Source organism: Oryza glaberrima, chromosome 10, assembly GCF_000147395.1.
Source record: "Oryza glaberrima chromosome 10, OglaRS2, whole genome shotgun sequence".
NCBI lineage: Eukaryota > Viridiplantae > Streptophyta > Magnoliopsida > Poales > Poaceae > Oryza > Oryza glaberrima.
The window spans coordinates 166,505-238,593 of NC_068335.1; the positions used below are offsets into that span (position 1 = coordinate 166,505).

At 42.6% G+C, this 72,089-nt stretch overlaps 2 protein-coding genes, 2 long non-coding RNA genes and 1 pseudogene across 11 annotated transcripts in view; 2 read left to right on the plus strand and 3 right to left on the minus strand.

Moving 5' to 3' along the window:
* The first annotated feature begins 10,665 nt into the window (after positions 1-10,665).
* Positions 10,666-24,867, plus strand: LOC127753121 (uncharacterized). 8 transcript variants are annotated; one of them, XR_008012485.1, is made up of 10 exons: positions 10,669-10,908; positions 10,992-11,112; positions 12,279-12,392; positions 12,543-12,627; positions 18,833-18,994; positions 20,663-21,601; positions 21,675-22,127; positions 22,201-22,362; positions 23,481-24,190; positions 24,853-24,867. XR_008012485.1 is itself a non-coding variant. In XM_052278592.1 (8 exons), the coding sequence occupies exons 5-7, from the start codon at positions 21,322-21,324 to the stop codon at positions 22,341-22,343; spliced, it is 876 nt and encodes a 291-aa protein (XP_052134552.1). In that variant the 5' UTR covers positions 10,676-11,112; positions 12,279-12,392; positions 12,543-12,627; positions 18,833-18,994; positions 20,663-21,321; the 3' UTR covers positions 22,344-22,362; positions 23,481-23,788. The 8 variants fall into 8 exon arrangements, 3 of the variants coding, with proteins under 3 accessions (XP_052134552.1, XP_052134553.1, XP_052134550.1); XR_008012481.1 differs by having other exon boundaries at positions 10,666-10,908; positions 10,992-12,392; XR_008012483.1 differs by adding an exon at positions 14,932-15,149 and having other exon boundaries at positions 10,668-12,392.
* Positions 23,712-25,354, minus strand: LOC127753122 (uncharacterized). The gene is made up of 2 exons (XR_008012486.1): positions 25,233-25,354; positions 23,712-23,843 (listed from the first exon to the last, which is right to left on the minus strand). It is a non-coding gene; the product is annotated as an uncharacterized LOC127753122 (long non-coding RNA).
* Positions 25,355-40,117: 14,763 nt separating this feature from the next.
* Positions 40,118-43,919, minus strand: LOC127786259 (uncharacterized). The gene is made up of 7 exons (XR_008019937.1): positions 43,410-43,919; positions 43,240-43,318; positions 42,599-42,813; positions 41,611-41,877; positions 41,206-41,446; positions 40,485-40,644; positions 40,118-40,393 (listed from the first exon to the last, which is right to left on the minus strand). It is a non-coding gene; the product is annotated as an uncharacterized LOC127786259 (long non-coding RNA).
* Positions 43,920-55,747: 11,828 nt separating this feature from the next.
* LOC127752579 (uncharacterized) lies at positions 55,748-64,221 on the minus strand (annotated as a pseudogene).
* Positions 64,222-68,533: 4,312 nt separating this feature from the next.
* Positions 68,534-72,089, plus strand: part of LOC127752574 (uncharacterized) — a 7,137-nt gene continuing 3,581 nt past the window's right edge. Inside the window, exons 1-5 of the mRNA XM_052277985.1 lie at positions 68,534-68,832; positions 69,546-69,706; positions 69,819-69,893; positions 70,134-70,628; positions 70,926-71,264. Coding sequence (XP_052133945.1) covers positions 68,811-68,832; positions 69,546-69,706; positions 69,819-69,893; positions 70,134-70,628; positions 70,926-71,264 — 1,092 coding nt within the window. The 5' untranslated portion in view covers positions 68,534-68,810. The remainder of the gene's footprint in view (positions 68,833-69,545; positions 69,707-69,818; positions 69,894-70,133; positions 70,629-70,925; positions 71,265-72,089) is intronic.

The window sequence follows — 72,089 nt, forward strand, 5'->3', positions numbered from 1 at the left end:
AAGACCAATTTTTAGAATAAAACCACGAAAGATTTTAAATACCAAACAGGGGATTTTATGCATGTTAGTTTTAGGAGGTCCCTCTAATTATAATTTCTTAGGTTTAGGAAGTTATTAAAAACATAAGAATTGGCATGATGTATATTTAGAAAATAGCAGATTTTCAGTATGTTACACCTGTCATCGGCTATAATGCCCTCAGGACTTCAACTCTTCTCCAAGGGCTGATCAGAGAACCAGCCGGTGCCGGTAAAAAGAGAAGAACCAGGTCATCGGCTGTGGACACATCAGCTCCAGCCCCAAAAAAGAAGGCCAAATTAAAGAAACCCAAGCCAACCGATGATCTGCCTGCCCTGGACCCATCCATCGAAGAAGCTCTGGATGAAGAAGAGATCGGAGAGGATGTTGATCAAGCCGCAGATGAAGCAAGTGATACTAAAAGAACTCCATCGGCTTCACCCAAACAAACTCCTCCGACTCCCTCTGCTCCAGCTCACTTCTCCAGGGTAAATATCTCTCTCTGTTTCCTTTAATAACTATTTATCCTCAGCCGATCACTCATTAATTTTGTCTTTGCAGAAAAAGAGAATTGCTGTGAAAAAGAAATCGGCAGCACCAACTCTCAAACCGGCTCCACCAGTAAGATGTTTTTAATCCTTTCACCAGTTGTTAACAACCAAATTTGGTAACATCGGCGTTGGGAGAGAAGATTAGATCGAAGCAAAGTCAGAAGCGGAGATCGAGTTTGAAAACAGAGCAGGAATCGGCTGGAGTCTAGATCGGCTACGATGAGATTGGCTGAGTCTGAGTCGGGCTAGGAAAGCCGGTGTAGCTGATCCCGACAATACGACTTGTACATGACATCGGGTTCAAGTTAATGTACTTCAAGATGATTGCCACACAAGGATGGAGTCCTGGGAAGGCAATTATATCTATTAATTAGGATGTTTTATGTAAATTCCTTATAGATAAATGTGGGCAAAAGTCTGCCGCAAAGACTTATGGTATCTTAGAGTTTGTTAGAGATAATAGTCGTGTCCGGTATGGGCATATCTTGTAATTCTCGAGTATAAATAGACCCCGAGCCCTATGTAACTTTTAACACACACGTTCAATACAATTTCGGCGCATCGCCACCCTTTTGCTTTAGTTTTGTTTCGACGAGTTCTTGCTTTCGGGTTGAGCTGCATCGGTTTCGATCTTCAACAAGAGGTAAAACTTGTTATGACGGCTTGTATTCTCGGGATTAGTGCTTCCATCTTTATGATACTCTAATCTTGTTTATGTAATTCGTTAAGTTATCATATATCTTACATAATCTCTAACAATATCGCCATCTAACCTACAATCGGCTAACATCTGCTAATAGAGGGCAGCCGATTAGGTTAAATATCGATGTTGGTTTAGATTATATGAGATATCCACCACTCTATGAAACTTCCAGCGGCTTGATTGTCTAGATATTGTTCTTCTTTTCGTACTTAATGCCGCATCAGTTGAGTTTGATCTATTAAGTCGTGTTTAGAATATCAATTTCTAGCCTGCCTTCTAGTTGCCGATTAGGGTAGCATCGGAGTTTCAGCCGATCTTATCTGATTTAACTATATTTGCTTTATATGCTTCATTGACATGTTAAATCTACCCTTTATATCAAGATCTTGTTGCATCTAAGTATATTAGGCTTCTGCTTGAGTATTTTCCCTGCTTTAATATCTTAATATAAAGTAGTATCGGAGTATTAGCCGATACATGCTAGATCTATTTGATCGGCTATGCTATAAACATATATAATCCTGTTATTAATATATATTTCGATCTAAGTGATTTATATTGTCTCGGCATGGTGACCGATCTATCTCAATCACTTGATTTAAGTATATATCGATATAAAGATTATATATTGTTGATATCTACAACCGATCGAGTAGATTTAGTTTCCTGTCACTTAATTATGATCGCCGATCGATTCACATATGACATCGGCCCGGAGATAAATGATATGTCATCGGCAATTAGTCGATCGGCTATCATTTATAGATTTAACCACGGTTTCTTTGCTTGTATTTCTTGTTGATTGCAGGATCAAATCAACTGGCACGCTCATACATCCGAAGGCAAGCTTTGGACCTGCACTGGAGTTAAGAAGATCTCCTAGGCCTCGTGTTTTCTGTCAACACCAGTTGACCTCAGTCGATCATGTCTAATACTTGTCTCTTTTCAACCTCCTCCTCCTTCTTCTCCTGTCCAGCAATCATCAAGCGATAAAACTCCATCGGCTGCAGGGAGTCACCATGTTGAAGAAGAAGTACAACCAGCTGCTCCTGCTATCCTAGTAAGTTTCTTTTAAACACTAAGTCTTAGATCGGCTATATCTGTTTGTCATCTAATTGTCTTTAAATTTCTCTTTTGTAGGCCTTAGCCGATCTGTTTTCTTTTGATATCAAAGATTACTTTGATGAGACAGAAGAAGAAACTACAAGCAAGGCTCTAGCCCCTTTGGACGACACTGTCAAGAAAACACTTGAAGACATATCCCTTCGGCTAGAATCTTCGCTGGATAATCTAGTGGCTGATTGTGGTTCAATCCGGGCACGATTTGCTGAAATCCAAGCCTCAATTCCGGACGATCTGGCAAACACCATCACTCTAGCCGTGTACCTTGAACATCACCAATTTAAGCTAGAGAAGGCTGAGCAACGGATAGCCGATCGGCGAGAACGGAAAAACATTGAAGCTACTATCCAAGCCAATCGGCAGCTTGTGCATGAAGAGAAAGCCAAGTTAGATCAACTCTCTATTGGGCCAATTCAGTCGAATATAGATCGGCTTGAAGCTCGCAAGATTGATTTAATAGCTCAACTCGAATAATGCAACGCCGAGCTGGATCTAGAAAAGCAAAAGCTAGCCGATCTACCAAATGCCGATGAAGAACAAAAGTCCAGATTGAAATCAGCTATCAAGAATGCGGCTGACATGACCAAGTCTCTAAAAGTCATCCCTAGAACCGATGCTCAAGATGCCCAAGCCATTGAAGAAATAGAACAAATTAGGCAGAGAGCTATTTCGGCTATCCAGCAATATTTTTCTCAGTGATATCTTGTGTAATAGGTCCTAGGAATTTTGTAATCAGCTAAGAAACTCTGACTCTTTATGTAACTCATATTAATAACTTCTCTGCCGATTCAATGTAACTCCACATTTTGCTCGAAAATTTGCAATTTTTCATATATATGTGCCCCCCTAATTTTACAATGTCAAAAGCATTGATAAAATTATAAAATCAACTAATGGCAATATAATCCATATCGGCCATTGTACATCGGCAAACCACAATCGATTACAATAGGAAAACAACTAAGGACGATATAACCATATCGGCCATTGTACATCGGCAAACCACAACCGATTACAATAGGAAAACAACTAAGGGCAATATAACCATATCGGCCATTGTACATCGGCAAAACCCAACCGATTACAATATGAAAACAACTAAGGGCGATATAACAATATCGGTCATCTCAAGGCGATGCAAAGTCATCGGCTGTCATGTATCGGCAACATCAGCTGATCATGCATGAACCCAAACACTTGGGTAATATTTCTTCAAGTACTTGTCATTTAGCGCTCGTCTATAGACTTCTCTATCGAGTCCTTGCAACATGTAAGCTCCCTTAGACACAACCTTATAGATTTGGAACGGTCCTTCCCAATTCGGCGACCACTTACCGAATTTGTTGTCCCGAGTCCTAATCGGCAAAATCAACTTCCATACAAGTTCACCTTCCGAAAAAGTCTTGGGTACCACTTTCTTGTTGTAATGCCGAGCAACCCGTTTCTTATCCTTGGTAACCTTCGCAAGGGCTCTTAATCTAGATTGAACCAAGTCTTCCCTTTCATCGGCCATGAGATGATAATATTCATCGGCTGTCAAATCATTTTGCAACTCTGTTCTTCGTGAACCGATTCTAACCTCCCATGGTAAAACAGCCTCATGTCCATAAACAAGCTTATAAGGAGGGACTTGGATCGACCCATGACAAGCCATCCGATAAGACCACAATGCTTCGGCCAATCGAGTATGCCACTGCCGAGGATAATCAGAAATATTTCTCTTAATTAACTTGATCAGACTCTTGTTAGATGCCTCGGCCTGCCCATTAGCTTGTGCATAATATGGTGAAGAATTCAACAATTTGATACCCATGCTATCGGCAAACTGAACAAACTCATCGGACACGAAGATTGAACCTTGATCGGTTGTGATGGTTTGAGGAATACCAAATCGATAGATTATATGCTCTTGAACAAACTGTATAGCATCCCCAAAATCAACCTTCTTCAAAGGAATCACCTCTACCCACTTGGTAAAATAATCGGTTGCCACCAATATAAACTTATGCCCTTTACTTGATGGTGGATTAATCATACCGATCATATCAATTACCCAACCTCTAAATGGCCATGCTTTAATGATAGGATTCATAACCGATGCCGGTGCTCTTTGAATTGCTCCAAATTTTTGACAACCCTGACATCCCTTGTAATATTTGAAACAATCTTCCAGCATTGTCGGCCAAAAATACCCCGCACGTCGAAGCAACCACTTCATCTTATAAGCCGATTGATGAGTACCACAAATTCCTTCATGAACCTCACCGGTTGCAACCTTAGCTTGATCAGCACTCAAACACTTAAGCAACACTCCATCAATCGTCCGATAATAGAGCTCATCATCCAACAAAGTATACTTCAACGCTTTGTAACGCAATTTCCGAGAAGCCGATCGAGATGGATTTTGTAAATATTGATGTACATCATATCTCCAATCATCGGCTGTTAATGCAGCAACCTTAATCTTGACATCTTTGATCATCGGCTTATATCCCGACGCCCCTTGGGCCAAATAATTAGCTTTAATATTTTGCTCTCGAGATACATGCCTCAAAGTAACCATCCCAAATTCCTTCATTAGTTCTCAGCACTTCTCATTATAAACCATTAATGTATCATTTTTGCACTCATATTCTCCTTCCAATTGACTGATCACTAGCAAACAATCTCCCATAATTTCGATAGCATCGGCTTCAACTTCCTTGAGTAACTGCAACCCTTTGAGAACTGCCTCATATTCAGCCTAATTATTAGTTGAATAAGGTTTGATAGTATAAGCAAACTCAAAACTTGCCCCCCGAGGGGAAATTATAACCAAGCCGATACCACAACCATGAGTGCATACTGATCCATCAAAGAACAAAGTCCATGGCACAACCTCAACCGAGCCGATTGAATCATCACGATGTTCAACAATAAAATCGGTTATAGCTTGCCCCTTGACTGCCTTCAGTGACTCGTACCGAAGATCAAATTATGTTAAGGAACATATCCACTTTCCAACTCTTCCTTTCAAAATTGGAGCCGATAACATGTACTTGATGACATCGGCTTTTGTCACACCTTGAAGTTCTTTCCCCAAGCCTAAATTGAATTTATAAATCACCTTGAGAAAATACCGGAGTCAAAGCAAGAGAAACCCTAATAAATTAATGCAAATAATAATCGGAATTGGCATGTGGGATTTTTCTTGAGTTCTACATGTCGAAATACGCTAATAAGATTTTCAGTGGAATTTTCAGAGCTCTAGAAATAATTTTAACCAATTAAAATTAAGCACAAGCAATATTTAATCCTAGGAAAATCCATTTCCTTCCTTTTCCTTTTTCTTTTTCCCTTTTTCTTTCGAATGGGCTGCCGGCCCAATCTCTCTCCCTCCCCTTCCCGTTGGGCCGGCCGAAGGCCGAGGCCCAGCCGAGCTGAGCCGGCCGCCTCCTTCTCTCTCCCGGGGTCGCCGACAGGTGGGGCCCACCTGTCGGGTCCTCCCCCAACCTCCAGCCGCCGCCACCTCGCTCCGCCACTGTCGCCGCGCCCACGCTTCCGCCTTCTCGGGGCCACGTCGGCCACGGCCGCGCGTGCGCCCGCGTCTCCCGCGCCCACTCATGGAGCATGCGTGAATGGCGCGGGTATGAGCAGCCTGCTTGCATGTCGGCAGCATTTCAGTACGAGTCTGGGCTAGCTCATAGGCTTTGGCTTAATGGCTCGCCTCCTTTGTCGGTGCAGGTTGCTTTGCACATTAATCTAACTCCTCTAAGAAAATCCACTCTCCTCCACAGCCATCAAGGCATTCTTCCCCAACTCCGGTGAAAACTCCGGCGAGCCCGATCTCTTCATCCATACCTTTATTTCCAAATTCCTTTCACCCATGAGTTCTTACACTACTTAGTTACATTTCTATTTAAATGGAATTTTTACTTACTTTCACCGTCAACCAAATTTTTTCTTGGCCTCCGTTAGAAACTTGCGGTACTACCACCTTGCTTCTCCATTGGTGTCGAGAGGGACGAAGAGGTGCACGGCCAACTGCTCTCCTGCAACCTTTTCGGTCTCCTTGGCCACCGCAAGGTCGGAAGCAGTGAGAAATCAAATCCTCCAGGTGGAGGTGGCGACATGGACGAGGAGGCCGGACAGAATTGCGTGAGGAACCGAATCCTCATGGCCCTCTCCAGTGGACACAAAGCAGCCATGCTTGCCGTTGGTCTGTATGAGGAGAGGTCCATTGACCTGCAAGAGCCAGTGCCGCAGCACCCATCAATCTACACAGGCTAAGCTGCTAAGCACACATATTTAGTTTGAACAGAATGGTAAAACGGACAATTCATGGGGCTTCTCTCTCCTCAATCCAATGAAAATAATATAATAATGCTCACGGTGTCTAGTAGCAAAATACCACAAATTTACAGTGCCCAGCAGCAAAACCATAATCTTATGATGTCTTGTAGCTAATTTCATATTTTTCGAGTGTCATGTAGCAAATTTTGCCTAATTATATTGCGCTGCAACCACAACCTATTAGGCCACCAAACCCACCACCAAATCAACATAGGCCTGATAATATGGAGGAATTGATTAGTGGAATTATTAGGGATAAATTCGGGATTGAAGCTAGGAATCGTGCTAAGGTTTACCAAAAGCCGTATCCTAATTACTATGACAGCATCTCATATCCTCGTGGCTATAGAGTTCCTGAATTTACCAAATTTAGTAGTGAGAACAGTAGGACCACATGGGAGCATGTAGGTCAATTCTTACCGCAATGTGGATAGGCTAGTAGTTCTGATACTTTTAAATTACGTTTGTTTTCTTTATCTTTGTCCGGCACTGCTTTTACATGGTTTACTTCTTTACCGACAAATTCTATTCATACTTGGCCTCAATTAGAGCAAAGATTTCATGATTATTTCTATACTGGTGAAATTGAACTTAGGATAAGTGATTTAACATCGGTTAAGCAAAAGTACAATGAATCTGTCATAGATTACGTTAAGAGATTTAGGGATGTTAGAAACCGATGTTATAGTTTAAATATAACTTATAGGGATTTGGCTGATCTTGCTTTTAATGGTTTAATTGCTCCTATTAAAGAAAGATTAGATGGCCAACAATTTCTTGATGTTAGTCATCAATCCATGCAAAAGGCTCCGGCTTAGGAAAGCCGTGTTAAGGATAGTAAGAAGTTTGCTAGACCATATGAGAAAAAGCCTAATGTTAACCTGAGGCTAGTGATAGTGATGATGAGGGTGATCATCATATGTATGTTGCTGAGTGGTCATGGACTAACAAAAATAAGCCTTTTGTTTGTTCTAATTTAATGCCGATTCCTCGTAAAGATCGGCAAAGTGAGGTTAAGTATAATTTTGATGTGGCCAAATGTGATAAGATTTTTGATTATCTCTTGCAAGAAAAGCAAATTAAATTACCTAAAGGCCACGTCATACCGTCTCAAGAGGAATTGAAGCGTCGAGCTTATTGTAAATGGCATGATTCTCATTCTCATTATACTAATGATTGCAATGTGTTTCGACGACAGGTTCAATCGGCCATAGATGAAGGACGATTGAAGGCATGTTTCGGGTTTCCTTTGGATTCTATCCCGAGTTGGACGTGGAGGAGGGCCTGTAGAGGGCAAGACCAACCCCTATGTAAGGGGGTAAGGCTGGTTCATTGTAACAACCAATCTACAATCAATCAATCGAATCGTTTTTCATATTGCTTTTAGTTTTCTCTTAGTTTGTCCATCTTTGTCGATTTGCGTCGTAAATCGTCCGCCGCCGCTGCGAGAGTGCGACACCTCTTTGTAGGTTTGTTCTGAAAAACTTCCGTTTTGCCCACGAGACGGATAGTTATCTAGAATCGGCTTCGCTTGCCGGTTTAGTTATCAAAGCCCATCTTGGTTTAGCTTTTGCTAGATTGAGGTGGTTGGCGACTCTAGGATCACCGCAAGGCGTTTAGGTGCTGTGATCGTGCTTGTCAACTTGTTACAAAAAGTTGCCAATAGATACTAAATGGAGAACAAACCCAACTCTATTAGGGTTTGTGCCCACGGGTAAACGGGCTAACGGGTCAAATTGCCATCCCTAGTCTAGTCCAACCATGCTCTTGGGCCACTCACATAGTATTAAGATCATAGGACTATGAAAAGAACATGAAAATTCTAATTTATATCAATGAATCATACACCCGTTCAGAATTAATGAATCAGATTTTCATATGTCGGCTAAATTTCTAACTAACTTAAGTTGTTTTTCATTTACATTATTAGTTTTAGAGCTATTTGATCCACAAATTATTGTAACTTATAATTTTCTCTATATTAAATTATTTATCCTAAATTTGAAAATAGGATCTAGTTATATAATTTTCTTGATATTGAATTATTATTTCGGACAAAGTTATTTGTAGTTTCATGTTCGTACCTACCGGTGGCAGGTCTTTTGTTTGAATCTATCTCTGATTTCATTAGATAACTCACAAAACACTAATTTTGCAATACATGGATGTTTAGCTGAACATGCCCATGGATTACAGCAAGGAGATGAAAAATTTTCATTCTGTATATAAGAGTAGAAAAAAGAAATTGGATCTGACGCTGGTGTTATACATGTCTTGATCTGGCATTTTTTATTTCTTTAAAATTATCTCATTTTATATTTGACTGTCAAAATATGCATACTCTCTTGGTTGCTTAATATAAATATTTACCGTAGTGTTAGCACGGACATGCTAATATATGATTTAAGATTTTAATTTATGTTAATGAATATTATTTAGAATCCGTTGCAATGCACGGGTATTATGCTAGTATAATAAATATGGGAGTATATGTTTCTAAAGAAAGTATATTATATTTAAATACTTTAGGGAGCATTGGCACGAAAAATAAGCGAGCAGTTTGTTTGAGAGCAGGACCGACCTGTCTTTAGCAGGTACAATAGTAGACTATTAGCCAGCTGCAAACATATTTTAATGAGATAAAAAATGAAAGAGAAGAGCAGCGGGCTACAGATCTGTAGCCAGCTGCAGCACGGACTCTAAGACGCAATGTGTGTATGACAGGTATGACCATATATTAATACTATAGTAAGCAACTATTGTATGAATTGGCTATTAAATTGGCTATAGATGAATTGGAGCCAATAGTGGGCTATACTATTAAACTTGCTGTTATCACGCCGCATGCAGATTTTTCAAAAAGATTCTCGAAATTTACGTTAATTAAACTACTCCCTTTTTTCTAGTATAATGAATCAAGGTAAGAGTATGTCTAGATTCGTTATATAAAAAACATCATATTGAATACTAGGTTGAATTTTTTTTATGAAGGGAGTACGTACTGTACACCTACTACTAGTGCTCCACGCCTACGAACTCTACACCTACGTACTGTACACCTACTACTACTCCTCCTTCACGCCAAGGGCTAGCTTATATAGTGGTAGTAGTATACTAGTACTCCGTATTAGGGAGTACTCCAGTATAGTAGTACTACTATGGTACGTAGTCAGAAAATATCTGGTGAGCTAGCTATTCCAGCTGACAAACGGGGCGCGCCAAGAGGTGTGCGGGCTTGTCAGTGACTGCGGGGGGCACCTAATTGGCTTGTTAGTGTATATATAAATAAATAAGGAGGGTTTAAATCCAGGATGTAAAAAGTTGATGTCTGTCACATCAGATATTACATGATGAATTTATTAAGACTAATTAATCCGTCATTAGTACATGTTTACTATATCACCATATTGTCAAATCATAGAGCAATTAGGCTTAAAATATTCGTCCTGCAAATTAGTCGCAATCTGTACAATTAATTATTTTTAAGACTATATTTAATACTTTATGCAGATGTTCAAACGTTCGATGCGACAGGGTGTAAAGTTTTAGAGTGGGATCTAAACAGGGCCTAAGTGGACAATACTAGAAAGTCTTACATTGTGAAACGGACGAAGTAATATTTTTAAAAAAAATTAGAAAAATTTAAAAATATAAGTTATGCATAAAATATTATTCATGTTTTATCATCTTATAACCTCAAACGGAGAGAGTACGATATAACTGGATTACTCATATTTAAGTTTTTAAAAAATTTAAAAAATATAAGCCATACATAAAATACTATTTATGTTTTATCATCTCGTAATAATAAAAATACTAATTATAAAAATATTTAAATAAAACGAACTAGAAACTTTTATGGTTGTACTTGGACGGAGGGAGTACTAGACAGTCCACCGCCCCCACCCACTCACCCGATTCTTCAATACTCTATATTTATTTCCACTCGTCAGGTTTGGTCTACCCTAGCCTAAATTAAGCCAGCAACCCAACAGCAAATAGTTGGCCTTTGGGGGCGGGGGGCGGCCGCCTCTCGACTCCGGCCAGATTCCATGCATCCCCCATGGATCTCCACATCGACGACGGCCGTATGACGGACGGACCGGGACCGGAGGAGTACATGGCGGGGGCGCCGCCGTCCAGCCTCTCAGCGCTGGCTAATTTGGCGCTTTTAATTTGTTGGTTAGTTCGTTCGTTCGTTCGATCGATCTCTTCTCCGGCCGGCCGGTCATCCTGTGTGTGCCAAAGCCGCCCTCCGCCTGCAGGCGAATGAAGGCACGGACGACGACGAGCAGCCGCAGGACGGACCCCCGTCGCCGACGTTCAAATCATGCAAGGCCGGATCGATCGGATCTCATTTGGTCCAAACACATGCATATATATCTAGTAATTAATCTCCTGCTAGTTAGTTGTTTTGGTTTCTCGATCTGTCTTACCTTTTGATTATATTTGTTTTTTATTATATCTTCCTTGTTCCGTCTAGATCTATCGATCTATACATACGGTTGATTTAGGGTTCAAAGCAACGGCAAAGCTGCCTATACTGCGGGATTATTTTTTTTTACGCACACAGACAGAGAAGGTTGTGTGTGGGGATCTATCTTGATTATTTTTACGCATCTCTCACTTAATTTTAGTGAAAAAAAAGGACTGCTGATCGACCCCTACAACATAGAGAAAGGCTTATTATTTGTCTATTTCTATTTAAATAAAATTCTATATACGATTTATAATATTGGTTTTGCAACCTGTATTAGATATTTAGATTAGACTGCGTGCTAGTTGTTTATAACAAACAAATTAATGAACTTGCTGTTTAGGGTTGAGTGGCTATTTAGATTCATTCGAGCTACCATACAACTGTATGGTAGCATAAACTTATTATTATTATTATTATTATTATTATTATTATATTATGACGATTAGTTTGGTCTAATTATCCTCGATATATATCTTAATTTGTGGATAACCTGGGTGTCTTTGCATAGAGGTATGCATGGGTAGTCTCGACATTTCACATGCTCAGATCTGGGAGTAGGTAGTACACAACCCAACCCCAGCCGTCAGCTCCGTTTAATCTTCTCTCCAGTCCTGCTGCTTCTGCTACAGGCCGGGAGCAAGGCGTAATGGTTACGTGTATGTGCGGATAAGCAAAGGAGTCAAAATTTCTCAGACTGGAGGAGAATTAGGAGGAGTATCGTACGTACTACCTACGTGTTTGTGGATTAAACATGCAGGTCTCCCCGTGCAAAAGAGTACTCCTAGTACGTCTTAGTATCTATCTGCAAAAGACTGCTGGTTGCGGTTGGTTGCAGTATTACAACTACTAGTACCATCATTACTTTTATTTTTTGTTGGTTAAATATTTTTCTCTGCATTTTCATTTCTCTAGTGTTTGATTGATTGATTGATTTGTTGTTGATTTCTCATCTTGCCTTGAAGGTTTTGTTTATTACTATGTCCATCCCACAATATCTGTCCTTCTAGGTAGTTTAGTACTCATATTAGTTGTTCTTATTTCGTGCTGGCATGATGCAACCGTCCATCTCCAGATCCAGATGCGGTGCACCTACAGATGCAGCCTCTACTACATCATGATCCATCCGCCTACATGATACGGAGTATTGTTTTAAAGAAGTATAGATGTACACACATTACATACACAGGTAGAGTATAGTTTTACATGCTATACTATCCCGCCCTAAAATGTAAGGGATATTACCTATATATGGGCAAAATCCGTTATATTTTGAAACGGATCAGGCAATTATATATGTTTTCCACATTTTACAGTACATTCATGCTTTTTTTTTCAGACCGCATGATGATGTTCCCAGTTGATGCAGTCTACCTGAGTTTGTACAGGCAAGCTAGCTAGATACAAACCGACGCATATATAAGGTAAATGTGTTACTTGTGTTGTCTACATCTAGTAGAACAAGGGTTGAGCACGTTGATTTGACCAGTGCAAGTGACTTTTGTACCAATCAGTTTTGTGTATAGAATTTCATTTCTCCCTTCACAAACATAATTTCATTTCTCCCTTCATAACCATCATATTAATTATTAGTACCCTATTTCCTTATTTCTGCTTGCAATCTAAGGCTTTAATTAAATTCCGTTAGATGGAAATTCTTGTTTTTGCTTATTGAGGGCATTTGCATTGTGATAGCCAGGATAGCCTTTAGAACAAAGCAAAATACATTCGAGTATGATGGATTATGTATTAATTATACTAGTATGTCAAAGGGATGAAGTGCTTTTGTTATATATATATATACTTCTACTCCATATGTAACAGTGATAAGGGCTTAGTATCTTACTATTTGTTTGCTGTGATGCGATTGCAAAGCACAGTTTGTAGTTTCCGTGGGCTGACCTAGTAAGGTAAAAAACAGTTTTCTATTGCAACGCACTAGCTCGTTCATATATAGATTACTAGTATATGAATGTGCGACTCTAACCGTCCCGTAACTATATAAAAATATACAACTTATATTTGGTGAACGAAAAAATTGTTGTCAATATAGTCGCATCACAAGGGAAGAGTTTGGTGTCAATTAAGTAGTGAGTTGCGTGATTGTAACTGCCCTGTGATTTATATCATTCAGCTTAGGTTTATACTATTTAGAATGTTATAGATAATGAAATTAATAGGAAGTCAAGTTAAATACAAACACATTTATCTTGATATATTTACTCCTTTAAACGTTTCTTCTGGTGGTGGCGGTTACTCTGTCTCACCGCCACCACACTGACATTTCGGCCCCGCATAACTTGTACTAAACAACATTATCATGATAACAAATTAATACTGTAACTTAATGCAAATTTACACCTCATGTTAAACTAAATTTGCATAATTTTATTTATTTTTGTGACATTTTCACCGTTGCATGAGTTGGTGCTTTTCCACCATCTCTGCCTCTTGCATGACCCTTATCCTTGTTTTCTGTTGGCACGCCTGCTCTATAGCTTGTGTACATAGTTTATACAGATATTTTAAGGGATTGGTATATTTTCTTTACATTTGAAAGGATATGCTTTATAAGTTTTAAATTTTAAATTAATCATATAGCTATGCATATTATGGAATCACCTTCGAAATTTAGCTCTTTTTCCGTTAACATTTTTGGGGCAAGTGTTGTAACGTATAAAATCGCTGTATCCATTGTTAATTTACAATATTATGAACTGCCATGTGTAATTATCAGAAAGCATAGGGATGGCATTAGAAGGTTCCCCGGAAATATTTAAATTTTCAGTGAGTGCAGAATTATTATTTGCTACAAACTGTTCCGTTCTACAATAAGAGAACAAGTTAAATTAATTTCTAAACTGAAAATACAGCACTTTCTGCACACCATCAAGCTACTTTATCGGACTATAGTAGTACCTTCCAAACAGCAGTGAAACCACCTTGTCTCGCTTATTTTTTGCTTGTTTATCGGTGGCAAACCTCCTGGAAGGAAAGCATTATGTGATACTTTCAGTTTCAAACAAAAAAGATCTACGAATTGAATAGATACTTAGATAATATCTACATCTCTTATGTTTTCCCGCTTGTTATAACCAAAACTGTTGTGCTGATTAATTAATACTTCTTTGTCATGCACAAGTAATGCCCATACTGAACCATATTGTAGAAAAGAGCTTGTCAGTTTTCGTATCTCACTGAAGCATCACTACACAAAATGAACTAAGTTTTTTTGTCGAGTTGATTTTGTAAGAAAAAGATTGTGGAGCATTAGTGCTTTGAGATCCTTGATATTCTTTACCGCAGTATCTTGTGATTAACTCATTCCAGAACAAGATAATAAATTTTCTTTAAAACTGTGATATACAAAATTGGAAGTTTGATCTGATGAAACCGTGGTGAATAATCCATTTTGCATCAACATTAGTGTAGTACAGTATATGTTATCATAGCTATGTATGGACTCTGGTTCTTCTAGAAGATCTTAAACTGGCTCACAATCACAACGTCAACAATGCATGGTCTGGCTAAAACATGGATGCAATTATGCAGTTCAGCATATCAACTCTACAATTCTACAATTGAAATTTATTGGAATTATCCGCTTACCTTTCTCTATGAATAGAATCAAATAATAATTGTTACCAGACGCACTAATTCCTCATTATCTTACACAACAACCCTTTAGTTGAGAATGTGTCACTTGCAAGGCTAAGGATCTAATGCAGGCTTGTGGAGGAAGACGATTTGTTGCTGTACGAGCGCACAGAGGAAGGTGGAGCGGTGGCCGTAATGGAGGGGAGGTGGATGGCATCGTTTCCATAGGGTTCGATGTATCACTGAAGCTTTGGTGATTGGGAGTAGGTGGAGGTAGTGAGCTGCTGTTAGCCTTGGCCTGTCCGGCCCTCTTCCCCTCCACGTTCAGCATCTCCCAGGTTGGCCGCTGGTGAGTAGGGGGTTTGCTTCCACCTGCATCGTTGGTTTTGCTTCTTCATAGTTGGGTTATTCCCGTGTCTTCCTTTTGGAGCTTATCGTCTCCGTATGGAGTTCTTGAGCTTGACAGCGGGTCAACGTCAAGCTCTTTTTCTGGTGCTCTCCTTGGTTGTGTCTTCTCTGGCTTCACCTCCGCAGATGTTGAAGGTGGCAAGGGAGCTTAGGTTTGCCTAGGCCTCACTCCTATGTTGTTTGCTGGTGTCGTTGGAGGTGCCTGCTTGTTAGCAGGCATGGGAGACGGCACGGTGGATTTTGTAGTGCTGTGGCCAGTGAACAGGCAGGTCAAAAGCCCCCTTGTGTTGCCGGCTGCCTAGTGGGCTATTGCCATCATTTGTGACTGAGCCAGCTTCAAAGGCCCAACCTTCTACCCAGTAGGAGTAGATCATATCCAGCTGTGTTGATTCCTATGGTAAGCTGGATTTTGAGTACAACTTCCAGTTCATTCTATCACAACAGTGACCATGTTGAGGTCCTTTTTGGGGTTGAGCACGTTTGGGTTGAGCACTGACTGCCTGTACGACTTCGGTCGGCAGGAATGAAGGCAGTGTTACACAGATTTGATGCAGACCTCCATGGCAATTTTTGTTGGAGCCTGGTGAAGCATCCAAAAAATCTACGACCACTACTACAAAAAGTATTTTTCCATACGGTCAAAATCCATTTTTGCACGCGGTTGACCTATCGTCTGCCCGAAAGTGTCTGCAAAAATTACCATTTCTCCGTGCGGGTGGCGCACCCAGGTGCTCATGTTGTTTGCACACAAAAATAAAAATCCAGAAAAAATAAAAATCTCGAAAAAACAGATATCGAAACCCTAGCTAGCTCCCATCCGCCGCCGAGGGCAGCAAGCCAGCGATGACGGGCGACGATGATGACGGCCAAGGGAGGTGAGCTGGCGATGGCAGGCGACGTCGGCCGAGGGCGACAAGACAGTGACGACGGTGGCCAAGGGTGCTGAGCCAGCGATGGCAGCCGAGGGCAGTGAGCCGATGAGGATAGGCTAGGCGGAAGGCATGCCCACTGGGTACCCATCGGGCATGGGTGCAGGCATATGGAGTTTTGCCCGCGAAACCTATCGGGCATGCAAAGTTGGGCATCCGAGCATGGTTTTGCTCTACCCGTGCCTGACCTGACCCATTGTCATCCCTACTGTTCTTAGTTTAATATAATATATATTATGAGTCTTAAACAAAAAGTACCATTCTGAAAAAGGATAGGAAGGCCCAGTCCTACAAGAAGGCCCATATTTTCTTGTGGAATAAGTTCACCGGAGGTCCCTCAACTTAACATCGAGATTTTTTTAGGTTCCTCAACCACAAAACCAGAAATGTTCACCCCTAAACTCATTGAAACCGTTCACCGGAGATCCCTTGGCAGTATTTTTGCCCGGTTTTGCTGACGTGGCATCCTAGTCAGCGAAAAAAAAATTAAAAAAAATTTGTGGGGCCCACTTGTCAGCTTCACACATCTTTTTTTCTCCTTCTCTTCACTTTTCTTCTTCTCCTCTTCACTTTTCTCTTCACCGGCGGAGCGCGCGGTAGGCGAGTGCGGCAGTGGAGCGGCGGCCAGCTGCGGGCGGAGCGGGCGGCGGGCAAGCGCGACGGCGGGCAGAGTATCGGTGGGCGGGCTGCAGGCGGAGCGGACGGCGAACGAGCACGGAGCCACGGCCCATGGGTCACGAGAGGTTCGGCTGCCGGCGGCGCCGGCCAGTGACGCAAGAGAAGGGGAGGGCGTCGTCGGCGGCGGGAGGTGGCCGAAGGAGGAGGTCGCCGGCAAGCGCGCTCCTGCTCCTACTCGCTCTAGCTGCTACCGCACAGGTGCGGCGGCAGTGGCGCCGATGTGGCCAGGAGGTATCGCCGATGCAGGGGCTCGTCGTTGGTCGTCGTCGCGGGAGGTATCGCCGTGCGCCGGGGATGTCAAAATGCAGAGAGTTCGCGTCTTCGAAGACGGCCATTTGCTCGGCTTCTCCTAGCACATGCCCCTCGATGGCGTCCATCAGCTTGTCCTTGATCACATGTAAGCAATCAAGAATCAATCACAGTTAATTAATCCTTAAACAACAAAGATAATCGCTAAAAGATTGTTCTGTCGACTTGCCTTGTTGCCGAGGTGCACCTCGTCGTCGAGGGCGTAGAGCTTGAATTGGATCCGGTGGCCGCAGGAGGGAGGGATGACGATGACGCCGGCCGCGACCTGCGCCAGGGCCGGCGCCGCCGCACAGCCACGCTTGCGCTGAGCCGCCGCCAGCCGCGCCCCCCGCATCAGTGCGGCCGTCACTCGGACGAGCTCGGCTGCATCGGCGCCACCGCCGCTGCGCCTGCGCGGTAGCAGCCAGAGTAGGAGCAGGAGCGCGCTCGCCGGCGACCTCCTCCTCCGGCCACCTCCTGCTCCACTGCCACGCTCGCCCACCGCGCGCTCCGCCGGTGAAGAGAAAAGTGAAGAGAAGAAAAGATGTGTGAAGCTGACATGTGGGCCCCACGGAATTTTTTTTATTTTTTTTGCTGACTAGGATGCCACGTCAGCAAAACCGGGCAAAAATACTGCCAAGCGACCTCTGTTGAACGGTTTGAATGAGTTTATGGGCGAACATTTCTTTTTTGTGGTTGAGGGACCTCAAATAATCTCACTGTTAAGTTGAGGGACCTCTGGTGAACTTATTCCTTTTCTTGTTGCTAGGACGGCCTGCTTCTTCTAGCTAGTGAAGTAAAGTACTTGCTATTTACTACTGCTTTCCCCTTCCCCTTGCTCCAGTTCACCATTCCACTGGGTTAGAGGCGGCTAGAAAGGGGAGGTGTCGAGGTAGGGTTTGGGAGAGAGGGGGAGATGAAGGGTAGAGACGGCGAGGGAGGGAAGGAGGGGGAGGGGGGAGGGAGGGAGGAGGGAGAGGGAGGGGAGGTAATATGCGTAGACTTGGCTGCCGGATCCGCTGGGTGCTGGCCGGCGGCGGCCGTAAGCGGATTGAAAACCTGCGGTCATGGTGTCTTTACCATGGTATCCTCTCTTTTCAAGTTCCTTATCATCTTAAGGAAGGTCTAAAGCCTAGAAGAAATTCTAAATTTGTCATCTTTGTAGGCTCCTCTGCTGATCGGTCCGAGTTATTGTCTGAAATTTGTCTGCTTTGTAGGTTACTCGTCTGCTGTTTGGTCCGAGTAGTCTGAAATTTGTCTGCTTTGTATGTTTCTATCAGCTGTTTGGTCTGATATCTGAAATTTGACGGTTTTGTCGGTCTTGGTTTACGTTTTACCCATGCCATATCTCTTTGCAATAGTTTCTGTATGCTGATCTCTGTGGTGGCTTGTCTGCATGTATCTTTTATCATCGTCCTCACAAGTAGCTGTGTAATGGACAGTCTTTAGGTTGGATGGCATCAAAGGCTTTAATCTATTATTGAATGTTATCTTTATATACATAAATCATCTGCTATACAATGTCTGGATGGTTTTTTTTTTCACAGAACACACTATAGTTGGTATTTTATTAAGTACAACTGTGTGTCTGTTTCATGCTGTGTTCTGTACCCATGCAAAGTTTAGCCTACATACACAAGCTGTGTATGCTTGGAAAGGCCTCTGTTTTGATTTTTTGTTTACATTGTCTGGCCTAGTTTTTTAAAACTCTCCAATTTGATTTGTACAGGTCTACCTCATCGAGGTCAGTCTGGATTCTACACCAAGCGCTTCAGTATCAGCAGTACACCAGATCTTGCTGGTGTCACATCTCCAGTGGCCGGCAATGGCAAGGCTGGCGATTCTAATGTTAGCAATCCGTCCACCATTGACAACAAGGCTGCTGTCGCTGGTAATGCGCTTTGTAGGGTCCTCACCTGCTGTTTGGTCTAAGTATTGTCTGAAATGTGACAGATTTGTAGGTCATGGTTTACGTTTTAGCCATGTCATATGTCCTTGCTGTAGTTTAAGTGTGCTGATCTGTGTGGTGGCTGTCTGCATGTGTCATTATTGTCATTCTCGCAACTAGCTGTGTTATGGGACAGTCTCTTTTGGATCAAAGGCTTTTTGCTCAGCTTTCATCGAAAGCATACCAGGTTTTACATAGAGTTTCTGCTGGAGTTTCCAGCTTTCAAACACAAGCACAACAGGCACATAGCAGGGCACACACTGTCAGAAACCTCCATTAGGAAACCCCACTGTACTTTGTCATAGGCCTTCTCAAAATCAAGCTTCAAAACAATCCCTTTCTCCTTCCTGGCAATTATTTCATGTAGCACCTCATGCAAAATCACTGCACCATCTAGTATATATCTGCCAGGAATGGAAGCTGTTTGGCTCATGTCAATTACTTTGTTTGCAACCCTGGTCAGTCTCAAGGTAAGCACTTTGGTCGCCAGTTTAAAGCATACATTCAACAAACTGTTTTATGACATTGGCATCCTTGATTTTTGGTATCAGCACCACCACACCATAGTAAGCCTGCTCAAGTTCAGATTGCCACAAAATAGTTAATTTCTTTAATTTGGTCCTTGATCTGAGGCAAAAAATTCTTTGTAGAACTGAACAGGGGAACCATCTGGGCCTGCTGCAGTATTTATCTTCATTTCTTTTTGAGCTATCTCTATCTCCTTGTCTGCTCATCCGTTTTCTCTCTCCCCCCCCCCCCCCCCCCCCCCCTGAACCAAACAGATTTTGTAGAAATCATTGACATGCTGTCTAAGCTCCTCCTGGTCAGTCATCTCAACACCCTTATTTTCTATTGTTAAGATTTTGGATTTCCTCTTTCTTCCATTGGCAACCCTGTGGAAATAATCTGTATTAGCATCACCTTCCATTGTCCACTTTGCACCACTTCTCATCTGCCAATGTAATGCCTCCATCAGATATTGGTTGTCTAGATCATCTTCCAGTTTATATATTTGCTTCCAAAGCATTTCAGACATGCCATCCCTATCCTCAAATCTCATCCAGCTCTTTAATCTGTTGTGTAATCTGTTCTTTCCTTTGCGTTGCATCTCTTTCTAAGTTTTTGCGTCACCTCATTGATCTTCTCAAAATGCCCTTGGCATCTCCAAATGTTCCAGAATGTCAGACTTGTAGGCTATTTCTGTAGCACCCACTCCTTGAACCCCTGTTGTTGAAGCCAGGAAGCCTCAAACCTGAAGTTGATGTTTGGTAGGAGTCTGCATCCCCAGATCAACTAGGATTGGATTGTGGTCCGACCTTGTTCTTGTGAGACTAGCAACAACTTTTCTTGGGTAAAGCAGTTCCCGTGATGCTGACACCAAAACCCTATCCAGAATCTCTTTAGTTGGATCTAGCTGCTTATTTGTTGAATTGTTGTTAATCTATTATTGAATGTTTCTCTTTATATGCATAAATCATCTGCTATACAATGTCTGGATGTTTTCTTTTACAGAACACACTATAGTTGGTATTTCATGAAGTGCAAATGTGTAGGTTCCTCATCTGCTGAGTCTGAGTATTTGTCTGAAATTTGACGGTTTTGTATGTACAGGGAAAATTGCTGATAATGAGGAACCATCCAGTGAGTTAGATGTTATTACCGGGGATTATGCATCCTTCAAACAGATGGTGACGGAAGGGAAGACAGATCAGAAAGTTTTTTGATATTTCATCTCTTGAAGAGAGCTTTGAGAAGGATGTCCGCCCCTTAATCCTTAAACATTTAGTTTTTCCTCGCCCACTTGATAGGCTTGCTGGCTTATTCCATCTAAGAAGCAGCATCCTTTTAAGTCATGTTCCTAATTATTTGAGCTTTCTGGATGTCATGATAGTCAAGAAGGTACTGCATGAGCATGAGTTTCTTCTGTTCTTGGAACATGTTAATGAAAACTGTGTCTTTGTGGCACGTGACTGGTCCAAATCATATGGGAGTGTAGAAGTCTAGAACACACAAAAGGTCCTATTGATCCAACACATACATTCAAGGCTGAGGGGGATGGCTCATTCGACGAAGTAACAAAGAAAGCCAGACTTGGCTTTGTGATCTTTGTGAGGGGTAAGCTTGGTCGAGTGCAGGTGTTTTTTGAGGTGGACTGTTCAAGCAGTATTGAGGCAGAGTTGCTCGTAAATATAGCCCTCCAAGATGAGCTCAGTAAGCTGAAGCTGTCAAGAGGGACTGTGTGGACTGATAGTCTATTTTGCTACAATGTGATGGTTGGCAAGCAGACTATTGGAATCAACGACCCTAACAGGGAACTGTTACTTTTGCTGAGGAGCATGAGGTTAAAGTTTGAGTCGCTGATACCTGAATGGAAGCCAAGACAACTGTTATCATTACCAGATGCAGTCATCAGAGTGTGCAAGTCTAAGGACAATCTTCGAAGAAATGATGTGATGGACACACTGGAGACGCTATCACCTTTCTTAAGTGGAAGTCCACGGTTCAGATTAAAATGGAGCAAAGATGCAGATACTTGGAGAAAAGACTTCGGTACGCCCCTTTCTGCACTTCTCTATTCTCCACTTTGTTTTATTGTAGCTAACATGAAAAATTGTATTTTCAGAGATGCATTGGAGTGATCAGACTCATATCCCTGGGAGATCATCATCAATCTACTGGCGTAAAGTTGATGATGAAGAGTCTAAAGTGTCTATGATTAAAGAGTGCATTAAGGTGTTCATATCTGATAGGCTCTTGTTGATTATTGACCACCTTGAAGATAAGTCTGAAGGCTTTCAAAGAGAAATCGGCAACTTTATTAAATCTCATGGTATTCAAAAGTGGAAGATAGGGAGCTATTCAGGTTTTATCTGCAGGCCTTATGAGCCTAATTCTGTTCTAGTTTTGAGAGATAGATTGGTAATAGGGTGTGATGCTACTATTCCATTGGATTTCTACCGTTCTTGCGAAACTGCAAGTACAGTTATTTTGCTCCCTGAGGCCCATGAGGTCGGAAAACTAGAGGAGGCTGGCCTTAGTGAAGTGAATGCTGAGGCGTACATTAACTTTCACAATAGTAAGTATATATCTTTAAGTATGCAGGATTAACCTCTGATGTTATGCATACTTATATGTTGCTTTCATTGCAGTTAAACTACCCCTTGAGAAGGCTGAGCTCTGCAATGAGGGCGAGAAGGGCAATGCTACTCAATCGAAGAAGGGCAAGGAGGGGAAGCAGAGGAAGAAGTGGAAGAAGGGGAAGAAGGGGAAGAAGGGCAAGGGCCGAAGGTGAAGATGCCATGAAGGGGCAGGTAATGATCCATCGCTTTGTTCTTTGTAGAGAAGTATTATACAGATGTGCCCTGTGGACAAAACACCTTCGTTTGTGACAAATTTTCAAATTTCTTGCTAAGGTGTGGAATGCAACACCTTTTTTGCTGCCGACATTTTTTTTCAGATGAACTTATAACAATTAGGTCATAATGTTAAAAAACTGTGGGTCCGGGGCATGGACATGCCATAGCGATGGCGTCTATGCCATAGTGATGGCAACACAACCTGGACAGTCACCTCAAGTGATAGTCAAACCTCAATGAGGCATGGTAGTCGTCTGGTATCAATTTGACACCATAAGCAAGGGCTATTCTTCTGATTGCTGAAACAGAAACTTTGGTTTCCTTACATTTGCTTTACTTATTTCAACCCTGTACCTCCAACTTACTTTTAGTGTTGTAGAGGTACTCTTTTAGTCTTGTCTGTGTTGGGTGTTCTACATTTGGGCTTTACAATTCATAATTTGTGCGATTTCTAAATTAACTGAAAAAATGACATCCGATTGTTGTCTCTCTGTCCTGGAGGCACAATAAAATAGAGAAATTGAGTTCAGTGTGCTTTGTGGAATGCAGACATGGACATTGGAAATGTATGTCACCAATATTGACTTATTGAAGTGCTTTATCTTATTTGTTGCAATTCATGCATTTTACGGGAGGCAGAAATGGCACATAGTGCATTCCATATGGCACATCTAAGCATAATGCAATTTCGCTCTTGCTTGAGCTAAGAACATATGGATTGGATAGCAATTAATGCATTCTTAAGGATGTAAAATGTGTAGTGGGAGGTAACTGCGCATTTCATCTAGCATATCTTATAAAATGTTATTGTGCATATCTAATTCCCTATGGCTAGTTTCATGAACCTTTCATGGTTATCTCCAGAATATCATTGAAAGCTGGTGATCAACCATCAGGAATTGATTGCATATTTTGAGTCACTCATATGTGATTACAGAGTTACATAATTGTATACTGCTTGTTTTATTTTCTGGGGCACCTGCAATGTTGTGTTTGTAGGTCTTTTGATTATAGATGTTTGCTCGTTTGTTTGACCTTCCATAATTTTTTTCCTAATGCGCTTGTGATGGCAGGTTGACAAGAAATATGGCCTTGTATAAATACTGTTGCGAATGCTGCCTGCTAATGCACCTGCACTGCGCCCCCCAACCCACTTTTTTGAGAGAGAGATATCAGGCACTGCTTTTTTGGAACATCTGCTAACTTGCTAGAAAATGATTGGGCAAGCGAAGAGTTGTGTAAGAGTGAAAAACTTGTACATGGCTTTAATTGTTTTGCGTTGCATGGTGAATGCTGTTGGGTCATTTTGGTGGAATCAAAGATGTATTTCCTATAGCAAATGGCATCAAACATTTATGATCTGAATGGAACAGTAGATGAACATGTGATGCCCACTACTAGCCAGGTTTCTTATTTTGTTACGCTCTGAATGTAGCCTAATCAGAATTATGGATGCTATATGTCGGAAATTGCTTCTGAAATGCTATAAATATGCGGCACAAAGGATCCTAAAGTAGGCTGCTCTAGATGTAGTGAAATTTACACTAGATATATTCACTGGACATGGTTTGGATCCTAGAACGTAGTTGAATGTACGGGATGTTTGTGGCATAATTTGACTTACAAAAATCAGCTCAGTTTAGAATGCAGGAATTTGTGGCACATTGGATGGTTGTTTGCAAATTAGAAGTGGCTATATTGGTGCATGGAGTGGCAGCTGGGTAGGCTTCTGTGGCAGTTTGTTAAGTGCCCTCATGGACACGGGTTACCAATACATTGACAGGTACAAGCACATAAAAAAAGTTTGCTACAAGAAACCAACATTTTTGAACCCTTCACTTTCCTATTTGAATAAAAAGAATTGCTCTATCCTTTATTTAATAGTCTCTATGATTTTTTATGAATGAGCCTGTAGTAATGCTTTTATCTCTACTCCATTGACCAGTCGACTGTATCGGTTCCGGTTCTTTGGTTGGCTTTTGGTGAAAATTTCTCCTTCCCTCCTTTATTAGAGGAAGTCACAAGTTAAGACATCTGTTTTATCTTCTTCATGCATTGCAAAAACATGCTCTATCTGACTTTGTTACTACCATATGTTTAAGAAAACGGTGATCGTTCTAGAGATAAGGATTATATTTGTATGGGAATTTCAGCTATTGGTAGACTATTTTAAAGACAAATAGTGGCTCGTTCCATTGCTTGACATGAACTGGTGTATGAATGATAAGCACTTTTCAATCATATTTTTTACCTACGTACTAGTTTCAATAGATGCAACTTGTGAGATCAAAATTTTCTTCTATATTTACATGTTCCTCTACTGATTTTCATTCTGGATTGTAAGATACTACTACTAGATAGATATTTTGTGTTTTCTCTTACGAGCTCCACCTCCACTTATAGCCAGTTACCTGTACTTATATTTCTCTATTTGTCTCAAAACAGATCAGTGTGTTATAAGTTTCAATTAAACTAAATTTGGGAGATAGTGTGAAATGCAGAGAAGGGGACAAGGGAGTGTCGTTTACACACTAATGCTTTTTATCGGAAATCTCTGTTCATCCTAAAGAATGGTGATCTGTACGTTTGACTCGGGTACTTCTTTATTGGCATGGCTTTGAACAAGTGAAATTTGATCAAGATTCCATAGTGAGAATATGGGAGATATGCTATGAGTATGAAGGGACAACATGCCAGTTATTTGTGTCCAATTTACATATGGTTTTACCTATCTTGAGTTATTTTTCCTAGATGTGCAACGGAGGAAACCGTATACTATTGCTTGCTCATAACATTTATTATTTGCATGTCATTTGGCTCGCAACTATGTCGGATAGTTTTTATTTTGTGCAACATTAGTTTGATGTGGATAAGATGTGAAGAAAAACGTTTCTGAACTAAATTTCTTGTGCACCTGTTATGAACTATGGAATATTATAAATAACATGTCATTTGCATTTCAAATATAGTCGTAGCATTAGCACGGGCATATTACTAGTCTTCTATTCTTCTATCTAATCGGTCAGGAAAATCTCCCTCAGATCCAACATCACACACCGCTCCCCCTCTCCCTCTCTCTTATGTTTCGCCCATGGTCTGCAGTGTGGATCGTTCGCCCATGGTCTCCTCCTAGCTGCCTCCAAACCCTAAACCCCTACCTCACACCGCTCCCCCTCTCCCTCTCTCTTATGTTTCGCCACGTACAATCCGCAGCGTGGATCGTTCGCCCATGATCTCCTCCTAGCTGCCTCCAAACCCTAAACCCCTACCTCCAGGCGGCGGCACCGGCCATATTGTCTCCGCCGTATCTCGCTAACCCTAAACCCATCCTTCCCTTTCCTGCCACTAGTGAGCGTGCACGTGCAAGGCGCGTCGACAAATACAACTAAAGAAAAATATGTCTATTCCTGATGCACACATACACTGATACATTAAAAATCATTATATACACCGATAAAAATAAAATTACTGTAAGCATTGCATTGGTAATTCATCAAATAAACATATATAAATTGTTATTTATTAAATAGCAATGGAATGCAAAATGTGTAAAATTATTTTTCAACATTGGTTCCACATCCATTGTTAGAGCAGTCCCTCTCAGAAGATGAGGACGTGTAGTTCAGCTATGTGTAAAATTATTTTTCAACATTGGTTCCACATCCAAAGAAATTTCCGCATGCATGCTGTCATGTGAGATTGGAGTTATTCCTTTTGCTTTAACATTAAAATAACTGATTTGTATATTATTATAGATGTGTATCCATTATTCAATCTTAATATTGTTTATAAATTCCAATATTGAAAAAAGAAATATTATTGTATGACATTTTTTTAAAAAAATATTGACTTGACCTGCGTGGTAATTTCATTTGAATATTTTTTTTAACCTTTTCATTGGTACAATACTCATGTCATCTTATGAATTAGTTGATGACTTTTTCTATTGCCTTGTTTTCTGGTTGCTGCGAGGAGGGCTAGTGGCTGGAAACGCAAAGAGCGGTGGTACTCGGTTGCTCGGCAAAAATGGCGGATAGGGCTTGTGCAAGCTTCAAGTGACGGCTACTCCATGCGACGCCTGATCGTGGGTCACTTAGGACATCTTATTTGTAATTTAGCTTATTATATAGTTTTCTAAAAAACTGGATATCAATTTTGACCCTAAAATCGTCCAAATGTTCAGCGACAACTCGAAGCGGGTAGTATATCAAATGCAAGTAATGTACACAATTTTTTTTAGGCAGATCATATTGATAATTCTTTGTTCTAGTAACAGAACATTGACGAAGGATCAGTATACATGGAAGGAAAGACATGATAGTTTATCCTCATATCATAGCACCAAACAATATCAGTAAACATTCATTTCTATGTGCTTTTGAATTGAACTGACATTAACGAATGTGGTCGAAAGAATGATTTGTGAACATGTTTCATATGTGTCCTCGTACCCAAAATGGCGTTTTACTCTTCCTCGCTCTGGAAGCAGTGTTCGATATGAATACGAACATATGACATTCTACTATCAACAAAGAAGTCGACCACGTCATTGACCAGGGATCATGCTTGATTTCAGCAGTCTATGATTTTCATTGTCAGCTGAAAAATTATGAAATTATTATGTGACAACAGAAAGGTCATATGTTCTGCCTTGTTATAGACAAATTTCTTAAGTAACAAATCTTGACAACAAAATTCAGAGCACCAACATTATGTGAACAAAGAAGCAGAATAAACAATGCTATACTTGTATGTTTTCAATGAGTCTGTACATGTAAATTAATTTGTCAGGAATTAGATACTCTAATAATGCAGTAGCACTTGGAGTAGAAAGCAATAGTAAACCTGCATCTTGCATCCAGTATGTGTAAAACCGATTAGTAACCAATTAGTCAGGCAGCTGTCTTGTTCAACTGCTTCAGAGTTCAGACCTGAGTTACTACCCTGAGCTGCTGTAGAAATCATTTATCATACTTCTCTTTCTTCAATGTTGCAAACCAGAACCTGTTGTCTCAAGTAACACTATGAAAATTGGAAAGCACTGATTATGTGAAAGTACTTACTTAAATCTCAGTATTCAGAACCGGATAACATTAAGATTAGAAGAATGTTGTTTTAAAAATATGCCTACTTAACAGGCTCTATAACGTGTATAAACAATTTTTTCAACAAAGATTGTAGGATAAAAGATTGATGGTTTCTATTGAATCTGCCAACAATAATCCATGTTCTATTGACATGGATGTGGGGCATTTTATCATGCAGTCAACTCTGCAAAGAAGACTGGTATATTTTGGAATTAGGGACATCTATCACATTCTAAACTGGCTGAAATTTGGATCATCAAAAAAGAGTAGTTTAGATAACATAGATGCTATAATGCAGTTTAGCTTAATCAATCGTACAATTGAAATTGATTACAAGCATGCCCCTTGCATCTGAAACTGTGTGCCCAGTGGTTATCCAAACATCAAGTACCATCTATTAAAAAAAATCAAGTACCATGACCAAAAGATAAATCTATCATTTGGTAGCAGCGAGAGTAAGGATTTCATCAATTGCTGAGGCATTTTTAATTTGTACGTTGACTTTGGAGTGTCTTAATTTCCAAATTTATGTGTAGTAATGTCAATTGAAGCTAAACAATTACTTAGATTTCTGAAAATATGAATTTTTGGTTGCCAACTAATTTTGCAGGCACAAAATAACATGTCAAGTTACCAAATGGGAAATGCTCCAGTTCCATTGTGAAATGAAGCAGCCAACTAAGATAGTTCAGGTTTGTTTGACCAACATGTTGATTTATGAACAGAGTACATGAAATGGATTGCATCGAATGATTGATGACATCAGTCATCCTATCAACACATCATGGTTTAACACATAAGATTTAGTTAAGCCAGTACAAGTGACTAATCTAGTTTCATTTGGAAGTGTCAATAAGAAACGTCGAGCTTGAGTTTTGTTTTGTTATATCGATGCCTAATTTTAGCAGAAGAAACATATGCATATAAAGTGAATATAACAGAACCTGAAGTGAATAATGATTGATGTATCATGAACCAGAGTTTAGGATCTGTTAAAGGAGCAAATAGGAGAACCTGATAGCTGATCAAGTCAAATTAATTTTCTGCGCTGATTCCCCCTTGTAATTCACAGTGATAAACAAGGATATGATCTGCATTTACAACAGCAACAGTCAGTATGAAGTACAAAACTGAATCATACTTTAAACCAGAAGTTTCCTCAAAATAGGACATCAGGTACTGAAAAAACATCATACAAAATAGCAATGCAGTAAGCCAGTAATAAGCTCATCAGATCCCTCATCTGTGTATGATGCCAAAACCAGAACTTGGTAGATATGAACCAACATGAGATCCTCCCACCTACATGGCGTAAAGGTAGGGCATTCCATGTCAATTATGTGGCACTATATGATTCCAACAAAATTCTAAGCAGAAAATGTAAAATATTGAAGGGAATTATTCAAAAAGGCAAAAAAAAAAAATACAAGGATCTTATACCTTTTTCTCCAAATCAAGTGCTTCAGAAGCAAGACTCTCAAGCCAAAACAGAATCTGCAGACATAATTGTGTCACAATGATCTTTGCAACTAAATGGCAATCCTCTTGACTGGAAGTTGTCGGTGGCTATCAACAAAGATAATTCAGACTTTAGGTGAATTTACAGTTATGATTTCCGAGGACAAAGTGTGCATGTACATGAACTTAATGCATTAGCCGCTATGTATGTATAGATTTCCATTACAATCATATAAGGTGGGTTGATGGTTCCTTGCATGCAGTTAGCACTACTCTACAAAACGAAGAGATCAGTATGCGTGTCACATTTTGACAAATAACAGATTAGCAGTGAACTTCCTGCTTGCTAACCAACCAACCTTATTTTATCTGAAATTCTGAACTGATAATCGTGGAGCACAACAAAACAAACCAAATCAAGGCAAACCGCACTGCCAATGCCACATTTTGGATTCGCTAGATGAATAGGTGAAAGTACAAAAACCTGTTGTCTGCAGGAGTAAGGGTCTTCACATACAGAGAAAAGCTGTGCATTGAGGAGCTGTGTTCTTGGATAGAGCAAACGAACCTTTGTTGTCTGCCCTCCTTATTGCTGGACCTACGCTTCTCCTGCTGCTGTTGCTGGTGACTGGTGACAAGAGCCGTCAGTTCCCTCCATGCTTTGCGACTGCACGCATCATTTTGACACAAGCATTAGAGATAAAAAAAATTACACTAATTCGTGCACAAAAACACCAGAGCAATCAGAATCAACAGCTGGAGATAATCGATGTAATGATTATCACGGAATTTGGGAGGGAGGGAGGAAGGTATTGTTAACGACTGAATTTGGAAATATCAGTATTGGAGAAGAAGATTAGATCGAAGCGGAATCGAAGATGAAGATCATTGCGGAAACAGAGTAAGAATCGGCTGGAGTCCAAATCGGCTACGATCGGGATCGGCTAAATCCGAGTCAGACTGGGTTAGATGATACAACCGATTCCGACAATACGACTTGGTGTACGTTATCGGGCTGAATTGATATGCTTCAAGATGATTGTCACGCATGGATAGAGTCTTGAGAAGACAATTGTATCTATTAATTAGGATATTTTATGTAATTTCCTTAGAGATATATTTGGGAAAAAGTCTGCCGTAAAGACTTATGATATCTTAGAGTTTGTTAGAGATAGGAGTCGTGTCTGATATGGACGTAGTTTGTAATTCTCGGGTATAAATAGACCCCGAACCCCTTGTAATCAATTAACACACGTTCAATACAATCTCGGCGCATCGCCACCCTTTTTACTTTCGTTTTGTTTCAACGAGTTCTTACTTTTGGGTTGAGCTGCATCGGTTTAGATCTTCAACAAAAGGTAAAACTTGTTATGGCGGCTTGCGTTAGAAGGCAGCCGATTAGGTTAAATACCGACATTGACTTAGATTATATAAGATATCTACCATTGTATGAAACATCCAACGACTTGATTGTCTAGCTATTGTCCTTCTTTTCATACTTATAGCTGCATCAGTTGAGTTTGATCTTATGAGTCGTGATTAGAATCCCAATTTCTAGCCTGTCTTTGGTTGCCGATTAGGGTAGCATCGGGGTTTCAGCCGATTTTACCTGATTTAACTACTTTTATTCTATATGCTTAATTGACATGTTAAAGCCACCCTTTATATTAAGATCCTATCGCATTTAAGTATATTATGCTTTTGTTTAGTATATTCTACTTGCCTTAATATCTTAATATAGAGTGGTATCGGAGTATTAGCCGATACATGCTAGATCTATCTGATCGGCTATGCTATGAACATATATAGTCTTGTTGTTAATATATATTTCAATCTAAGTGATTTATACTGTCTCGGCATGGCGACCGATCTATCCCAATCACTTGATTTAAGTATATATCGACATAAGGACTATATATTGTTAATATCTACAGCCGATCGAGTAGATTTAGTTCTTTCTTACTTATTCATGATTTTTTTGAGGGAAAGCACTGTAGGGGAAGCCTCCACAGTTAATATGTTAAAAAAATAAAAGGTTTATAATTACAACAAGTTAATATAAAGATTTAAACAATCTCTCTCAGAAGGAATAAGCCTATGAACTAAAAGGGGAGAGATCACTCTCCAGGAGGAAACAGAAGGAGCAACATTATTAAAAATTAAATCATTCCTTTGCCTCCAGATATTCCAAGCTGCATAAAGCACCTTGTCTACAAAGTGCGAGGACGTGTAGGAATTCTTAGTTGCAAATAACATTTCATTAAAGCTAAGAGATAGATTCCAGACCAAGCCAAACTGTGCCCAACACTCAGAGCTAAAAGGGCACTGAAAAAACAAATGCCAAGATGTTTCCCTAGCCCCTGCCAAACACAAAACACAGGTCAAAGAAGCATTTTCAGGAGAACAGTGCCGTCTGTCTAGCATGTCATAGGTGTTCAGTCTGTCAATTAAAAGAAGCCATCCAAAAACCTTGATCTTCATTGCACATTTACTCTTCCAAATCCAATTGATATAAGCTGGAACCTGAATATGTGAAAAATTCATGGCATTGATTTTCTGGGAAGAAAATATTCCATTGCCCCAAACATAGGTCCAAGTATCATTCTCATCATTAAGATTATCAAGAGGATCAGTTGAAGTCAAGTGTAGATATTCCTGCAAAGCTTGCTCAGACAAAGGTAACACAAAGAGCTGAGACAGACTCCTTTGTGAAAACATTAAAACTGAAAGGCTGGCATCCCTTGCAAAAGAGAAAATCCTAGGATACACTGAAGATCTGACTTTGTTATTCCAAAGATCACCCCAAAACAGACATGATTTACCATCTCCAACAGAACAAGTTGAAATGCCCCTAAAAATATCCACAAACAGCAGGACATCCCTCCACCAAAAAGATCCTTTAGGAGCGCCTTCTTGCTCTATCAATACTCTCAATTACAGATTTAGGAAGGGACAAAGAGCACATATAGTAGGTAGGTAAAGAAGAGAGGACTGCAATAACAATTGTCAATCTATCCCCATAAGATAAAAGAGCTGTGGTTGCAGGAAGTCTTCTCTCAACTCTATCAACTAGAGGAGCAAAATCTATAACCTTTGGCCTAGTAGTTCCAAGAGGAAGACCCAAGTAAGTGAATGGCAAAATTCCAACTGTGCAACCAAACATCTTAGAAAGATGTTCCACTTTCTCTGAGTCCACATTTAAAGGTATCATACAAGACTTACTAAAATTAATTTTAAGTCCAGTTGAAGAGGCATATGTATTTAGTATGGCAGTCAAGAAAAGCAAGGTATCATCAGCATATTGGACAACAGGGAAGTTACTATCAGTAGTTGGAATTGGCATAGAAAGAACCCCTTGAGCACAAGCCTCATTAATCACAGACTGCAACAGATCTGCCCCAAGCACAAAGAGGAGAGGAGACAAAGGATCCCCCTGCCTAACACCTCTTTTACAATAAAAGGATTTACCAGGAACACCATTGAGAAGGACTGAGGAGGAAGCTGAAGAGAAAATCTAAGAAATCCAACTTATCCACTTAGCATCAAATCCTTTTTGTCTCATAATTTCCAAGATTACAGAATGTTCTATAGTATCAAAAGCTTTCTCAAAGTCCAGCTTTAAAAGAATTATCTCTCTCTTAGATTGTTTGCACTGATGTAAATATTCAAAAGACCATGCCAGACAATCTTGTATAGACCTTGCCTTAATGAAACCATACTGATTATGATGAATTAAGTCACAAATGACAGACTGCAACCTATCTGCCAAAACCTTTGTAAGAAGCTTCAGAGCTACACTTTGCAAAGATATGGGCCTATAATCATTAACTTTCTCTGGGGTTGATTTCTTAGGAACCAAAGTAATGAAGGACCTATTTATACTTTCAAGCAACAGGGATCCTTCACAAAATTGAGCACAGGTTGTAGAAATCATGCTTTATTATAGGCCAGCAAGATTTCAGAAAACAGCCATTAAAACCATCAGGTCCAGGGGCTTTATCAGTGGGCATTTTTTTAACAACTTCATCTATCTCTAAAGTTGTAAAACTAAGAGACAGAAAGTCAAGATCATTTACCCTATTCATAAGGCCTGGAAGGTTGACATGCATAACTGGAGAATTAGAAATTCCCATCCTTTGCTGAAAAGTTTGAAAAATTACCTCTGCTTTCTCAGAATGATCAGTAAGCATTCTACCTTCATCAGATTGCAAGTGGGTGATAAGATTTCTTCTATACCTTTCAGTTGCAGCAGCATGGAAAAATTTTGTGTTCTCCCCTCCAAACTTAGCCCATCTAATGGTGCATCTTTTCTGCCAATAAATCTGTTTGAACCTAAGATATTGCAGCACTTTACTCTTAATGATAACTCTGAAATTCCACTCTGCCAAAAGGTAAGATCTCTTAGTTCCTCCAACTTGTCGATAAAAGAGACTGCAAGGTTACAATTAGAAATCAGAGTGGTCAGTTTTGAAATGGTCTTGCTCCACTTCTTTAGTCCTTTTCTCAAACTCTTAAACTTCGCAGTAAGGTTTTTTTCTGCGTCTGTGCTGTCACCATGATTGTTCCAAACAGAAGTAACAAGATCAAAAAAAAACATCATGTTCTATCCAGAAATTTTCAAACATAAACAAGTCAGCCTTTGGGATAGAAGTGCCAATCTGAACAACACAGGGAACATGATCAGAAATTAATCTAGCCAGAGGCTTAACCATTGTCTTCGGGAAAGAAGCAGACCAGGAGACTGTAGTGAAAAACTAGTCCAATTGTTGAAGAAGGGGGCAATCTTGCATATTACTCTAAGTAAAAGATCTCCCTTTCAAAGGCAGTTCCAAGAGGCCCAGATTACTGATTATGCTATTAAAAATCATCATGTCATTCATATTGCCACCATTTCGATTTCTATTGTCAACAGATCGATAGAAGTTAAAATCCCCCATAAAGAGCCAGTTTTCGTCATCTGGGATGCTTAAGTCAAAAAGCCATTGAACAAAAAGAGACCTCTCCGGTTCCTGACAGGGACCATAAACAGAAACAAGAGTCCAAGACTCAGCACTAAAAATGGAAGTAAACTGAATAATAATAGCCGATCTCGTGACACATAAGGTATTAGCAGAAAAATGAGCTCCAACCCAGCAAACTAAAATACCACCAGAGGCTCCAACAGAGGGAGAAAAAGAGAAAGAGTCAAATCTTTTAGGAGCAAGTTTCTTAATATAAGCAGAATCAAAGCTTTCCCTCTTAGTTTCCTGAAGACAAAACACTGAACAACCACTCTCATCAATCATCTGCCGAACTGCCCTCCACTTATCATCAGAATTTAGTCCCCATACATTCCAGCACAAAACATTCCAATTTCTAGTGGAGCTATTCATAGGAGAACAAAAGATAATAGGAGAAAACACAACATAATTTAATTACATTCTGACAAAAGTCACAGACTGACATAATAAGAAACGTGACCATGAACAAAAACTAAAGCTTAACCGACAAGACGAATAGAATAACTGAGATGGGTAACCTAAAGGGACATAACAGAAATTGAGAGAAGGGACAAAACAAGGTCCTAACAAAAGACCTATTCAACCTAAGGACCTGCAGGATGCAAAGCTTTATTCTCTTCATTGGCAGAATTGGAAGCAGAAGCCAAAAGCTTATTCTGTGTCACATCCTGAGGAGCAACACCACAAAGATCAGTTGCAATTTTCTGAAGCAGAGGGACAGGGCAATCAGCAGTCCTCTCAGTTTCAGTTGAAACATCAGCAAATTCAGTTTCCTGGACAGTGCTCCCAGGAAAAAGCAAACCAACCTCATTAGCAACCTGCTTGAGCTTCTTCACAGATTTCCCTCTGGGCTTTCCGATGCCTTGATATAGTTAACCTGCAGCTTTATCGGCATAGGTAATTTTGAACCAAATTTAATCCCTCCAGAAATTTTGCCAAAGTATGATCTCTCTGCTCATCCTGCGGATTACTTCCTCCGTTTCACAATGTAAGACTTTCTAGCATTGCTCACATTCATTTAAATGTTAATGAATCTAGACATATATATGTGTTTAGATTCATTAACATCTATATGTATGTGGGCAATGCTAGAAAGTCTTACATTGTGAAATAGAGGGAGTAGCATATAACTCTTGCCACAGTCCATGAGCTGAAGAAGTGGCAACTGTGAAGTACTCCCTCCTTCCCTAAATGTTTGACGCCGTTGACTTTTTTAAGCATGTTTGACCGTTCGTCTTATTCAAAAACTTTTGTGAAATGTGTAAAACTATATATATACATAAAAGTATATTTAACAATAAATCAAATGATAGGAAAAGAATTAATAATTACTTAATTTTTTTAATAAGACGAACGGTCAAACATTTTTTTAAAAAGTCAACGGCGTCAAACATTTTGAGATGGAGGGAGTAGCTGTTAGGAAACGATAGGCAAAGAACAATAGATCAATCACAGAAGACACGGGATTTAACGTGGAAAACCCTCCTGGAGAAAAAACCAAGGGAGCCAGTTAGCAAAATATCTTCACTATATCGGGGTGAGGTTACAACACCACACGACGGCTTACAAGAGGTATATATATGAGGTGGAGCCCTAAAAGGTATTAGGGTCCGTACCACGAGGGCTCCGCCCCGGACCCCCGGAAGTTCCCAGGCGCACAACCCAATGGGCCAGCTTCAGCCTCCGCTTCACTACGGCAGAAACTGGCATTTTTTAAGTTCAAATGAATTTGGATCACAACTCAACAAACTCCACCTTAAGACAAATTTCTTCTTGAAGCATGAATCAATCCTTCACCCTTAACACAACAAAGACAAAAAACACTTTCAGCGCCAAATAGCCTCTTGGGCTAAACCACTATACCAACATGAATAGGATTTGTCATCATATCAGTAGGATTTGTCATCATATCAGTAGGATTATCATGAGTTCTTATCTTACATACCTTTAGCTTACCTTGCGTGACTACATCGCGAACATAATGGTACTTGATATCAATGTGCTTTGTCCTCTCATGAAACATCTGATTTTTAGTAAGGTATATGGCACTTTGACTGTCACAAAACAAATTAATGCAAGAATCAACTCCACAAAGCTTAGCAAACAATCCTTTTAACCAAACTGATTCTTTACATGCTTCAGCAATAGCCATGTATTCTGCTTCAGTGGTAGACTGGGCAACAATAGGCTGCAATGTTGCCTTCCAACTCACAGCACAACTACCAATAATAAACACATAACCTGTGAGTGACATTCTTTTATCCAAATCAGCAGCAAAATCTGAATCCACATAGCCAACAAGTCCCTTATCAGTTTTGCCAAACTTCAAGCAAGCATCAGCTGTGCCTCTGAGGTACCTGAAAATCACTTAACAGCTTTCCAGTGTTCTTTACCAGGATTAGCCATGTATCTACTAACCAAACTCATAGCATGAGATAAATCCGGATGGGAGCAAACCATGGTATACATCAAAGAACCAACATTACTAGAATATGGAACTCTTGACATGTATTCTACATCCTCATCAGTACTAGCACATTGTAAAGCTGATAATTTAAAATGAGGTACAATAGGAGCACTAACAGGCTTTGCATCGTGCATATTAAAACACTAAAGAACCTTCTTAATGTAACTTTGCTGACTAAGAAATAACAAACCAGAATTTATGTCTCTAGTGATTTCCATACCTACAATTTTCTTAGCAGCACCAAGATTCTTCATATAAACTCACTACTCAACTGTTTCTTCAATGCAGTGATTTGTTCCTTGCTCTTGGCAGCAATCAGCATATCATCAACATATAACAGCAAGTATATAGGTGATCCATTAACAAATTTAATGTACACACAACTATCAAATTCAGACCTCTTAAAGCCATGTGACAACATAAATGAATCAAATCTTTTATACCATTGACAATCAAACCATATAAGGATCTTTTCAACTTGCAAACATAATCCTCCTTACCAGGTACTATGAACCCTTCTGGCTGGTCCATGTATATCTCCTCCTCTAGCTCTCCATGTAAAAATGCTGTCTTCACATCTAACTGCTCAAGCTCAAGATCATGCATAACAATAATACTGAAGAATGTACGAATTGAACTATGCTTTACAACTGGAGAGAACACATCATTATAATCAACACCAACAATCTGACTGAAAGCTTTTGCTACTAACCTTGCCTTAAACCTCGGAGGCTCACTGAGAGAAAAACCCTCCTTTCTCTTGAAGATCCATTTGCAACGGACCTTCTTCTTCTGTTTTGACAAGTGCACAAGCTCCCATGTGCCATTCTTCTAAAGAGACTGCATCTCCTCCTGCATAGCTGAGATCCACTTCTCACGATCACCAGAAACAATAGCTTCAGTGTATGTAGCCGGCTTAAGAGTATTCTCCACCTGTTCAGCACAACTAAAAGCATAATAAACCATATCACATTACTCAATAAGACGGACAGGAGCTCCACAACTCCTCTTTGTTCTGCCATGTGCAATAGGTTCATCTTGTGGCTGTAACACAAGAGGTGAGTGTTGAACAGTATCATGAACATCATTATCCACAATTTCAGTTTCCTGATCATCCACGTACTCTTGCACACTGACATATTGCTGCTCCTCATCAGAACCACCTGGTATGACATCTATGGACAAGCTGTTATTAAACATAACATATTCATTGAAAACAACACTCCTGCTCATGAAGGTCTTATTAGTTTCAGTATTCCATAACTTATATCCTTTTACTCCTGAACCATAACTAAGAAACAGACACTTAATAGCTCTAGACTCTAATTTTCCATTATCAACATGAGCATAAGCAGTGCATCCAAAAACTCTCAACTGTGAATAATCAGCAGGCATACCAGACCATACCTCAATGGGAGTTTTCTTATTAAGTGGGATAGAAGGCGACCTGTTGATCAAGTAGCAGGCGGTGTTTAGCAGCCTCTGCCCAAAAACGCTTGTTCATGCGAGCGTTCGACAGCATACAACGGTCCTTGGAGATGATGGTTCTGTTCATGCGCTCAGCCACACCATTCTGCTGTGGAGTGTACGGGACAGTGCAGATCATTGTCACGCGCCGTTGATCCCCGGCCCCTCGCGCCGCCACCGGGATTGCTTGCCCACGCGCCCCCTTCTGTACCGCGACACCGCCGCCGACTCCCTCATGCCATCTGCTCTCTGTTGCGCCGCCACCGGAGCCCTCTCCACCGCGACGCGAACAAGGTAATCGTTGCTCGACCCCATTCCATCATTATTAGAGTGTCATGGCTACTATTTGTGTATGTGCATAAACCTATGAGAAAATAGATTATTATGCGGATGTGTGGTAAAGAAAAATATTATCTTATATGTTTCTCTAATTTAGATAGCAGGCCTAATCTTTTGTCAAGTTACATAGCGTATAATATGGAACTACGGAAGTACATGCAAAAAATAAACTGAGAGGATATTGATTCTTTTGTTTTTTGAGCTTGCAATTTAGTTGAGACCTTGCGTCCATAAGAAACTGATGTTCGATGATCAAAGTTGTGCTTCACTGTCCAGTTCTGCTCTATCATTTAGGATTTTCGTTGCCCAGCCAAATGAAGATGCCATTAGTCTACACATGTTTCCTGTTTTCTTCAAACTGATATTGCTGATAGAGGAGACTATCATTCATCAGAATAAAAGTTACGGAGTAGAAAAGGACATAACTTCTCCGACATGACTTATGATCTGGTTTATCCTATCTTATAAGGTGTACAAAATTCTAATCTATGCTCAATATGTCTCATGTATAATTCTATATGACTCGTATATAAATTTTGGATATATAATATGACTCATTGGAAAAAAATTATGCATTTGTGCACGTGGATTTACTATTCTGAGAGCTGCTTGTGATTTTCAGTTTTTCACTTCTATATGTATGTCTTATTTATATCAAGATTCATTTACTTGTCTCTAATATACTACGGGGATTCGGTAGCTGAAGCTGTATCACCTTGTCACCAGTTGCACCGGCGAATGAAACATTGAGATAGGTACTATTTTGCATCCTTTCTTTTTTCTTGGCTTTATTACTCTGACTGGGATTTAATCTGGAAATTTATTTTGTTATTTTCATATCCTGACCACTTATATAGAAGATAATAGCACTGCATTTCTAATATACGTTTGTGCTTAATTAATTTACGCCATGGTGTAATGCAACTATGCAAGCATTTTCATGCAAATATTCTGTATTTTTATAATACATTTTTTATAAATTATATGGCGGGTCTTAATAATGCATGTCGATCAGCTACTGGTGATATAGTGATACACTTAGTATCTATATTCAGTATTTTTTTTATTGGACAGCGATTTATCAGTACCCAAAATTTATTATAAAATCTGGGGGTTTTGATGGGTAGATGTAACATGTGGAGTTACTTTTCATATCGACGAAAATTGTATTAGCTACATGCAATCCATATTACTCCCTTTTACAAATCAGATTGTTATTACGTCCAGAAAGCGTCGTATCCGTATCAGATACGTATGGGATACGGATCCCATGCTGATAATTTTCACAATTTTCGAATATATAATTAAAATAAATCTAGATACGTTCTCGATACATCCGTCCGTATGGCTGCCTCCACTTTTCTCGCCCGGAGGCCTAACTGCCGTGAGCTCGCGGCACTTTCCCTCGTCGGCGCCGCCGCCCACCATGCCGAATGCCGAACTCAGCACCGCCACCAAACGCCGAACGCAACCCCGCCGGCGCCGTAGCTGCATGCCGGGCCTTCAGACGCTGAATGCAGATATGTGTCTGGGTGTATTCACCGCCTCCACCACCGGACGCAACGCCAACATGGCACAACATTGCTGTCGCAGCCCCTGACTTGATTCCTTCGTTCCCTAGTGAAGCAAGTTCCATTGAACGATTGACTTGATGGCCTCTTCGATGCTTGAGTCTGCATGTGATTTTATCTATTCTTGTTCCCCTTTCCTGTTTTCTTGTTGGCCTCTTCGATGCTTGACTATATATATATACTAGTAATATGCACGTGCTAACGCTATGATGATATTTATTTATTCTTAGTTTCCACATATTTTCCTTATTATATAATTAATTAATGATAGCATAAACTGATTAGGAAGAAAATGATGGGCGTACTTTTTTTTTTGCTCTACTACTTCATATTTGAAATTTCTTTTCCTTTCAATTTCAGAATAAACAAGATGGCTGTTAACAACTCATCCCGCTGAGATCTGAAACGCTAAAACACAATTAATACATGCACGTGCATGTATTATTAATTTCTTATACAAACAGTCAATTAATATTTCACAATATCAATTACAACATACATCACAAAAAAAACACAACAAATCCATATATAGTCGTAGTAGTGCACAGATTTGCAGTTGTTCCATCTTTCTTCTGTTTTTCCTTCTCCAGTTTGATTCTTGCAAGTTACAAAAACTGATAGTCATGCAGATGGAAGTGGCATGGACTTCAAAGTCATGTGCAGGAATAATAATTCTGCTCATACTCACCATTCGTTTCCTTTCTTTTTAGAATGATGCACCACAAGCACTGTTTACAGAATTATAGAGAACAGATCTTCAAAGCAAAATTCATCTTCTATTTCCAATCAACAGTAGCCATATCCTCTATTCACTCATGGTAGAGAAATAAGAGAAGCAATAGCACCGCCTGGCACAAATGAACACAATTCCAATTATTATTTTGAGTCTATTTGCACAACACCGAACAATTCTTAATTATTATTTGAGAAAAATGAGAGAAATGTATGTAAATTGGCCATCCTTTTCTGTACTTACAGTAAAAATCAATAGCTCTACTAATAATTAATTGGTGGGCATGATGCATGCCATTTACCAATGGAAAAAAAGAAAAAGAAAAAAATATTTAAGTATGAATAACCCAATTAATCAACTTTGCAACTACAATTTTGTAATTCCATCATAGCACAAAATGAGAAAGACCTATGAAGTCTAACAAGAAAGAAACATAAACCACATCCTTTCCTTTCATTTTAGAATAGCACAAATGAGAGAGAGCTATGAGGTCTAACTTGAACCTTCTATTAAAGTATTCCTTGTTAGAATATGTTGGTCTGAAACTCCATGCACTACATTTAATTGTATGCTGATAGTTTACATCAATCTCACTGTGGCTCAATTAAAAGAGGTTTCATCACTAATATGAAAGATAAAAGAACAATATTTGTCGGGCGATAGGATAAGAATATACCTATGAACTGATAAAGCCTTGCGAACATAGATTGCAATACCTTCTCTGAAAAGGTAGCAACATAGCAGCCGTAAAAAAACCAGCAACGTCCTTTGCAGGACACAGAAGTTACACGGCCACCAAATTCAATCCATATGGTGGACTTGCATCCTGAACTCCTGATCCTTGTCATACAAAAGGCTTCAGAGCTGTGCATGCTCACAGTCTCAGCAAAGTAATGGTGGTGCTATCAATCTGTGGTCTGTAGGAGAGAGTAGACACAAAGCTGTTCAGAACCGGAACTGCAAGCAGCTTAACAGTGGTAAAGCTAAATTAATCCGCATAGCCCCATCAATTCAGAGCACATTGTACTGTAGCGTGTCATCAAAAATTGCATTATAACGAAGAGATCGATAGGATAAATACCTGTTGGGGGGGGGGGGGGTGTGGAAGAATGGCCTTGAGGGTGGTGATTCATAAATAAGACAATGGGAACATTGTGGTCGTCAGCAAGGCGACGCAGCCCACCATACAGGGGCAATGTAGCGGCCTGGGCGGCAGAGTGGATGCCTCTTGGCCTCAGCGGTAGAGCCAATCATTGCAGCGACCTCGGCAGCAGAGTCCAGGGTCATCACTCAATATAACCAGCAAACCTCCTCCCGAGTGAGTGCCTCAGCCGTGACCTCCATCACCCTAGGGGCCATTAAGAAGCTTAAATTTGAAACTACTTTCAGAAACATTGGTCTGTAGTTCTAGAATGAATTTGGAATAATGAACCTGGACTTCCTTTAAGTAGACAAAAATGATCACATTACACACCAATGATCACATTAGTCAATGTATGAGATATATGATACATCTTTGGGTAGAGATGTGCAGAAGTTAATAAATAAGAGATACACAGAAGATTGATATATTAATCTAAAAATCCGTATATGTGTGCCTAAATACTGGAAAGTGCTTAATTTCCTTACAACCTAGGCATTCCATTATAATGCAGAAGAAGCCCATAAATTATTTACCAGTTTATAGGATTTTACTCTGCTAGAAAAAGCATAAAAATTTAGTAGCATGCATTGGTACAAAGTTGAAATACATGCAACCATAAAACAGAGCAGAAGGTCACATCTCATTTGAAATTAAGAACTTGGACTTTACTGTAATAGAATGGGAAGATCAACTTAAAAAAGAAAACAACATATATCTCGTAAGTACTAAGTAAAACAAATGCACGGTCCACATAGAGAGCCAATGTATTGATGCAGGAGAGTTTGCTACCTCATTATCGACAAGCAGTTGCGTCCAAACTAAATCCAATGAGTTCCATTCATCAATAAGAAATAAAGGGGAACAAAGGGGACACACTATAAACCAAACAACGATTTTCTTCTAAAAGAAGCAGCAAAATGGGTACCCAGCACTTTGCAGGGACGGGACACAATCAGGGCAACTGGCTTAGGAGGTGTTGCTGTGGCTCTTCCTCAACTCCTTGACGGGTGGCATTGCAGCCGATTTGGTGGAACAAGATGCCAGACAAAATCAGGGTTACAAGTCGAATCGCGTTCGCCTGCAGTTGTCGTATAAAGCACGCCATGCAGTCAAAGCAGCAGATTGGATAATGCTAGCCTCCTGCAATATAACAAAACTTGATCCGATTAGCTTGCAGTATCATTTTCAAGTAACATTGGAAACCAAGTCCTGAGCCATCTACTTAAGAAGATAGAAATTATTCTCTCCATCAATAAACAATAAACAAGAATTAAAACCTTTTAGAACTTCCATTAAAAAGCTTTCAAAGGATGGTTTTTCGTTAAAATGCATACAAAGGTGTATATATCATCATCCATTAGCCACAATGTCTGTTAAATACAAAGTATGATGCACTTATGTACATTCCTGAAATGGAATAAATATTGCATACATCCAGGCGAATGGACCAAAGTCTGTCCAGTTCATACTATGCCAAGATCAATGGTGAAAAAATTGACGTGATCCTGAAATGATATTTTGAAAGATCAATATTACGAAGAGAAGAGTTATCTGATGAATTCATACCACGACACTGAGCCTCATATGGCTATTGGATGCAAAGCACCAAACACTTCTTGCCCAATAGTAAATAGCCAATCCGTATCTGAGGACAGACATTTTTTATGAGATAAATCAAATTTCACAAAAGAACAATATATTCCATTTCATAATTTAGAAAGCACAAGAATATATACTTATCCGATTGTTCACGTTAACTGCAAATTGATGCCATCGCTGTGTAGTTCACCCGTAAGCCAAGATGCCTGACAGAACGGATCTGTGGAGGCTGCTCCACCATCCCAGCCTGCGCTTGCATGATCAGAGATTCAGAATTGGTGTTAATCAAATTGGTTGAGCAAGCGGGCAGGTTGATCGATCGATCGATGGAGACGGGCCGTGCGCACACGAGCACCTCCCCTAGCCCATGCGCGCACGATTCCCGCCGATCCGGCATCGGCAGCGCGAGTACGGATCACTGGCAGTGGTGCTTGAGGCGGCAGCGGCGTCGCGTTGTTGGAGGAGAGCGGCGAGGTGTGGTGATGGCATTCCGGCAGCAGAGAGGGCTTGGGCGGATTCCCGCCGATCCGGCGTCAGCGTCTTGAATGAAATCGGTTCCGATCCGGCGATGGAGTGGGAGGGAGGGGGAGCGATGCGAGGCGACGGCGGCGACGTCTGGTGTGCGGTAGGGGTGGGCGTTCGGTAAGACCCAAAAAGTCTTTGGTTTTTGGTCAGTTCGGTTTTGCAAACTCAGGACCGAATTTCATCCAAAAAAAACTTAGGACCGGCAAATTCGGTATCGGTCTGACCGAAATTTTTGAGGAGAAAGTTTGGAACGAAAAATTTTGATAGAGGCGTCGGCCGCGCGGCGGAGGACGGCGGCGTCGGCCGCGGCGCGGCGGAGGATGGCGGCGGCCGCCGCAGCGCGGTGGAGGGCGGAGGCGGCGGCCGCGCGGGGGAGGGCGGAGCCGGCGGTGGCGACGCGGTGGAGGCTGGAGGAGGCGGCGCCGCGGTGGGGGCGGAGCCGGCGATGGGGGCTGGAGGAGGCGGCGGCACTGTTGCGGCAGTGGTGGTAGGGTTTCTTTTAGGGTTTCTTTTAGTGGGCTTTCTTTTAATGACCCAAAATTTCGGTCATTTCGGTTAATTCGGTTAACCGAGCCCAATAACCGAAATGACCAAAATAAATTCGGTCTTTTGAGGGCTGAGACCGAACAGGTAACCGAATTTCTCGGTCTCGGTCTTTTCGGTTCGGTTCTTCGGTTCGGTCTAAATATGCCCACACCTAGTGTGCAGTTGTGCGATGGCGGCGTCTGGTGTGCGAGAGAGATTAGGGGAGGGGGAGTGTGTAGGTCTAAGGTGAGGGTGAGGGGAAACGTGGGATGATGTGATCCGTTGGATTTGATGATTATGAGCCGTTGGATTTGATGAATGAGTAATGTAGGTGTAAAAAATGAGTTGGTGAATTATAGAATGGATGAGTAATGTAGGTGTAAGAATAAGTTGGTGAATTATAGAATGGATGGATATATACGAGGTATTATAGGTCTGATAATTATTGTGACTAGAAGTGTCAATGCATCTAGAGCTAGCACGGCTGCTAATCTAGCAGCAAAATTCATCATTCATTCAAATGATAGTGAGAAGAAGCCGTTGGGATGTGGTGATATGTTTAGGTGTTAGAGAAGAAGTAGAAAAGTCAGAGTATGCTGAAATACATTGAGTTTTTTTTAATCGATGGATATCTGTTTATTACTGGTGCTATTTCTCAACTAGTCTACACCTGAATCAACTACAAGAGATCATTACAAAAGATTGCTAGTACATTGTAATCGGCTATTTTCTTTTAAGAATTAATAATTTTCTTACATATCTATATCTCTATCTCTACTATTATAAAAATTGAAGATGTTTTTGCCAGTATTTTGGTACGTTATCTGTGTATGAGTCGATTTTTAAGTTCGATTGCTTTTGGATTCTAAGATCGTTTACTTTTGGTAATATAGAAGGATTCATATAAGAAATCTTTTTTAAAAAACTCGCATGCTAACTTGAGACCGATCGGACTCTTAACTGTAGCTCATGATTTTCTAAAAATATAAATATCCAAGAGAACTCCCACTATTAATTTCATCTTAACTAAACTATATAACAATAATAATATTAAAATAGACTTCACCCGTTGCAACGCACGAGCATTTTTTCTTTTTCTAGGCAATCTATATCTATATCTATACCTATATATACCTAATTAAAAAATAAGCAAGGTTTCCGGTAAAAAAAGTTTCATCCGTCCTTTCCTTTTTTACCGTTTTCCTTTTTTTAGTTTGCTTTTCGTTTTCCTTTTTTTTCGTTTGCTTTTTGGCCCTTTTTTCCATTCTTTCGGTCCGCTTTTCTTCCCATTTTTTTCTCGCCCTTTTTTCCTTTTTTTTCTGGCTTTTTTTCCCGTTTCTCTCCGTCCGTATATTTTTTTCTTCCATTTTTTCACTCCCCTTTTTCGGTTTGTTTCATCTGTGGTTTTATTTTTTTTTGTATGATTTGCTTTTTTATCTACCATACTTTTTTTTTTGGTGTCGGGCCAAACCCTAGCGCTGTCGTCACATCGATATGTCTCCCCATGCGTTCGCTCTAATTAGTTGCAAAAATCAATTCTTCACTACTCTCTCATCATTTTCCCACGATTTTTCCTTTCAATTCCGCTTTAATTCACCGAATTTAATCTCCATTTGAAAGTTACTTTTTTTTATCAAGTTTTGCGGATTCACCCCGATTTTGATAAAAAAAACAAAAAGAGAAGATTGAGTGTATAAAAGTCCTCACTCAATTTTTAGAAGATCGAGACATATTTGACCGGATTTGATGGGGAGGATCTGTTTTGGCATCATATGGACACGAGAATGTCTTATGGACATTGAAGACGGTAGTTAGCTATACAAGCTGGGACTGTAGCTCCACTTGTGGATTAGGTCTAATAGAGGCAGGAGATGCAGGTTAAGTAGAGGAGGTAGCGGGCTGGACTGGGACTAAAAGAAAGGAGTGGTTTTTTTTTCCAAAACAAAGAGTAAAATGTATAGCGATACAAAAATATTTTTACCCGTTGTAACGCACGTGCATTTTTTTTAGTGTGTGTGTATATATATATATGGCGCTATTGGTGCTACGTATTAAACATCATCTGATACAGCCCCCAACCCCACCCACACATGATCCCCACCCTGCCCCACCAGGTCCACGGTATGCAGCTAAAATTTAACTCACCGACGACCAATCTCAATCCCACCCCTGCGCCCCCTCCCTCTACTCCCATAATCCGAGTAAATTTTTTACTTGATGTTATTCAATGTGTGTCTTGTGATCCAACGGTGGTTGCACATTGAGCGATTTTTTAACTCAACCATACAATGAATTATTAAATATGAAGCCAGTTATTTTTTAACTGTTAGCGAGACAGCCAATGTGTGTCTTTGTGATCCAACGGTGTTCGCATATTGAGTTATTTTTTGACTCGACGTATTGACTTTATCCGGTTTATATATTACAGATTCCAATCGTAGAAACTGTCCACCCACACTTTCCTCTCCCTCTCCACATTTTACAGATCAACGACGGCTTGTGGTTCCTCATGGAGGGAAGAGGAACGGCGACGACGGTTAGGGGATGAGGAGTGGCGGCGAGGCAGTTCCGGTGATGTCTTCGCGTCGAGGAGGAGCGGCAGCGGCGGCGGTTCAGGGACGAGGAGAACCGACATTGAGGAGGAGCGGCGGTGGTGGTTCGGGGAAGATGAGGAGTGACGAGGCGGATCCGGCACGGCATAGGCTGCGGGCACGGTGGCGACGGGCGACTGCAGGCGCGGTGTTGGCGAGCGGAAGGCGCGACGGCTCCACCTCTACCGCCGAGCGGCGGCAGGTGCGACGTTGGCGGATCCGGCTCGGCACAATTGTGGGCGTGGCAACGACGGGCGAATGCGTGCTGGAGGCGCGGCGGCTCCACCTCCATCGCTGATCGGCGGCTGGCACGACATCGGTGGATCCGGCACGGCACGGCTGCGAGCGCGGCGGCGATGGGCGACTACGGGTAGGAGGCGGCACATCCGGCCGCCGCTCCGCGCTCCACGTGCACGGATCTGGCGTGGATCTTGTACGGGTGACGGCGGGTGCGGCTGTGATGGGCAACTGCGGGCAGGAGGCAAGGGGGTGGCGGATCCGGCTGCCGCTCCGCCCCTATGCACACAGCGCGAGCTCCGCAGCGGCGAGCTCCACGACAGCCACCTACACGACGCGCCGCCATCGATGTCCGAAGCAAGCGCCAACAAAAATTTAACTTATGCTATAGATTGTGAGGATGTATATGTTGAGTCAAAATTTTGTTGTCGTACCAAGTTAATTTTTTACTCAGTAATGTCGACGGTAGGTACCCGTGGACCGGATATAGAGGGTATTGGGGTACGCTGGTACGAGGATCTACGTAGTACGACATCAAGGAAACATGAGACAAAGATTATACTGGTCCAAGCCCCTTGATAGGTAATAGCCCTAATCCAGTTGATATGGGATTATATGGTGAGAACCACAAATTACAAAGGGAATAATAGAACTCGATGATACCAACGCGATCGTAGTCGAGTTGGTTCAACTAGATCACCCGGCAACTTGGCTCCTGTAGACTCCGGGTTCGTAGGCTGTGGTCGTTGTATTGGCTATGAAATTCGATGCCTTAGGTCCTCTCGGGGTCCCTTTTACATCGCAGGTCAGGTGGTCTCCAAGTAGGATTCGGAGACATCGAGCCCTGCACGATACAGTGATGACCCAGTCCTATACAGGTAGGAACCCTTCCATTGGTAGACTTCGTGATGAATTTCCTTAGCGTATACAGAGAACGTCCGTACACGCGCAGATGCACCATATTGCCATATAGCGTACATCCAAGGGTAGAGGGTATACCTTACTCGTAACCCTGACAGTAGCCCCCGACTTCTGCTTAAATGAACTCATGTAACCGATCGCGACTTCTGATGTCGGAGTTGTTGTCGTTCTCGACTGGTCGATCTCGGTGTGAGAACCGTAGAGACAAGGAGTGGTCGACAACACCATGCGAAGTTCAACGGTTATGAGTGAATTTAAATTGAAGTCTAAAAACCGCCTCGCACAACGGACCTAGAAATTTCCGGTGGCCATCTCTCTCCTTTCCTTGGAATTCGCACCGTCGGTAGTGCGCCTATTTAAGGGAGTTTTGGGAATCCATTTGGAGTCCGGCTGCTGCGAAAACTTTCTAGCCTCCAAACGCTCTTCGTCTTCTCCGCTTCCACGCAAACCCTAACTCACTCGCCTCGGTTTCTTCTCCGGCGATCTCCAGCGACGATGGACCTTGACAAGTCCACTTCCACCAGTGCGTCCTTGAGGAGGGCGCTCTCTCCGGTCGCGGGACCATGGAGAGGGAACCGAGAGGTACTGAACCTGAACCCGTCCTAGGCCGCATGGTTGCGGTTGAGGACTATATTATCTGTGGTTTTCTTCCTCCGCCTTCTGAGTTTTTCCTTCTCGTCTTGAACTTCTACGGTCTTTCTCTGCTCCATCTGAACCCCAACTCCATAGCCTTCCTCAGCATTTTTTCTCATCTCTGTGAGGCCTACATTGGGGTAGAGCCGTTTCTTGACCTCTTCCGTTTTTACTACGAGTTGGCGCTGAATGGAACCTAAAAAGGTATCCGGGTGTGTTGGTTTTCGACTTCGGGATGGCCTAAAGTCGCGATACATCCCCTTCCAGTACCCCTCTTCTTGTAGCAAATGGCGGGCGAGGTGGTTATATCTTCAGATAGAAGATTCGGATCCAGTCTTCGTTGTTCCTGAGGAGCAACCAGACAAGATTTCGTCTTGGACCGCCAAACCTGCCTTGACCCCATCCCTCTAGTCTTTCATCGATATCATCGATGACCTCCGAGTACGAGGGTTGTCGGGGTATAAAGTCGCTGCCAACTTCATTGGTAAACGGATCCAGCCACTCCAGGCTCGAGCCCATCCAGCCTTTGACTACTCTGGGCCGGAGGACGCGACCCGGGTTTCTTCTCGGGGTATTTTTCTTGTATTCTGGGTTCTTTTCCTTACATGCGCATTCCTCCTGACTTATCGAAATTTGGTTCTCGATCTACAGGTTTGAACAACGCAACCGTGGAGCGCCATGTTGGCTAGGTGATGGTCAGTGGCCCCACGACGGCGAGCAACGCCCCCACCCCTCTTTGCGAGAAAGGAGCGGCTAAGCGCGAAGCCGCAATCAACGTGAGTGTAATCGATGACCCTTTACCTTTTAACTCTTAGATCGCATCGTGACTTCATGTTGTGAAGGCTCTCTCCCTGACTGACATCATCGGGCCGCTGGTGGACCACCAGGCGGAGGCTTCGTTGAAAGAGGGCGTTGCCCAGGAGGCGTCCGACGCGGCCATTGCCGCTGCTGCTGCCATGACCAGTGGCGGCAAAGTTCCGAGGAAAGGGAGGAAGTTTTCCTCCGTGCTCGGCAACCGCCGGAAGATGCCCACCCAATCGGTAATCCTCTTTGGTTATCGATTGCGTAGTCGGAAGATGTCGCCCTCACATCGTACTCGGCTTACTTAGGGCTCGGATGCGTCTCCCCGCCTCCACACGGCAGAGGCTGGTGACACTCGGCGAGAAGTAAGTGGACGAAATTTGAGGCCCTTGACTTGATCGGATTCTGCCAGCTTGTTATGATGACTAACATGGCAATCTTTCGTAGGGTGGCGCGGGCGAAGGCGGCGCAAGATGGGTCTGGAGGGAACTCCAGCGCGTCTCCTGCAGTGGCCTCGACTGATATCGTGGTCGTGCCCAGGAGCCGTGAGGTGACGCCCAGCGGCCCTGCCAGCAATCTTGCGCCCGCTCGAGGGCCGCCTACTGACGTCCTCACCTGGGAGGAGCTCCAAGTTGAGATGGGGCGCGTCCTCGAGGCTGGCGATCGCGGCATAAGTCGCGAGATAGCGGAGGCAAGGGCGGCGGCGGCGTCGTCGGCGAACGAACGCGCCGACAAACTGGCGCGTGACTTGGCGGAGGTTTGCGAGGACCTCTAGAAAATGAGGGAGCTGGTGGCCGGCAACGAGCGGCAACGGCAGGGGCTCGAGAACCGCATGTCGGAACTCGAGAACAACCTGTCGGAGATCCGTGGTTCGCTGCGGGTCACCTACACCGGCCTACACCAGCTCGCCGGGGAGTGTGGTGTCAAGACCACCATCCCGGCAAACCCTGATGAGTTCTCGTTGACGTCTTCGCTCGCGGAACTGGCGACGGCGATGGAGGCGATCCCCATATTAGATGAGGATTATATAGCATTTAACAGCAAAAAGAAAATGAACAACGACCTTCTTCCTCCTCCTATGCTGCATCATTGGAACCATTCTAGTCATCTGATAATGAATTAGTGAAGAAGTATCACATCGATTGGAATATTTCAAATCCTTTTGTCAGTCTCCTTGACATGCCAGGGACACATTAACGCAACAAGTGAACAGTTTTTACTCCTTCCACAATATAACAGATTTTACTCATGGCACAATGATTCATCATGCATTATCAGTATAAGAGCACAGTCACCAGAACAGAAACAACGATAACAACTATAATGATAAAAACTACTGAATCATCGCTATGGCGTTTATGTAGTTTATTCAACAGAGAAGTATTTAAATTACTTGATTTCCTGGGGATGTGGCAACTATTCCATTACAGGCCTATAGGGCACCTGAACCGGCTCCACCACCAAAGATGAGAAAGCTCAGGTAATAAGTTAGATCCACGAAAATCTGTTTGATTAGTGATTAGCCCCCACGCCTTCACCAGCATCCTCTGTACATGGTTCTACTACAAGGCTACAAAGAACAAGAAGGAGATGAGGGGGAAGAAAATAATGTTTCATTGTATTTGGACATGGCGGCTGGGGTGGCTATAGCGCTAGTGTGGGAACTCACCTCGCAGGCATTGGAGATGGGTGTTGGCCTGCTCGATCGGCCGGCGGCCGACTGTGGCAGTGGATGACGCCCAACGGTGGTTGACGGCCTTGATCCAATAGTGAGAGCAGTCGACGCTGGGGCAACGGATGGCTGGAGGGCGGTGGGCGTCGGATCCATCAACGCGAGGGTGAGCAGCGCCGGTGAGGGCAGGCTGCTGTGGAGTGCGGCGGTGGTGGGGAACTACCTCATCTCTGTCGGGGGCAGAGAGAGGAGGCACGGAGTGAGGAGGCGCGGAGCGAGTAGCGTGGTAGCGGAGTCAACGCGCGGTAGCAAGGAGGAGCACGGTGGAGTCATTACGCCGAGGTAGGGCGGGTGCGGAGTCATCGCGCTTGGTGGGACTATGGGAGTCAATGCGTTGGGATGGACGGATGAGATTAGATGAGATGGTGGATGGACGGATGAGATTAGATGGGATGATTTGGCCTGTAGGATTAGAGGGGGGCAACTCCTCCTTTTTATATTAGTATAGATTCCCTCTTCCACCTTCCATCTTTAGTGATGGGCCCAATTAGTGGGTAACCAGGCCGGGCTTTTGTGGGCCAGCGGTTTCCTAACACTCCCCCTTGGGCTCTCACTACGTGATGCCTATGCCTCATCGAAACTTTGTAAAAACCAAGTGGGAAGAATTTGGAGAAAGAGAGTACGCAACATACGTTTGAGATGTCGCACGAATTGCCTCGTTAAAAAACTTAATAAGAAACTTCATGGAAACCTTATCTAGGGAAAAAGAGTACAATCCACCCGATTCTTGATTCAATCTCTCTAGATTGATTTTGCGTACTTGATTTTCTATATCAAGATTCTAGAATGAGTCAGCGAAATTCTCCCCCTAAATTTTGCATTTTCTCTTAGTCTCATTATTTCAATTTTTTGGACACACCTATTCAAGAGATGTCAACAATGAGTTAATGGACAAATATGCAAGACTTCCACATGATTTAGTTTGTTTCTTCTATGCAATTCATGTGCATAGAAGAACTCGAGGTTCATAAGCTTAGTGAGTTTACTCCTCATGTAACGTATTTACATATGTGCGATATTGTTAACCGCAAAATTTGGCAAGATATAATCGGATTTGGAGATAGAAATCGAAGAGGATTTAAAGGAGATTGAATCTTGCTAAAACAGATTGTGCATCGGCTGGAAACAGAGTAGCACACGGATTGAACCGATATGGGAAGATAGCCAATACAGGTTGACTCGGGCTCGGTTTGGGCCTAAATTAGAATAACTAAGTATTGTCGTATTGGGATAGAGCCCATCTAAGGCAATTGTATCTATTAATTAGGATATTAATGTCAGTTCAAATTATAAATATGGTAAGAGTCCGCCATGTGGACTTGTTTGTTTTCCTTTTTATCTTTAGGAAAGTTTGAGCCATCTCCATAATGGACAAGTTTTGTACTCTAGGTACAAATATAACCCAAGATCATTGTAAAATAGGACGAACATCCAATCAATACAACTTTCGGCACATCGCCACCTTTTTTAAGTATTCGACGAGTTCTTGCTTCAAGTCTAGGCATCGGTTGCGATCTCTCGATAAGACGTAACTTGTCTCGATGATTTGCATTATCGGGGCTATTATATTGTTTTAGATGTATTAATCTCATTCTTGTAATTATCATTTATCATATATCTTAGTTAATCTAGTTTAGTATCTCTATTTAGTCATATCATCTAAGACTCGCTTTAGAGTTTATGTTGGTATCGGCTAAGTAGTCCTGCTAGATTAGATTAGCTAAGGTATCTACCATCCTGAAAATTGGTTAATTACTTGATTGTTTAGACTTTAGGTTCCTTTACATACTTTGAGTTGCATCAACCCTAGTCTTGTCTAGAACCCTAAAGACTAACCCGGAATTAATCATAATTAAGGATAGTATCAGAGTTTCAGCCGATCTTATCTAATATAGAATATTGCGTGCTTTCTAGTTTGCTTCATATATATTTGCCACTTATTTAGACATAGCACTTTATCTAAAAATATCAAGTCTTAATCAATCTTGATGAGATCATTATATTTGATTTTGATCATTATTTGGTATATTTATCTATATTGATTTGTCTATATAATATAATGTTGTACTGAAGCAATAGCCAGTACATTATCTATTATATATATTCTAAGTATTGGATCATCGGCTATTTTTAAAATATTGTCTAAAACATGATTGATAAAAACCAAATAGATAGTTGTTGGTATTTCTTACGTCCACATATAAATCCACAAGCGCACAGAATACAGCAGTAGCACTTCACCTTTGAGTGACCCCAAAAGGATATCGAAATCAGAGAACATGTGTAATCTACTTAAGGCTAAGACTATCCAAAGACAACAACTATTGGTAGGCTAGCTAGGCCAGAAAGGACTTTCTATGTGTTTTACTTATCTAAGCTAAGTGAAAGGTAATTTCCTATCTGTTGCTTCGGGCACCGACCCCTGCTGGTCTACCAACGTGATTTCGACTATAGCTCTATGATGTATCCGAACATGGAGGATTACTAGGATGGGATTCAGGGCTGTCACTACCTGCCGTCTACCGCTAACAAATCCGTGGGATATACAACAAACAAACGTAATCTCTAACCTAGACACCACGTCTAAGTTATTAATTACTACTCTAATACTTTCCCAGGAACTTCCTTCTTTATCCAGAGTCCTAGTACTACAGAACTTAGTACGAATACTAAACAATAAGCCCGCAAAGATGAAAATCTATCTTACTTAGACTAAGTAATTAAATAACATAAGAAAGGATCCCTAATGCTTACTTTATAGAAGAAGTTTCTCCGAACCCAGAGCAGAGTGCACCGACAGCTCTCCTCCAGAATTCCTCCTAGAAAGCTACACTCGTCGAGGTAGAAGTCGGAGAGAGCGCCAAACTTCCGGTCACTACTCCAAAGTTTCTCCTCTCTCTCTCTACCTATTTTCTAATGTATAAAAGATACAATAGAGCCTCATGTAATTCAACTCAAAGTTGTATGTTGTGAAGGCTTTTATAGGCTCCATATGACGGTTATGGCCATGAGAAATGTCCAAAATAGTCATCAGGAACGTACACGTGGAAGGAGATGACGGGAGGCGCTAGAAAGGGTTCGACCTAACTCGACCGAACTTCTGGGCCGCCTCCCGGCCTCCCATTTGGCTGGTAGACATCTCAATGGGCCCCCAACATCATGTACTATGGTTGGGCTCCATCCTAGGTGGTTTTTATTGACTTTTGGGGCCTCCAATCCGTGTAAAACGCGTCCTGATTGTCCAGAGGTGTATTTTATCGCATGGCAGGTGGTTTTCATCCATAAAATACCTACATACACATATTTCACCAACACTAGTGGAAATGATTAGTAATAATCCCTACCACTAAGTTGGATACCATATTGTATTTCATTATATGCATACATTGACGGTCAAATATTTTAACGACCATCAACAACTGTCGGGCCAGTATGGGCTTGACACCAGTTGTGTCGTGCTGTGCTTGGGCCGGGCCAAATGGCCGGGTCGTCGGGCCTCGGGCCTTATGGCCATTTATAGGATTAGAGGAAATAATGAGGAGGGGAGGGATTCCATTCCCCTACTCCAATCAGACGGAAATTGCACGGGAAGACTCGCAAGCTGCTCGAGCTCGGCTCGAGATTCAGATAAGCCGAGCCCGAGCCTCTCCCAAAGCTTGTGAGCTTCCAACGAATCTAGTAATACATGATTTATGTTGTTATTTGATATATTAGGAGATCAAATATGTTATTTGTATGCCTTGTATTAGCATTATATACTTATTTAATTCTTATTTCCTCTTATATTAATATAATGAACTAGAAATTATTTTTTAAAAGATTATATGTCAAATATTCATTGTTTTACTTACTAGTCAAACTCGATAGTTGAGCTCGAGCTTGATCGAGCTTGAAACAAGCCTATCTGAAAGCTCGAACATTTTATAGGTTCGGCTCGAGCTTGTGTCGAGCTCAAGCCTAAGCAGGCTAGCTCGGCTCGTTGACAGCCCTAGGCGCTAGGTTTCATGGGAGAGAGATGAGAACTGCCGGAGGGGGGGGCAGGTACAACCCTGACAAGTGGGGCCCACGGGAGGCACGCGCACGCGCACGACACGTGCATGGCTCATGCGCGTGTTCAGCGGGAGGAGGAAAAACAAGCTTCGGTCTAGTGTAGGAAGGGGAGGGAAGTGGACTGGCCCAGGGAGAAGGAGGGGAGGAAAAAGTACACCGTAGGTCCCTCATCTTATCACTGAATTAGAAAATCGTCCTTGAATCGCAAAACCGGATACAACGCATCACCCAACTTACAAAACCAGTGCAACTAGGTCCCTCGACGGTATTGTCCCCGATTTTGGCTGACATGGCATCTACATGGCACCTTTGATTAGGTCTTCGTTCCTTGTGGATATGACGTGGTGCTTACGTGCCAATCTAATCCAAAAGAAATAAATTAAAAATAGTAGGGCCCACATGTTGTTGCAGCAGAAAATAATAAAAAAAAGATGTCCACTCCGGTAGGGACACCCTTCTCCTACGCCAAGCACAGCCCAGTGAGCCTGTTCGCGGGGCCGTCCAGTGCGGCCAGCGACTAAGTCACCGAGGAGATGGCGTCGGAGAGGACAGCGCAGGCGGCCTCGTCGAGGAAGCAGAGCACGAACTCGTCGCCGCACTCTGGCTCCGCCCAGTACAGCGTCTCACCGTCCATTCTCTTGAAGGCATCACCGGGGAGGATCGGGTAGGCGAACACGATGCGCTCTCCTCGGGGCCAGAGTATAGGACAAGGAATCGACCCTGCGGACGGAGGAATCTGACGGCGACGTAGGCGCTGCCGAGGTTGTGCCTAGTGGCGGGCCTAGGATTTTGAACTTGTGTATTCGAAATGGTGAGAGGAAAAAAATTTGTTCATACACCTAAAAACCTAATAATTGGCTTGTATAGTATCACACACTAATAATTATATAATATATAGCGTATATAACATAAAATGGAGCATAAGTGCACACATCGATAGAATTTATCATCATGTGAAATTGTTTAACATATAGAAATACTAATTGATAAACTTATCAAAGTGCCAACATATGGAATACAAAAATGATAGAAAATGATAAATTGGGAAGAAATCCTACAATTTAGAGATAAACTTTTCGACGCTTGATATTTTGAAAATAATCAATGATGTCCTTGTCCTTAGCTTGCAAAAAGAATTCCCTTTCAATGAATGTAACCAAACAATCATTCAAGTATTTCTGTCACATCTTGGTTCTCAACTTGTTTTTGATGTAGTTCATTGAAGAAAAGACCCTCTCAACACCAGCAGTTGCAACAGGGAGAACTAGAACCAAGTTGAGAAGTCTATAAACAAGTTCACACTGACGAACCCTCTCTGTTTTGACAAGCATCATGGATAGTTCTGCTAGACCTTTCAAATTAGTGAATTTCTCATCTTTGCTCACATCACTAATATAGCAGTTGAGTTGAAAAGGAAGCTGGTTCATTTCTTCGAAATCAAAATCATGAGGATAAAACTCAGTAAGCTTAACTAAGCTCTCAACATTAAAAGCTGAAAATCCTTTGGATGGATTGAATGATGCCATACATCTAAGAAGTTCTATGTTTACCTCATCAAACCTATTATTCAGCTCTTGAAGTTATCTATCAATGACACCCAAAAACATATCAGCAAGAAACCGATGGTAATTAATGACATCTTTATAGAACTTCCTTGATCTTTGTATAGGCTTATACATCCCATCCATGTCAACAACTTTAACTTTGTGCTTCACACATAAAGAAGTGACCTTCCCAAGGAATTCTCGCCATCCATCATCTTCTCTCAAAACATCTAGTTCTACCTTTGTGAACGCGAGAAGATCCATCGCATTCATAACATCTTGCTCCCTCTTTTGCAAAGCTTGGCAAAAGTCAGTAGTGTATCCACATATGTCATTCATCAGGTGGAGAAAGAAAACAAACTCGAAAGATTGAAATACTTCTAGCATAGTTTGAGCTCCTATAGCCTCAACCCCTGTACACTCTTTGCCAATTCTGAAGAGAACTTTCTTGATTGATGGATATAGAGACATCACATGCATTATAGTTCTGTAGTGAGACCCCCAACGTGTATCACCTGCCACCATATTTTAAAGTAGTAGTCAGTACAAAATATAACATGATTGAGTACCAAATATAACATGTTAAATGAAACATGATCCTCACCTGGCCTTGCTAAGCCCATCTCTTGATTCAAACCCTGGCCAGTTTCAATTTCACCCAATTTCAATGCCTCAATCATATACTCAGCTTGAGCTTTGCAAAGCATGCGAATCTTTTTACATGGCATCCCAAGGACATTCAACAAATATGCAAGTTGCCCAAAAAACCATGCACAATCAGTGTTCTCCTTAGCAACCATTACAAGGGTTAGTTGAAACTGATGGGCAAAGCTGTGAACATAATAAGCAGAAGGAGAATCTTCCATAATTAGTTTCTTCAACCCATTAACAAGACCCTTCATGTTACTAACACCATCATATCCTTGTCCACGTACCTTGGACAATGGCAATTGGTACTGCATAAGCAAGGACTTGATTGCCTCTTTAAGAGTCAAGGAAGTGGTATCTTCAACATGGACAAGGCCAAGAAACCGCTCAACCGGTTGTCCTGCTTTATTAACACACCGCAAGCAAAGAGACAATTGCTCTTGTTGGTAGGCATCGCTAGATTCATCAGCAAGAATTGCAAAGCACTCATCACCAAGTTCCTCTATGATAAATTTAGTTGTTTCATGAGCACATGAGCGAATGAGTTGTTTCTGAATCTTGTGATCTATCATCTGACAATTGATAGGAGCATTTCCTAGAACCGCCTTATTAACCTCTTCAAAGTTCCCTGCCAACCATTGCAAAAGTTCCCTGAAATTCCCTTTATTCTCTGAATTCCTTGACTCATCGTGACCACGAAAAGCCAACCCCTGCCACAATAGATATCTTATGCACTTACTCACGAATTGATGATTTAGGTTTCATGAACAAAATGTATTTCTCTTCAGCTTCACAATGAGCACTATTAACGCGCGCCACAATGCTTATGGAATCTACCTATCATGTTCCAGTTTCTAAACCCTCCATTGACAAAAGCATCTCCACCATGATTGCTTTCTTTGAACAAATAGCAAACAAAGCAATATGCGGCATCTCGATCCACACTATACTCAAGCCACTGTTGACGGTCCTTAAATCATAATATCTGACCGTCAATACCTGCATATATAGAAATAAAACATGGTATCCAACTTAGTGGTAGGTATTATTACTAATTATTTCCACTAGTGTTGGTGAAATGTGTGTATGCAGGTAATTTGAGGAGAAAACACATCCATCATGCAACAAAATGCACCTCTGCACATCCAGGACATGTTTACACGGATTAGAGGCCCCATAAGTCAATAAAAACCATTTAGAATTGGGCCAAAACATAGTGCAGGTTATTGGGGGGCCATTAAGCAACCTACCGGCCAAAGGAGAGGCCGGGAGGACACTTTTTAGGTTCGGTCGAACCTGTTCTGTGGCCGTTCACCATCTGCTTCCACGTGGACGGCTTGGATTCCTTCCCTATGGCGGTTGCAGGGTGTTTTGGTCATTTTCCATGCCCCTAACAATCATTTGGAGCCTATATAAGGAGGTCTTCGTTTCATTCCAACACACACAACTTTGAGCTGAATTACAAGAGGCTCTATTGTCGCGCCCTGAAGTTCTTCTCCCTAGCAAAGATTCAATTAATAAATTGTTGCGAGAAATTATTTGTTTAAAGGCAAGAGAGAAATCCTTAATTAATAAATGCAAATAATAATCGGAACCGGCATGTTGAATTTTTCTTGAGTTCTACATGTCGAAATATGCTAACAGGATTTTTAGTGGAATTTTCAGAGCCTTGGAAATAATTTTAACCAATTAAAATAAGCAAAGTGCAATATTTAATCCCTGGGAAAAATCCTTTTTTCCCTTTTCTCTTTCCTTTTTCCCTTTTTTTCCTTTTCTTAGGCCGCCGGCCCATTTCTTCCCGCGCCGGCCCGCTCCTCCCTCCCACTCCCGAAGATCACCCGGCCTCCCTCTCCCTCTCGGGCGCTGACAGGTGGGGCCCACCTGTCGGCCCTTTCCCTAACCTCCGGCCACCCACGCCCGCGCCAACCACCGCCCACGCTGCCGCGTGTCCCGTTGCTCCCGCGCCCACGTCGCCGCGACGCCGCCCACGCCCTCGCCTTCCCGCCAGCGCCGCGAGCCCACAAGGGGTGGATTCAAATTTTGAATCCCCCCCACTCTCTCTCTCCCCACCTCCCACGTTGCCAGCGAAATCGGGAGTTTCCCCGGCCACGTCCGCCTCCCCTCCGCCTATAAAACGCTCCCCGTGTCCTCCTCTCTTTTTCCCCACTCGCCGCTCTCTCCCGAGCCCTCTACCACGCCCGCGCTGATCTCTAGCGCCGCCGCTCGCCGCCGTGCTCCGGCTGCATGCCGCCACCGCTAGGGCCGCCACCGCGCCAAGCTGCCGCCGCCGTTAGCATCACCGCCGCGTGAGCCACCTCGGCCGCCGCTCGGTTTCCGCTAAACCTCACCGGAGCCCCCTCCTCCTCACGCGACGGTGAGTTCCTCCCTCCCCTCCGCCTCCGGCCATCAATGGCGTCCGCCGTGGTCTCTCTCTCTATTCCTAATCCTTCTCAACTCCCTCCTTAGGTGCCGCCGCCGCCCGTCCACCCCTCCTCGTCGTCGGGTCGTCGCCGCTGCCTTCATCCTTCGCTCCGGCCACCATACTCGCCGGTGAGGATTCCCTCTCCTCCCTTTTCCCCTCTCTCCCGTGTGAGCCGCCGCCTTTGCGCCGGTCACCGCCGTCGTTTCCCGCTTCCCGTCCGCGTCGCCGCCGTCTTCCACACCGTCCGTGCCGCTGGTCGCCGCCGTTGGTGGCCGCTCGCCGCCGCCGCCGCATCGCCAAACTGGCCAGCCGGCTTGGAGCTGAGCCAAGCCCGGCAGATGCCGCCCCACCCTTTGGAGCCGTGGCCGGTGGGGCCCGCCCGCTAGGTCACCTCCCTCTCTCTTGTGCCGCTGATCCGTGGGCCCCGCATGTCGGCGCCGCCCCACCCCCCTTTGATGATGTCAGCAGGGACCTTTATTGCGCACTAAAATCCATTAAGACCTTTTCTTTTATAATAAAAACACATTTAATCTTCTAAAATTCATATCTAATTCATCCGTGCTCCGTTTAAGTCTATTCAAGTCTCTATAAATTCATAAAAATGCATAGAATTCATTAAAAATGGTTTTGTTTCCTGTTTTAGTAGTCTTATGGCCTGTTTTGCTTGTGTGCTTTGTTTGTCACGTAGATTTCGGCCGTTTCGTCGATCTGCGGTTTCTCGAAGACGTTGCTGTGGTCTCATCAGTGCAAGAGCAAGGCAAGTCATGCATTACAATTGATCATGTTGTACCCAATTTACAAATGTCCCGTATTTCTATTAAATGTTGCATTGTTTTACAATATCATATGGGATGGGTCCTACTACTCAACCATATACTGTTTACCTCGATAACTTGGGTATTAAAATGACTAGATGTTGGTTTAGGAAATGATTAGCCATGCTTAGTTCAACTAGTACACAAAGGGGGATCACATTAAAGCATAGACTTTGATTATTGGCATAGCTTTGGTTTAGTGCCACCGCAATGGTGTTGGTTAATGAAAATACACTACATGGTGGGCTGTGGGTGCATGGTTTTTCTAGTCGTGCCAATGACAATTAAGGACCGGTTCACGGGATGCCCTGGATGAACTTATCGTACTTACCACAAGCCAGCGTGGGCAATATCTAGGCTTGTAGTGTAGCTTTCCTCTAGCCGATGTACCTAGGCGAGGGTGGGCGTGATGGAGTTGGGTCGGCCGGGGTGTCTGGTTGATCGGCTTACGGATTCACCGCGGCACAAAAGGGGGGCTGCCCGTTGCCTGCTGGGGATGGGGGCGAACCCTAAGGTGTGGTGCGATCGGTTAGAGGGGGTTATGCGAAGGGTCCTATTACGGCCTCTTTTCGGTATGTCGTGGTGGCATGTCGGCGCACGGAAACGTGTCGTGGGGCTGTGTCTTGTGGGTACAGTTGTACACCTCTGATCAGAGTAAAACTATTTGAATAGCCGTGCCCGCGGTTATGGGCGGTCGACCAGATTCAACGTGATTAGTCTCACCCCTAGTTAGCTAATGGAACTGGTTAGTTCAGGTGGTGGTTTGGGCCTGTCTCAACGTGGTGTAGCGTTGAGCAGTGATTTGTTAATATTGATTAATTACTGCAACTGTTTTACTGCTTTCAACTACTGCTTTTAAATGCTAGCTTTATGCAAAAGAACCTTTAGCCTCCCTTAGATATATCATGCATCATACCTCCTCTTCCGATATGACTTGCTGAGTACAGTGGGTAGTACTCAGTCTTGCTCTCTTTTCCCCCACACCAGAGCGGGAGTTCTTCCCAGTTGGAGTTGTCTCAGAAAGGTTGGTTTTGTCGCTGCCGTCAAGGATGCCTGTAGAATGGAGTCGCCCGCTGCAGGAGTCAAGTCTTCAGGCCTAGCTCGCTTTTATCTTTTTCCGCTGCATTTGTAATCTTTTATATTTTTGTAAGACGTGGATCTGTATGTCAACAATTGTCGTTTGTGTTCCCTGGCTGGTCCTAGACAGGGGTTTAATGCACATTCAGCTTAGAAATTCTGGTTCGTGAATTTCTGGGCGTGACATCTATTGTATCTTTTGTACATTAGAATAAGGTAGAGAGTGAGGAGAAGCTCTGGAGGAGTGCCCGGAAGTTTGGCGCTCATCCGACTTCTACCTCGATGAGTGTAGCTTCGTAGGAGGAATTCGGGAGGAGTACCAGAGCTGTCGGTACACTGCTCCGGGTTCAGAGAACCTTCTTCTATTAAGTAATCATTCGTGTTCCTTTCTTATGTTATTTAATTATTTAGTCTGAGTAAGATAGATTTCCATCTTTGTGGGTTCATTGTTTAGTATTCATATTAAGTGCTCTAGTACTAGGACTCTGGATAGAGAAGGAAGTTCCTGGGAAAGTATTAGAATAGTAATTAATAACTTAGACGTGGTGTCTAGGTTAGAGGTTACCTTTGTTTGTTGTGTATCCCACGGATTTGTCAGAGGTAGGCAGCAGGTGGTAACAGCCCTGAATTCCGTCTCAGTAATCCTCCACGTTCGGATACATCATAGAGCTATAGTTGGAACCACGCTGGCAGACCAGCAAGGGTCGGTGTCCGAAGCAACAGATAGGGAATTACCTTGCTTAGCGTAGATAATTAAAACACATAGAAAGTCCTCTCTAGCCTACCTATCATCAGTTGTTGTCCTTGGATAGTCTTAGCCTTAGGTAGATTACACATGTTCCCTGAGTTCAATATCCTTTTGGGGTCACCCGAAGGTGAAGTGCTACAGCGGTATTCCGTGCGCTTGCGGATTTATATGTGGTCATAAGAAATACCAACAGCCACTTGAACTCATCAAACCATTTTGGTAATAAGCGGCGCATACCTCCACAACTATGTTGTGGGAAATCATCTTTCTTCATCTTTGGTCGGCATGGCCCCAATACAATGTAAGCCCTTCTAATTGAATCTTGGTCATTGACATCATATCTTGAGATAGGAGTCCTCAGTCCAGGATCATGCTCTATGTCATACAAGCCATCATCGTTGTCTTCATCACTAGATTGAGATTCATCATTTGATCCTGCATATCACTAATCTCTGGATCAATTGGTATTGTGCTACTGCTTGTTGGGTACCACTCTCATTCTCATGATGACGACCTTGATAAATGACTAATTGCATATGACTCTCATTGCAAGAAGGATTTAAATTTTTATCAACCGGATTCAAATTGCCCTCACCCGGAGTTTGGCTTTGATTTGCCTTCATTGCAGCAGCTTTCTCCAAAAAAGACTTCAAATCAACAGCACGACCCTTCCTCTTCTTCATGTTTCAATTCTGAAATTGAGCAATGAATTGCAATTAAGCAACCAAGCAAGTATACTAAATCAATCCATTGCAGTTCCCAATCCTAAAATCTTCATTGCAATTATTCAAAAATTGTGCTTCATACTCACTGTGGCAGTGTGGTGGCGGCATGGCCCGTCAACGTCTTCGCAGCCTCAGTCGTTGGTGGCAGAAGGCGGGAAGGGCCGAAGCGGAACTAGGGAACAGGGGAAGGCGGCTCGGCGGTCGGCGCCCAGCCACGGAACCACCCACACCGGCACGCCACGCCACACAGACATAGGCCACAGCACGCGGGCCACGGCCCGGGCGCGCGACCCGTCATCCATCGCTGGAGCCGGCGACGCCGATGCACCGCTCGGCTGCTGCCGGCACTGCCGCCGCCGCGGCTGTGCACCTCCGCAGGTGCACCCAGCCGGCGGCCACCCCGCGGTCTCCGGCTCGCCGCGACGCCGCCGCCGCCGCCGCATGCTGCCCGCGCCGCAATGCACGCCGCCGCCCGCGCCGCAAGCCAGTCTCCAAGACTCTAAGCAAAATTAGGGTTAGGGTGGAATGGGGGATTTTGGGAGGAGGGGATTTTTGTTTGGAAATAGGCTCAGTTGCGGCCCAAGTGGAATGCGGGCCGAGTGGAAAGGGGGAGGGGAGTGGAAAATTTAGGCCCAATACAACAGAAATGGTAAAACAAGGCCTAATGAGTAGTTTAACTCTTTTTCTTTATCTTTTTGCATACATATATGAACTATAGAGTATATATACCTATTTTTTGTCCAAAAATCTTGGGTATACATCTAAATACCCTTGAATTATTGCTAGACCAGCCCTGGTTGTGCCATTGGATGTCGTCGGTCTCCTCCATCTTCCCAGCGTACACCTCCGCGTCCTCCCGCCGGATCAGGTCCGCTTACCTCTGGTACCACAGGAGTGCCCCCATCCTGGCCCATGCACTGGCAGTGGCCATGGCGGCGTTGGCGCGCCTGACCATCCTCTCGTACAGCTCTGTGCCCCTGGTCCAGTTGGTGCTTGGTGAGTACCTTCGGCGGCGGCCGCCGTGGGTGCTGATCACACCGCTCTGTCGCCAAATTGGGGAAGAAAAGAAGGAGAGGGGGAGATTGGGAAGGAGGAGGAGATGTGGGTCCCGGTCGTGCTGCTTAGCCACATGCGGTTGTCGAGGGCGGCGAGGGACAGAGAGGGAGGAGATGGGGCTGGCGAGGGTAACGGGGAGGCCGGTGAGCTGGCCTGTTCCTCTCAACACTGTGCAGCAGGTGAAAGAAGAAATGAGAAGAGAGGAAAGAGAGAATGGGGATGATATGTGGGCCCCACATGGGTCTATCATTTTTTATTATGTTCTAGTGCAACTGACACGTGTGCCCCACTGTTTTTAATTTAGTTTTGGATCAGATTGCCACGTAAGCGCCATGCCATTGCCACATATAACAAAGACTTAGTTAAAGGAGCCACGTCAGCCAAAACCGGGGACAATACCATCGAGTGAGTGATCCAGTTTGCACTGGTTTTATAAGTTGGGGTATGGGTTATACTTGTATCGGCTTTTGCGGTTCAAGGAGGATTTTGTAATTCGGTGATCTCTGGTGTACTTCTTCTGGACTGGAGGAGGTGGAAGGATGGGCTTGGGCCCGAGAGGAAGGAAGAAGAGGGAGGAGAAGTGAACATGCATTTGGGCCTTGTGAGCATCTAGTATTTGGGGCCTTGCCTTCCCCGACCCGATCTAGATCGATCCAAAACTAGTACTCCCTCCGTTTCGTTTTGTTTGTCGTTTCCAACAGCTTCGGCGAGATTAAGGTTGACGTGAATTTACCCTTTTGCCCTTCCTCTCCACTGATTCATTCCCCTTCCCTTCTACGCGTGATGGCGGCGGCGCCCCATCCCGATCCCGAGCGTCGTGGCAGGGCCAACGGTGGGGACGGCGGTGCTCTTCCCCACCACCCCTGTCGCGGCTTCCCCTTCCCACGGGCAGCGGCGCCGGCATCCTGCTTCCCCCCACTGGTGAGCACACCCTTCTCTTTCCCCTCTTCCCACACCTTCTCTCACCTCCCTCCCGTCTCTTCGTGAGCCCGCGCCCACCGCCGCCGGCGAAGTCGCCGGCCACCGCATCCCGCCGCCGCTCTCCGGCTACTAGGGGTATCTGGCCGACGCATCCTCTCCTCCGAAGCTGTAGAGTAGTGTAGTGGCTAAGTGGCAGGTGGCGTTCTTTGCGATTTGCCACCACCGGGCAGCGCCGCCGGCTCACCATCGCCGGAGCCCAGCAAGAAGCTGGCATACTGAGATTTTGGTCAGGGTAGTACTCACACTGCGGCACTGCCAAGTCCGGCGGCTCGTTGGAGGTTTAGCATATTGGGTTTAGATGATGCTGATCACGTTCAAGATGATGATGATGATGATAATGAATTGACGTTGGTTTAATAAGGTTTTAGTGGGTGGTGATTAAGGTTTGATCTTGAATTGTTCATGTGGCAGTAGCTTTTGATCTTTTGATTATTCGCAATATAACTTGTAGATTTGCTCTGAATTTTTGCAAGGTGTGTTGCAGATAATTCTTCATTTTGCAGGAACGATTTGCTTCTAATAAAATGCTTAGTGTGACAATGACCATCATGGCACCAATATTTCACTTGTAATTAGCAGTTTACCTAGGTAATCTGTGACTAATGCAATGCTGACACCACAGTTGAGCTAGATCAGTGGATAAAGTAGATATTATCTGAACATTATTTGTGCCTAATGTAATGCTGACACTATAGTTGAGCTACACCAGCAGAACTAAATTAAAATGATAAATTCTATCTGATTCCTGGACAACAGTGTATGGTTTACGGAGTAGTTTCTTTGAATTGATCGGTTGTTGTTTACCAGTGTTTCTTGTCTTCTGGTATTTTTTACCATGTTTATTTGGTTGTTCATTTCTTGTCCGTTCTTGATTTTGTATGGAAGATACTGGGTGTTCTTCCTAGACGCCGTTGGTCATGACGAAGGAGGAGGGCAGGGTAGGTAGACGTCGTAAATTTGTCACACCATGGAAGAAAGCGGCTCAGGAGGTCGGCGACGGCGGTGCAGAGGATCGTGTCGAGCGCCTCGCCGCCGCGGCTTCGTCCTCAACTGCTCTCTCTCCAAGGTTCGTATTCGATTTTTTTTCAATGATGTATTTTGTGTTCCTAAAATGTGTTATTTTCAGGAAAACTCTATAGATGCTCACTATTGCGAGGTTAAATGAATTTTCACATCTAACCTCACATAGTTCAGTTCATGGCTACTGCTTGTGCAAAATTCGATTAATTAGAGCAAGGAAATAGCACTGTATTTCTATTTACAGGGAGCTATTGCTGGTTGTTCTAGTTTATGCAAACATTTAGCATAAGTCTTTTCCTTATCTTATTGCTTCATAAATTGGAGTTCTTGTTATTGTATAATTTCTTGTTAGATCACATGGTTGTCTGTCCAGTTATGCTATACAACCAGTACTAGATGTCTTACAGAATGGATGCTTTTACCTTTTCTCAGAACCTTACTATGCTTTTCACTCTTAACATTTGATGCAACTTATAATCCAAAATGTGCATTCATGACAACTTCGTTGCAACACCTTTTGCAGGGTTACACTAGATGGGTCCAATGTTGGAGGGAAAAGAGGCAAAAAAAGGAAGTCTCCCTGCGTGGCAATGCCATTCTTTAGAACCCCGTTGAGCAGAATGTTACTGTCCCCTAGCATACGGATAAGGTCTCCTTCTATACAACAACGAACATCACCTTCTGCTACAACCCATGGAATTTGTCAAGGTCGAGAGCAAAGAACAATGGATATTAATTTAAATTTGGAACCGGAAGATACATATTCTGCCACAGATCCCGGAGAGGCTGGATTTGATCACAGTGCTGCCACAGATGCTCAAGGCAATGGAGAGGCTGGATTCGATCACAGTGCTGCCACATATGCTCAAGGCAATGGAGAGGCTGGATTCGATCACAGTGCTGCCACAGATGCTCAAGGCAATGGAGAGGCTGGATTTGATCCCTTCGATGCCACAGATCCTATCTGAAAACCAGGTGTTATGACCAAATGCATGCACAATAGATGAATAACAGAAGCCATATTACCTTTATGATGAACCATATTCTTTTTCTAGATGAAACAGGGTCATATTCAATTAAAGCACTTGAGCAGGATAATAGGCAAATCATGTCATTACGAAATCATAATATTGAACCAATAAAGATCACTAGTGCATTATCCAAAATAAAGTACTCCATTTCTGTTTACTCTGTTTACAGCAAAACAGTATCCCATTTCTGTCTACTCTGAATCTGTATCTCAAGTTCCAATTTTTGTTTCCAATTTCTCATTATAACATCTAAAATTCCCACGCATATTACATCACTGACAGTACTAAGCACTAATCATCTGATCAAATACACAACAATCAGTCCCCAGTGAACACGACCAGAATTTCCCAGAAACAGAAAAATTTCCCCTTCGATGAACATCAAATAGCCAAGCAAATGCAATGTGCATTCTCTAAAAAACGAACATCAACAATCAACATACGGCTAACCAAATCAGACAATCTGCAGGCCGTTCAGTAGCTTAATCTGCAATCAAGTGCACAGCTATCTTAACCGGATGAAATAATCAGGTAAATTCTGGACATCCAACTGAAGAAAGAAAAAAGAAAGGAGGAGACTTGTGGCAATGGAGCTTTTCGAAGCCCGGCGATCTCCTGCACCAACGAGACGTGCACCAGCATCGTCCTCCACGCTATGTATCAGCCTGCGAACCAGCCGCCGCCGCGAGCAGCGAACGAAAGAATCAGGGAAAAGCCCTCGAGCCAAAGCCGAATCGAGAGGAGGAGAGGGCAGCCGTACTGAGGGCGATGATGGAGAGGACGAAGGCGAAGGCGAGGAGCGGCCGGAGGACGGAAGACGACGGCGATCTCCCACGCCGCCGCCGCCAGCGTGGCTCCTCCTCCGGCCATGGTGCCGCGGCGGCGCTTCGTCGGCGGAAGGGGACTATGCGCGTGGGAGGCGGCGCCGGACTTGAGCGCCATGCGTGGAGGGCCTCGCCGTGGCAGGGGCAGGAGGACCGCCGGCGGAGGAGCTCCTCCTGCTTCTCCGCGCCGCCGACTGAGGGGTAAAGATGGAAACGGTATCGGCCGGTGTACTACGACGTCAAACATTTTGACTCTTTTTGAAATGAGCTACAGCGACAAACAAAACGAAACGGAGGGAGTACTACTTATCCTCAAGATCGATCTTGACCCCCCCCCCCCCCCACCCCAAAAAAAAAAAAAAGAAGAGGAAGATAAACACACACACACGGACACGGGTGTGCGAGGGTTTCCCTTTCCCAGAAAGAAAAACCCTAGGTCGCGACGCGAATCCCCCTCCGCCCTCCGGCGACCTGCCTGCGCCCCCTTTCCCCCATTATTTTGGCCTCACCACCTGGAGAGTTGAGAGGAGATCTGGTGATTATTCTACTACTGATTCATCATTCACGGAAAGGCCCAAGCTTTCTTTTATCATATCAACTTCTTCAAGGAGGGACCGGTCGATCTATCGATCATGTTGAAGGGAACGCCCCTAAGTAATACATCCATCCAATCCAATCCAATTTACTTTGTGTGTGATTTAATTGTTTTCTGTTTCATCTTCGAAATCATTCCTTTCGAGTCCGAAGCTTAATTTTAGCTGTTCCTCATGTTCTGAAACTGAGCTTAATTTCTTTCTTGCGCCTGATTGATTTGTTTTTTTTCTTCGCTTCTCTAGTCCAGCTATATATAAGATAAATCCTAGTAGAATGTAGTTGTTGTTACCGCGCCACCACCTCCTCTCTCTCTACACTTCTGTTTGTCTCCACTACAGTGGGAGATTTAATTTTGCAACATAAGATTGATTGATTGATTGATTGTTGTACATTAATTTCAGCGATCTCTGATTCAAAATATAATATCTCTAGTTGCTGTGTTTCTATCGGTCAAACTATTCTCTCTCTCTCTCTTCCTTTTTCTTTTATTAGCTTTGACCATCCATTAATCGATATATAAAGAACTACACATATTAATAATATAAGACAGATATTGATAGATTCATCATGAAAAATATATATACACTCCAACCATAATAATATTTAATCATCTTTATTTCAAAATGTCATGTTTTCATAGGAATTGCTAGCCTAAACAACATATATTTTGTCTTTGTTGTAAGGGTTTACCATCAGCGTGTCTTACATTATATGACTTATTACAATACAAAATTACAGTGTTGTTTTGACTCATTAATTCCTCCTTGTTTCAGACGAACCATCAATTGTGAAACTTCCAGAATATGAACTGCCAGATGCTTTCCGTGGAGAAATTGATGGCAAAGGATTAGAAGAAGGAGCAACCATAGATAACATGGATCCTTCCCGCCCTTTTCTTGTTCTCAATGTATTTGATTGGGATAAGGTCGACGAGGTATGGTGGCTGATCTTCCTCTCAGTTTCTGTCTGCCCTACCTGCTTGTTGACAATAATTAATTCTTTCTTCCTGCTTGTTGACAATAATTAATTCTTTCTTCCAAATCCAGTGGATAGCTCTAAAAACTGCTTGGATCGCCAAGCAGTTAAAAAATGATATAATCATCCCGGACCCAGTACCTCAGGTTTTTCTCTAATCTTCATTTGCAGAATTCAGTTGCCAAATCATCCTGTTATGTTAGTAATTTTTTCTAATCCTGCAGCATTTTATTTTGTTTATCTAAGTTGTCTCTTCTGTTTTTTTTTTTAAAAAAAAGAAAGTTATTTTCGCTGAAACAAAATGGTTTGTCAATGAGAGTGCACTATTGTTTTGCTTTGATGACATTGGATACTGATTGCTTTTAATTGCCAATGGACTGATTTAGATCGGGCGAGATGCCTTCTTTGATATTACTCCCCGCTTGACCACTGTCTTGGAAAAGGATAGTGTACGGTGCTTCCTCCCCTTGTTTGTGCAATGTGAGTCGATCATGACGTATCAGTGTGCCATCACCTCAGAAACCTTAACCCACATGGTCAGGCATAATGCCTTGCGATGTGCAAAAGTTGTATTGGAGGGCAAGGCACCTGAACTCCGTTCTAAGCACGCTAATCCAAACTGCATGAATCCATATGGATATTTTGCACTCCATGAAGCTGCTGAACGGTTCTCTGCTGACATGGTCAAGTTGCTCTTGCGCCATGGTGCTTCAGCAAATGTACGCACAGCCAGTGATGCTGGAATTCAGGGACTACTACCGCTTCATGTTGCGGTTGAAAATGCTTGCATGCACAAGTATCTGGAGGACAATCTATCTCCAATGCAGTATCATGAGGATTACATCTACAAACTCATTCATCTCCTCTGCCTACCTGAGATGGTTTGTTTCACTTATCTCTTTCCAAATTAAAGTACTATATATCTTTGCAGCATGACAAGAAAAAGTTCTCATATGTCATCTTATAAAATTTCCCACATGTGCAAAGCCATGTTCTTATTTCATATATAGAGACAAGAAGTCAGCAGCTCCACTAGTTAACTAGATTTAGTTCTGCTTTGAGATTGCTCCTAGTTCATGCTTACTTCAATTAGATGTAATAGGAAGTTATTTCCCGCTGCCAGCTTGCATATTAGTGCTGAGTCACTTAGTGCTCATTCGCCCTTTTCTATTGTGCAGAAGGTTTTCTTGGATACGATTAGACTTCTTGCCGAGAAAACAGATAATCTTGTTGATGAGCTCTGGAATTACATGAAGAACGGCAAGCTTGTACAGACCGCAGTTTTACTCCTGGCAGCTCAAAAACATATTCGCAAGATCAAACCTGATGGGTTTTGTATTATCACGCACCTTTTATTTAAAGAGTATGCTTCCCTAAGATGTGCCAAAGGTGATACTGGAGAGGCGCAGAAGCAGCTGGAGGAAAGGGAAGCACTTCTGAGTTGTAAATCCGAGCTTTTTAGTATAATTTTGCTAGCTGGTGAGGCTCTTGATAACTACATTGAAGCACATTCAGAGGTACCATTACTTCCTTGTTTTTAATATTGCAGTTACATTGCCATCTGATATCTTCCTCTCACTGTAAGTTTTCATATTAGCATTAGTATTTTACTAGGTTCTTCCAAAATTCCATTCCCTGATCTGAGCAAGAATTTTAGGGATTTGTTGGTTTCTTCGGCAACTCGTTACCTGTACTGCTACGGTGTGCATGCATTGGGGTGGCATATCCAGCATTAAGTGAACAGTCGGTCATGTTTTGTCTATCGTGCATTGAACATTATGTTAAAGCCATCACAAGAGTAAGCTTCCCCAAAAGTGGGGTGACTTATCAAGCTTCCCAATGAAGCCTATGATGTAAGAGCCTCTGCTGCTCTGAAAAGTTGGAACGCTCTAGTGTTGGCGATGTGGCCTTAGCATGTCTCAGGAGCTGCTGTGCCTTAATTGGGTTATTTCCACTAGTAGTGGCTATCCTCAAAATAGATTATATTACTTAATTTCCTAATCTATCCTCTGCATGATTTGAGATAGGTTTGAATTAGTGATGGGATTAGATAATATTTATTTGGGGCATGCTATTTGAGTATTTAACAGGCAACCCCCCCTGAAATTCTCTCCCTGCACACAACTAGTGTGCAGATCTCCTACATTGGCCCACTTATGGCATTATGCACTTAGTTCCTAACAACGAGCTTCATAGGGAAGCCAGGTTCCAGAGGACAAAACAACTTTAGGGTATTACTGTCAGCATGCTAATATCTGAGTCCTGGAGTTGATTTAGGAAGCCAAGTCTCAAATAGTAATAAGATTTTTGTGCATTCGTATGATTTTGTTGTGTTTGTGATT

Coding starts and splice junctions, on each gene's coding strand:
- LOC127753121 (XM_052278590.1), top strand. CDS start 21,322: ATGGTTGGCAAGCAGACTATTGGAATCAACGACCCTAACAGGGAACTG. Junction 21,602..21,674: donor TACTTGGAGAAAAGACTTCG/GTACGCCCCTTT, acceptor TTGTATTTTCAG/AGATGCATTGGAGTGATCAG. Junction 22,128..22,200: donor GTACATTAACTTTCACAATA/GTAAGTATATAT, acceptor CTTTCATTGCAG/TTAAACTACCCCTTGAGAAG.